General features: G+C 45.6%; 5 protein-coding genes across 7 annotated transcripts in view; 2 read left to right on the forward strand and 3 right to left on the reverse strand.

Moving 5' to 3' along the window:
* Window positions 1–565: 565 nt before the first annotated feature.
* On the reverse strand, window positions 566–18,722 carry dcaf1 (ddb1 and cul4 associated factor 1). Its single transcript, XM_079740937.1, has 25 exons — window positions 18,523–18,722; window positions 17,837–17,957; window positions 17,671–17,747; window positions 17,494–17,567; window positions 17,292–17,405; window positions 17,028–17,165; window positions 16,331–16,936; window positions 14,057–14,158; window positions 13,787–13,945; window positions 13,434–13,613; window positions 12,836–13,045; window positions 10,863–11,032; window positions 9,055–9,179; window positions 8,446–8,681; window positions 7,274–8,337; window positions 6,461–6,659; window positions 5,952–6,034; window positions 5,463–5,547; window positions 4,460–4,693; window positions 3,644–3,737; window positions 3,007–3,111; window positions 2,833–2,906; window positions 2,643–2,738; window positions 2,180–2,405; window positions 566–1,968 (listed from the first exon to the last, which is right to left on the reverse strand). The coding sequence occupies exons 2-25, from the start codon at window positions 17,947–17,949 to the stop codon at window positions 1,925–1,927; spliced, it is 4,608 nt and encodes a 1,535-aa protein (XP_079597063.1). The 5' UTR covers window positions 17,950–17,957; window positions 18,523–18,722; the 3' UTR covers window positions 566–1,924.
* A 90-nt stretch (window positions 18,723–18,812) lies between these two features.
* Window positions 18,813–22,722, reverse strand: ssuh2rs1 (ssu-2 homolog, related sequence 1). 2 transcript variants are annotated; one of them, XM_079742218.1, is made up of 13 exons: window positions 22,419–22,722; window positions 22,247–22,305; window positions 21,444–21,545; window positions 21,262–21,340; window positions 20,980–21,109; window positions 20,788–20,848; window positions 20,567–20,688; window positions 20,409–20,471; window positions 20,207–20,292; window positions 19,981–20,073; window positions 19,761–19,866; window positions 19,398–19,505; window positions 18,813–19,221 (listed from the first exon to the last, which is right to left on the reverse strand). In XM_079742218.1, exons 1-13 carry the CDS (start codon window positions 22,436–22,438, stop codon window positions 19,081–19,083), a joined length of 1,170 nt encoding a protein of 389 aa, XP_079598344.1. In that variant the 5' UTR covers window positions 22,439–22,722; the 3' UTR covers window positions 18,813–19,080. The 2 variants fall into 2 exon arrangements, with proteins under 2 accessions (XP_079598344.1, XP_079598345.1); XM_079742219.1 differs by lacking the exons at window positions 22,247–22,305; window positions 22,419–22,722 and adding an exon at window positions 21,769–22,001.
* A 232-nt stretch (window positions 22,723–22,954) lies between these two features.
* rpl32 (ribosomal protein L32) lies at window positions 22,955–25,918 on the forward strand. The gene is made up of 4 exons (XM_079742220.1): window positions 22,955–23,023; window positions 23,717–23,817; window positions 23,944–24,125; window positions 25,749–25,918. Exons 2-4 carry the CDS (start codon window positions 23,722–23,724, stop codon window positions 25,876–25,878), a joined length of 408 nt encoding a protein of 135 aa, XP_079598346.1. The 5' UTR covers window positions 22,955–23,023; window positions 23,717–23,721; the 3' UTR covers window positions 25,879–25,918.
* Window positions 25,919–29,734: 3,816 nt separating this feature from the next.
* Window positions 29,735–50,747, forward strand: LOC307079627 (glutamate receptor-interacting protein 2-like; the record flags this gene model as incomplete). The annotated part of the gene is made up of 24 exons (XM_079742067.1): window positions 29,735–29,774; window positions 32,460–32,543; window positions 33,537–33,672; window positions 35,018–35,163; window positions 35,926–36,009; window positions 36,146–36,221; window positions 37,100–37,245; window positions 38,648–38,798; window positions 38,919–39,088; window positions 41,098–41,241; window positions 41,852–42,013; window positions 42,633–42,819; window positions 44,115–44,260; window positions 44,424–44,504; window positions 44,923–44,986; window positions 45,732–45,877; window positions 46,308–46,452; window positions 46,719–46,858; window positions 46,999–47,181; window positions 47,272–47,425; window positions 48,037–48,145; window positions 48,528–48,752; window positions 50,099–50,245; window positions 50,553–50,747. The coding sequence occupies 24 exons, from the start codon at window positions 29,735–29,737 to the stop codon at window positions 50,745–50,747; spliced, it is 3,261 nt and encodes a 1,086-aa protein (XP_079598193.1).
* A 2,119-nt stretch (window positions 50,748–52,866) lies between these two features.
* LOC307079487 (sodium- and chloride-dependent taurine transporter-like) overlaps window positions 52,867–70,177 on the reverse strand; it is a 20,412-nt gene continuing 3,101 nt past the window's right edge. The window contains exons 1-14 of one of the 2 annotated variants that reach the window (XM_079741858.1): window positions 69,653–69,852; window positions 66,673–66,902; window positions 66,432–66,566; window positions 64,591–64,825; window positions 64,216–64,348; window positions 63,251–63,385; window positions 62,740–62,843; window positions 62,484–62,608; window positions 60,402–60,514; window positions 59,081–59,218; window positions 58,462–58,564; window positions 57,706–57,806; window positions 57,350–57,520; window positions 52,867–54,753 (exon numbers count right to left, since the gene is read on the reverse strand). In XM_079741858.1, the coding sequence (XP_079597984.1) occupies window positions 54,598–54,753; window positions 57,350–57,520; window positions 57,706–57,806; window positions 58,462–58,564; window positions 59,081–59,218; window positions 60,402–60,514; window positions 62,484–62,608; window positions 62,740–62,843; window positions 63,251–63,385; window positions 64,216–64,348; window positions 64,591–64,825; window positions 66,432–66,566; window positions 66,673–66,902; window positions 69,653–69,663 (1,890 nt within the window). In that variant the 5' untranslated portion in view covers window positions 69,664–69,852 and the 3' untranslated portion in view covers window positions 52,867–54,597. Of the gene's footprint in view, window positions 54,754–57,349; window positions 57,521–57,705; window positions 57,807–58,461; window positions 58,565–59,080; window positions 59,219–60,401; window positions 60,515–62,483; window positions 62,609–62,739; window positions 62,844–63,250; window positions 63,386–64,215; window positions 64,349–64,590; window positions 64,826–66,431; window positions 66,567–66,672; window positions 66,903–69,652; window positions 69,853–70,177 lie in introns of those variants that run through there. The other variant, XM_079741859.1, reaches the window with a different exon arrangement.

The raw sequence follows: 70,177 nt of genomic DNA on the forward strand, positions 1-70,177 counted from the left end.
GTAATCCATGTACTTAAATGGAACTTGGTCCTTGTGTTTTCTACACAGACCAAAAGATGTATGTTTTAGGTATAAACTATAAGTATATTATTCTGTGACTTTATAGCTTCGAGATCCATAACCAAAGGATTATACTGCCTCTATTCTGATTTGATTGTGACAATTTGAAATGCGTTTTATGGATGGGTTGTCTTGCTCTGAGAGAGTGCTGATCAGTTAATAACAGGCAGTTAATAACAACCATGCCTTCTTGTCAATCATCTATTTGACACGCACACTAACCATCACCAAGCATTCTTCCTGCTCTATTGTTGAAAGTTGCATTGTCTGTGAAAATGAGCATGCACGGTAGTGCATGTACATAAACATGTAATCACACACATAATATATTTCTGGCTGTTTTTGAGTCATCTAAATTTGGTTATTGTAACTAAAATCATGAGAATCAAAGAAAATCGAAAGGCCAATTGACGTAAAATGTGACATTAAGATATGGAACATGCTGCCAAGGAAACTGACGAGAAGACAATAAGACATTACAGTCTGATGGACACCCGAATAATGTTTGCCTTTTATTTATTGTAAAAATACTTTAGATACATACAAGCTGTACAGAAACAATCTAAAAAAATGTCAACAATAAATCTTTGTAAGAAAAAAACTAATGGGCAAGAATGAACCAAGCAAAAACATGGAGGAAAAGATGACATTCGTTCAAAGTTTGCAATTAAAGCCTTTGTTGTCACACCTGTATAGACTAGTTCAGCTATCCAAAGGGATAACGCAAACAATTCATAGCACTCCATTATATTATACCCAGTAAACAAGGCCCGAGGCATTCAAAGCTAAAACAGAACAATGTGAAAAGGTGCTTTCCTATCATACCAAACAAACTGTAGACCCACCCAAAAAATGTTCATACTAAACCTACAGTCCAGGGATGTACCAACTGGGACCTATGTATGCGTGTGTTAAACAGGACCGATGCTCAAAGGCACTAGGCCCTTGGGTAATTCAAGAATTATGACCAATGATACCAAATCAAAACTGGCTGCTTTGAAGGGGGCTCTGGGTTGACACTGGGAGAGAAATAGTTAAGGCCTTGACGTGTCAGGGTTCTGACGATTCAGGTACAATAGAGCGAATTGTTTTGAACGCTCAACGCGTCAAAACTGATGGCAAGTTTTAGACAGAACCGCACGTAAGTAACTATATTTCAATTACAAACAAATCTAGAGGCTATTGCTACAGGGTGGCACCAAGGTGCAGTTCATTTTAATGAACGTTTTTTTATGGCAAACTTATGGGTGTGGGAGTTCAGTCTAGAGGTGGACTAGGTACGAGTACGGTACCTAGTCCACTAGTACCGTACACCATGTGGTAAATCTCACAGGATGGCACACAAAAGGCAATGTCACTGACCCCCACACATCTGTGTTCATCCAGACAAGGTCTAGTCGAATGTGAGTCGTTGAATGCTCACCTGAAAGAGCTGTGCTGATGTCACATAAAATGACGTTGAATACAAATGTGCAACTTTTTCCACTTTTCTCAATGTATTTGCAAATGGACTGTTTCACATCCCAAACTGAAAATGGGTCATGTACCCAACCATGTTACTGCCCAGAAGGATGATGCTATTTTTTTGTTTATCTCTTTGATCTTGGCCCCTGGTCTTCTCTGTAGAAGTCTTCAAGAGTTCTTGAAGTGCAGACACGTATCAGGGTTTCAGTGGCAGCTAATACTTGACATCAACCTTCGTTTGGTATAGACCCCGCCCCCCTCCTGCTTAATCAGGGCCCCAAACACATCCTGCCGTTCGGTCCCACACGTCCTGGCGTTCTGTCCCTACGCCGCCTGGCGTTCTGTCCAAGGACCTCCGTCCCAGTGGTGGTGGTGGGGAGGGAGGAGGGGGGGGGGCTCTTCACTCGTTCAGGGACAACATGATGTCATCCTCCAGGTCGGAGTCTGTTGGGTGGAAAAACAACCAGACATCAAATGAGGACTTCTTGTGAAGGCAGACTCACAGCAGCCTCTGCCACATGTCCTACGAGACCGTCCCCTCCCCCCCCCTTTGTGCTTCTCCCTGTAAATCTCAACTCTTACACAACTGACACAAGAACATCTCAGCTCAACTCGCAGTAACCGTCGACAACACAAGCGCCGATAACACACTCACCGTTCTCCCCTCCCTGATCAAAGTCAGAGTCGTCCTCGTCCTCGTCATCTTCCTCCTCGTCACCGTCCCCGAGGAGTCGAGCCACCTCCTCGTCGTCGGAGGGCGAGAACTCGTCGTTGGCGTCCTCCTCCCCGTCCTCCTCCTCGTCGTTCTCCAGCTCGGCCACCAGGGGGTCCGTGTCGCCGTCGTCGTCCGAGTCGTCGTCGTCATCGTCGTCGTCTTCCTCCTTGCCCGATAAATGCCAAAAGGAGGAAACACGAGGGGAGGGGTATGTAAAACAAACACGTCTGGACCTGGGAACCAATCGGGTGCAGGGCCTCCTTCAGGGGCCAATAGAAACGTCACGCGATTTGATGGGAGTGGGATCTGCCGGCTCCGACGGGACCTATCGCTGGTCAGACTGAAGGCACCGACATATGACCAAACACAAATAAATGGTCTAGAGAGAGGGAGAAGAGTGTACCTGATCTTCCTCGTCCTCCTCCTCTTCCTCCGCCAGCCTCTGCCGCCCGACCTCGTACAGCCTACACACCGTGTCTGTGTTGACAGAGTCTTGGTTCTGTGGAACCGAGCGCAGAGAGATTGTTGTGATCACAGCAGTGATATATAGAAATAAATATGTATCGCAGTGCTGATATAAATACTGTTCTCACCTCAATCACGGCCAAGTAGCAGTCCTTTGTGTCCGTGCAAAGGTCAAATATATTCCTCTTCACATCAATTGTGGCTGTGAAAGATATTACAAAATATGAGTTATTGGTCATAATGGGTTGGTCAAGTACTGCTACGGAATGTTGTCTCTCCTCTGTGGCACAGGCGGTTCTTACCGATCGGTTTGTAGTCTGTGGCATTGAAGGTCCTGAACGAGGAGCCGAACGGCGTTTTCACCTGCATCTCCATTATGTCGTCCTCGTCATCCGCCTGCAACATGGCTGAGAAGGCAACAGACACACAGCACACAACACTGACTCCAAGGACTACAGGTTGTGTGAAGGTGATGCTAGCCAGGGCAGTCAGTTGTTAGCCGCTAGGTGGTCTGTGGCAGCAGTGGCCATCCCAAGGCCCCGGTTCTAGGATTGGCCACTATAAGCACCACACACACACACACACACACACACACACACACACACACACAGTCTCCATCCTGGTTTGGTGAACCATCTGGCTCCCTCTGTTGCCAAGCCAGCACTGAGCCTTCTGTCACCATGGTTTCACCTAGACTGTGGTACCCACACCTAAACAGTCGTCAGTTTTGCATGTATATATCACACACACACACACACACACACACACACACACACACACACACACACACACACACACACACACACACACACACACACACACACACACACACACACACTTCATCTTAAGCTCTACCCAACTGCTTTCCAACTAAAAACAATTGGGTGCCAAGTGAAGGGTTTGCAGGATTGAATCCCTCCTGTCCTCATGCGAGGTTACCTCCATAGATGACAGTGCCGTTGTTGTTGAAGACTATCCGGCACTGGTCTAGCGCTGGGACCGTGTGGAGCAGGTGGAAGGTCCGGAGGTCCCACTGAATCCTTCATTAAGGAACAAGCAACCGTATTTCCCCCCTTTCGCATTATGCAATTGCCAATGAAAAAAAGAAAAAAGGTATAAATTTCATTTGGATTTGGTATCGTCCATTTTCTAATAATATGGCACTTGATTTATTTAGATATGAATGAGGGAAATTATTTCAGTAAACTTAAATCTCATCCCTCTACATTATTTTTCGATCCTCTAGTGAAAAACGCCACTGACAAGTTCAAATAAGAATGAAGAGGCGCAAACCTAAAATAATATCAACTCACTCAAACTAAATGTGATTCATAGAAATGACATCACCACAATAAGCTTGTCGCTGATTGGATGTGAATGATGCTTTCTCTGCTTAGTTTGTTCTATTATTAGCCAGCAGGGGAAGCTAGAGAATATTTTGGATGATTCAGCGTGCATTGATTCATTGATTCAACATTTAGGATGATATATATAAATACATATATGACATTTGACATCCCTCTAAAGATGTACCATTCGTGTGTTCTGGTTGTAACGGAAGAAAATGTACATGGTTCGTTCTCACTCTTTCTACTTTTTCCCCTGATCGAGATGGATGACATTAGTTACCATGGCTACCATACAACGCAATCACCCGTGGTTAGCAGAGCCACAACCACTGTCTCCGGTGATCGAGAGGCAGACCATCGTACGTCCTGTACTACCCGACTGCGGTCAAACGGACACCAAGGATACGATCTCCGTGTTGATGACCACCTCCAGGCAGTTGGGGTGGAAGACGCCGCTGATGTTCATGTTGAACTTGTCGAACTTGTGGATGGCCTGGGCCGAGCGGACGTCCCAGAGCACGCCGTCGTTGAGCACCAGGTCGTCGGTGGGGTTGAAGGTGGCGCAGTTCCTCTTGTAGTTGTTGGCCAGGTCGGGGTTGTTGAGCGTCAGGATGTTCTGGCCCGTCTGGATGTCGTAGAGCTGACCCCCGGAGGAGGAGTTTAGAATAACGTTTGATATTTAGCAAGACTCTTTGATAGCCTGGAAATCCAGACCCACATCTAGAAAGCTGGTCTGGCAAATTGCACTGCACGCAATTGGATAACACTATGAACAATTAGAAGAATACAAGGGTTGACGTATCCAGACGAGCAGAGCTAACCAATAGATAAGACTCTTGCCGTATCCGGCAGGTAAAACAGCAACGTTTTTGGCCCGCCTATATCAGATACACCGATGTGATTTGTTAATGTTCTGGGCCAGGAGAAGCGGGGAGTGAGTATATCGCTCGTTCCCATTGTGATTCGCTGAGCAAATTCAAATCGTGCTCTCGCGAGAACTCTGGATTTCCAGAGTAACTCTCTAATTCGATGGAATTTACATATACCATTAGGTCATTTAGCAGGCGCTTTTAACAAAAGGGACTTACAGCAAGTACATTTGTCCAAAGAAAACGTACAATGACTCAGACGCTTGGTCACTGAGGAGCAAGGCAGGAGGTTAGACATCTTGCTAAAAGAGGCAAGAATGAGGACATTTGGGTTCGTACCCAGAACCTTTCGGCTTGGAGTTGAACACCCTCCGCAGTATTCTGTCCTTCCAACTAGTGCTGACTGAGGTATGTCACTGGATTATATTACAGTATGAATATGTTTGCCATCGTTGTCCTGACAAGCAAATATCGGGATTCAAACCCAGAGTCAAACACATTCAGCTTTGCCATGGTTGGGACGTAGTGCGGGGAACGTACATGTGCCACATGCTCCTTAGTGCCGATGACTCGGTCTTGAGACAGCTTGCTGAACTCCACGTAATGGTCATTCGAGAAGGAATGTCTAAATACAATAAGAAAGTCTGGATTACACATTTGAATAAAATACAGCATTTCACAAATATCCGTTATCCATATACATTTGAAACGTGCACGATTTCTATACACAAGGATGCTATAGTTTAACCACCATGTCGATTCTAACTCGAGGATTATTATTTCTCCTGTTAAAACAGGAAGTTGAGATGTGGCCATTGTCTTCTGTAAACATCCCCCTCCTCACGCAGAGCGTTAACAGTCTGCTAACACCTTCAACATTACTTCACGCCATAAACTAAAAAAACTCCACCACAATTGCCTCCCTATTCATTTACTAAGTACTGTTTAGATGAAAACGTTAGCACCTCATGAATTAAACAGCAGACAATAGATAATGTTGTAGTAGCAGTTGTCCTAGTCGTCACTAACTTCATGATGAACACAGACTTCATCCCCCAGAGTGCCGAGCGAGGGTAGCTCCATGAGGCCGAGGTCAACAAGAGAGAGCCGTCCTATTGTGACGACAAACAAACAAGGAGCTGAATTAGACAAGAGACACTAAAGATATAGCAGAAGACTCGAGAATCGAATCTTCTAGGATTTCAGAATGGATTTACGACACCCTGGAGATCTTTCTTTTGTTCTTAGGTTTGCCTTTGTTTGTTTACTTTATCAGCCATCTGAACTTTTTCAAATGTAAATCCTACATGATCTAATATACACATACTCTGCTTTAATGCTATAATTTGCCACACCGCCTTTCTTGGCGCACAGCGCACTACATAAGATCCTGCCCCCCTATGAACTGAATCCAGCATCGATAAAATAATGACCCCAAGAATCCAATAACAGTGAGATACCGACTGATTCCCACCCCTTAGAGACACAATAGTGATAATGACGGAGCAACAACGCAGCGCCTCTCCTCCCACACCCACCCGGGAGGGCTCCAGGTTGGTGATGACCGAGTTGTGACAGTTGTAGCTGGCCTCCTCCTGGCCCGTGAACACGTTGTACAGCTTGAGCTGGCCCGTGCACGTGCCCAGCATCAGGAAGCGCTCCCGGGCCGAGAAGGCGCAGCACATGAAGCCGCTCTGGTCCTCGTCCGCCTGCCGGAACACCGAGATGGGCCGGAACCTGGGGATAAACAAACACAACAACACAGTTCATATATAGTCCAACCAAGGCTGTGCTGACTAACCAACTAACTAACTACTAGCTGTCTATCTGAGAATCGTACTCGTGCGAAAGTAAAAGGTGTCTTTAGCCTGATTTAGTCCCGAGGGACGAGCACTCAACTGCTTTTTCCAGATGCCTGTGGAGAGATGCAAAACAGGGCTCTAGCTAATGATGGTTTAAATGGTTGATTATTCTGGGATTATTAGAAGTGACAGTCCTAAAATGCAGACACCTGCACAATCAGCAGGTCGCACGGTTTATCTACATATAAACAAGCATGTAAATGCAATTCTGACTATAACCGCCCCCCCGGATAGGCCAATAAAGATTTACTTTGGTGGTGCAGGCGATGATGTAACACTCTGGCATTCATTATTTAGACAAACAACCGAGAACACACGGTTCTTGTTCCAACTTATTATGGCACATTGAGATCGATTATGGATATCATATTGCATATAAAAGGGCTGAAGGATTTTCTGACCGAAAAATAAAAAACAAACTCAAGACTACTCAACGACAATCAACAATTAGCCGTCTCGTTCCCTCCGGCCGCCCCGGATAATCCCAACCTGCTGAACACCAGGTGCCGGTCGAAGCAGCCCCCGTCCACGCCGCCGTACTTGGGGTAGATGACCCTGCGCGTGTGCCGCGACGTAAAGTTAGTGGGCGCCTGCCGCCGCTGCTTGGGCTCGGGGCACTGGTGCGGCGTGAAGAGGGAGAAGGGCGGGCACGTGGCCACGGGGTTCTTGCAGCGCGCGTGCTGCTCCCTGAGGTACTCGGTGATGATGCTGTCTAGCGCCGGCGGCGAGGGCAGGTGGCGGTCCAGCTGCTTCTTCATGGCCGGGCTCTGGCTGAAGGCGCCGTGGTCCGACTTCTGCCGCAGCACCCGGGGCTTCTTGCAGCTGGGCGCGCCGGGCACGCGCTCCCGGGTGAAGGCGATGCGCCCGGGCAGCGGCGAGCCGTTGGTGCAGCCGTGGCCGAGGGCGGACGTGGAGGGGAAGACCGGCGAGGCGGCGGCCGTGAGCTGCGACGCGGAGGGGCGGGTCTGCGTCTGCACCGACATGGTGGTGGAGGCGTGCCGCGCCGGGACGCCGTTGGCAAGCCGCGGCGTGCGGGGCAGGGTGGCGACGGACGAGGCGGCGGCGGCGGGCTGGGGGGTGACGGGGGGGATGGCAGACGTCGGGTGGGCCAGGTGGCAGAGGATGGCCATGGGGAGGTCGGCCTCTTTGGTCAGGGTGTTGGCCGTGCCGCTCAGGCCCTTAGCCACCAGGTGGTTGCGGATGAGCAGCAGCAGCTCCTTCTCGGGGAAGGAGATGCGCGACTGGGCCACCACGTTGGCCCTCTGCAGCCAGGCCAGCGACACGTCGGTGCCGATCAGGAGGGGCTTGCCGGAGATCCGCTCGATCAGCTCCGCCGCAAACTTGCAGAACTTGACGTGCTCGTTGCGCTTGTCCTGCAGCACGGGCTCCTTCATGAGCTGCTGGATGTGTCCGCTGCTGAACAGGGGCAGCTTGCTGATGATCTGCCGCACCGAGGTGGAGCGCGACAGGCCCACCAGGGCCTTACAGGCCAGGGCTCTGATCTGGTCCGCGTCCGTGATGGGCATCTTCACCATGAGCAAGGACAGGAGTACCTACGATCCAAAGACAACAGAAAGGGAAGCAGGAGAGATTAGCCCCGACCACAAAGACACGGCCTGCTGCACTGAGGGGCGCCGTCTGTCCATAGAGGGTTCCAGCACCTTGATGCCGTTGTTGGACTGCACCACGTTCCACATCTTGGTGAGGACGCTCTCGCTGGACTTGGTCTGCTGCGGCAGGCGCCGCCGAGCGCTGCCGGCGATGAACTTGCCGATGCTGGAGATGCGCTTGTCCGGAGCGCAGACGCAGTTGATGACCACCTGCAGGGCGGACTTCTGGATCTCGGCGTCATTGACAAACACCTCGCCCTCGGCCACCATCAGGACGATGCTCATCCCTGAGGTCGGAGGGTCAAAAGTCAGTACGAGTGGTACGTTGAATGGTAACGCGTATGGATACAATCTGGTTAAAGAATATATATGCAGTTACATTTTCCAGGGAAGCTCTCCAGTATTATGATTTATAAGAAAATGGTTGAAAGGTGAAAGATATTTTGCATAGTTGATTATGTATCTGCCAGTAACAAGTCTAAACTATGAACTGAACTGTAATCATAAGGCATTTAGAAAAAAGCATTCCTAAGGAAGATACAATTTATTTAGTCAATATAATGTGCAATATACTGCACATTACATGTCCACAACCATGATCTCACTTATCAAGTAGGAAATGGAGAGCAGTGAGAGTATAGCGTGCTTCTTAACACATACCGACAGTAGACACACTAGACCCGCCCTCATCGAGAACAGCGACGGCGTCAGCCAATAACAGCTGGATCTTGGGGACGACAGTCAGCATGCTGAGAATGTCAAGGGCGTACCGGACTGTGTCACTCCTATGGAAGGAAATACATACAAATCAAATGGTAGAGCCTGAATTATTAACATTGACAGGGTTAGGGGTTGGATTCCAACTTGCACCACCCATGCTAAGAACATATGCATTGGTAGTATTTTATTGTAGTATTCTTCCATCATTAGGCCGATACGTGACAGTGACTTTTTTAGATGCATTTTTTTTTTTGGTTTTCTTCTTTCCTTTCTTTCTTCTTTAATTGTTCTATCTTTTCTAAAACCGCCTGTTGACAATGGTTGCGATTTAGCACATGTGCCAAAACACTCAAACAATGCATCTAGTTTGTCCAATGTAATTGCTTTGTCCACATCCAAAAAACATTTATAATAATTAATAATAACTGGTAATGTTAGTTGGGTATTGTTAGACACTCTCTTAGACCCTCGCGAGGAGAACTGACACTTAGATACACAGAACTCATAGAGTAAACAAGAAGTTGTGATTGACATCTGGAAGATTTCCAAGAAGAACGGTATGGATTTATTTTTAACTTATCCTGGCTGGTTTTTGCCGTGCATCGACGTGGATTCTGAGGGCTGTCCATCTACTGTAAGCATGCCTGCGTTCCATTGACTGACAGGTTTCCCTCGAGTGTAGCACATCTTCCCATGGACTGATTTTCCCACTGGAGCGTGGTAGGACGTGTCTTTTTCTAATCTGTGATCTGAATTTTTGTATTGAAACACGCAGAACTTTTTTTATTTGAGATCTCATAGGACATTTATTTTTTTCTTTTGGGGTTGTTGGATCCAATATAGGGTTATATGATCGGAATTGAACTGAATTACATGTTGTACAGCACATATGCTACAAGTTAGGTTAAATTATATTATCTGAAGTGAACTGAATTACATGTTGTACAGCACATATGCTACAATTTTAGGTTGAACTATGATCTGAATTGAACTGAATAATATGTGTAATACCACATATACAACAGTTCAGGTAGAATTTGATAATTTGCATTGATATTTTATATATATTATATCACACGCCACATGTTCAACTAGTGGTACTTTAAAACATGCATTGATATTTCAAATTATATACCGTACAATCTATAAGTGATATTTTAAGACCTGCATTTATATTTCATATTATACACCACACCTTAAAAATATTTATTGCCTTCAATCAAATTCTAACAGTTTATTTTTTATTTTATTTTATTCTGCTTAATAGAATATCATGACTGAGCTTGATAGTACATAAAAACACACACTTATACATTACATATTCCCATCCATATTTTATTGATCAATTTCCTGATACCTTCTGGTTTAAATGTGTATACATTGAAAACATTTGATACATGATCTGATTTGTCCGCTGTTTTTATTTTGGGTTTGGGTGTAATACTTCATGTGATTAAGAGCTACTGTAGTTCTCCTGAATGAACCTTAGGATAAAATTCCCCAAAGGGAATCCCAGAGTCTGGTAAACACAGAGTTACACAGACATTGGGGTTCAAACCCAGTCCCTTACCAAACACCCTCACCACTACATCACCCTGCACCCTGAGTATTGTTAGATGCTTTGGATACAACATCCAGAAAATCTCTAAATACACAAAGGCTCCAACGATGTACAAACGGGAGGAAAACAGAGGGGACTACAGTGCGTTTCTGCGGTGCAGCTGGAGGCTGTTTGGCAGGGCCTGTACCTGCCGTAGTAGGTCTTCCAGTTACAGGCGATGGATATGAGCTGCAGGAGGAGCTGCACACAGGAGAGCCTGTGGAAGACCTCGGCGGGCTCCCAGTAGAGCCGCAGCGGGCCGTACTCGATGAGGAACTCCATCATCTCCACCACCTGCTCGTGGGTGTAGCTCACCGCCTTGGAGGAGAGGGGAAACATCGGGTCCCATGTTCTATTATAATGCACTGATGCATCTGGAGGGTAATCTCGGGGCCAGAAGTCTGACACTGCTCAAGTCAAACTTATGGCGGGAGAATGGCCAGCGCCTGCGCTGGAAACCAGCAGGCGCGACGGGTGGAGCTACCCAGGGTTTCCGGTACTATTACGGAGATATTCTACCAGACTGGGAGAGAAACTCATTTCAGAATGGCATGATGGCGGCTCGAGAAGGCCAGTCTACTTCATAGACATGACTTAAAACCTTTACAGACACTTTGTCTAAGGACCCCTACAGGTAGTGTGGCAGGACGGTTGGTGTCCGGTCAGGACAATTTAGCTTGCCTTCTAATAGCTACGGGAAATGGTTAGTTTGTATTTGAAACGAGACCTCCGATACGATCAGCTTCGACATCACTACGGTCGTAGCTGTAGATATGCGTAGTGTAGTTGTAGTTTAAAGCAGTGGTTCTCAACCTTTTTTGAGCAAACGCCCCCCTGACCTTACCCTGATCCTCTGGCGCTCCCCCCCCCCCAATAATTTTTTTTCAATAAACTAACAACCCCACTCATACTCTTGTTATATTGCTTAAAGGTGTCAATGCATCGTTTTTCATTGATTTTGCGGTGGTCACTAATAGCAATGAATGCCCTCTGAGTTGGATTTGGTGCAAAAAATATAAATGAATATTCATGACAAACATTCATTCACCGCGGCCACGGCCCCGGCACTCCCGCGACTCTCAGCCGCCACGTCTCCCGTCTTGCCCCCGGCCGCGCCCCCCCCCGCGGCCCGGGCACCGTGACTTTGGGCACCGTGACCGCGGCCCCGGCACTCCCGCGCCTCCCGCCGTGAATGAATGAATGGCCCGGGAACCACGGGCACCGCGGCCCGGGCAACGCGGGCACTGCGAAAACAGATCGCGCGCAGAGGCCTAATTAGGCCTATATATTTTGTATTTGAAATACAACAGTCTTTTCGTGGAGACTACGTTCAGAGCAACTGGAACTGAACAACAGCAAGAGGAAGGGGGAAAACGGAATGAAACAAAATTTGTTATTTCTTTCTTGCTATCGGCCATGTTTGATTGTGTTGTGTTGGTTATTGAACTGTTAACCCGCGAATTTGGGTTATGTTTATCAGCGTTACTATAGTGATCATGACGATAGCTGATGTAACGGGAGTCCGGGCGTGTGCAGGACTGAACCGCGCTGTATGACCACTGTTCCACTGCGCATAAACAGTAAAAAGTAGCTGAGACGGTAGAGGGGTAAGAAACCAATAAATGGAAATAGGCTATTTATTTCAGGTAGCCTATTCTTTCACCCAAAAAAATTTAAAACCATGAAAGTTTAAAATCCCCCCAAAAAAAGGAATCACGTTCCCAGCGCCCCCCTAGGTTGTGCGAACGCCCCCGTTGAGAAACCATGGTCTAAAGTCTGAGATTTGTGAGACTGTATGGGTGGTGAATCTTGAAGCATTATATGAATGTTACCAAATGACAACGGGATGAGGAAGCATTCACAGTTAAGGAAGGCTCAAAAGTACAATGTGCTAAATTAGCCAGATCAGGCTAACCCCGGCATCAAATTTAAAGAATATAGTCCTCACCCCTACCTCTCCCTGCCACACCCATCCTCTAAAACAGAAGTTTCCTTAAAAAACCTAGCATGAGTTTGGAGATGAGGCTCTTAAGATGGATCCATATAGCCTTAAAGTAAGCATCTACATGACATAATGTGCATATTACACACACAAACACACACTTTCTCCCTTCTATTTACCTTGTAGTAAGGCTGGGAGTGGACAGGGGCGCCCCCTTCTGTGCGCTGCAGGGACTGCTTGACGTGCTCCACCTTGATGGCCAGGTGGGCCTCGAAGTACCTGCGCAGAGCCATGCAGGTGTGCTTGGCCGTCTGCCGGCTGGAGAAGATCTCATCGTCGCTCAGCAGCTCCCCCTGGTCTTCGTGGTTCAGGATTTCCAGTGTACTTATCTTAAAACATAAAAATAGCATTAAAAAAAAGAAAGGCATTTGCTAATACTGTTTCCCTCTAACTCACATTCTTTGACGTCATCCTTGTTATTGAGCCACCATTCTTGAGAGGGGATGAGCAGGAAGCTATCACCAAGTAATCTGGATTAGTTTTATTAGATAATGTTTTTCTTTGTCCTTTTCCAATTCCTACCCTGATCCACTCCCTGTGACGCACGATGGACGTGCAACATAAATAAAACTTGCGGTGAGCGTTGTGAAATCAGTATCTATTGATCAACCTCTCCCTGTTGTATGACTGCATGAAACCTGTGTTCCAAGAAGTTCTGACCGGGGAAACAGTGCCAAGGTGCTTGACCACGGTCTAGAACCAACACAGGCGTCCTACCAGGTTGACCAGGCGCCGGAGGCCGTCCTGCCGGTCGAAGAGCTCCAGAACGGCCCGGAAGGAGAAGGAGATGGAGAAGAACATGGTGGCGTGGCAGCAGCCCGACGCGTGGGAACACTCCAGCAGCCACAAGGTGTAGCCCACCACGTCCGACAGGATGGAGGGCGGCAGCATGCACACCTTGGAGGAGAGCACACAAAACGACATGAGCAGGAACTAAGAAACACACACACCACTTTATACATATTTTTATATTTACAATGCTGTTTTAACACCTGAACAGTTGGCTAAGTTTAAGACACAGCGGACTCAATAGAAGAAGAATTGTTTCGAGGCGATGTGACTTGTTCTACCCTTTCCATGGCGTCCTGGTTATAGGCCAAGTAGTAAAGACACAGAGACACTCCCGTCGCCGCCATGGACGGCCGAGGGATTTCTAGAAGCTTCTGCACCCCCCCATGAGCAACAAACTCTGCTGCAAACTTCTTGTGCAGCAGAAGGGACGCCAGGTACTGCAACAATAAACAAACAACACATAATGAAGACAAGCTTGACACGCCGAGCACCGCTGGGGTGACTCTGAGCCAATCAGAAACGTTCATCCGCTCGATGAGTTCACGCACCTTGAGTGCCTCGAAGGTGAGCTGCACGTCGTTGGTTTGCTTCAGGTCCATGTAGTGCATCAGGAGCTCGCGGGCGCCCATCTGCATGAACACGGCCAGCAGCTGTGGGGGGGGGGGGAAGGAAAAACACACAGGCCAAACACAGGTAAACATATCAGCTTTAACCTGCAATCGTGCACATTATCCACTAGTCCAGGGGCTTCACCTTCAGAAGAGGCCTTTTACCTGTTATAACAAAAGACAGCAGCATACTCTTATGAAGAGAAGAAAATAAAACGCTGGTATGGGAATGCTTACTTTGAAATACAACACCGAACTATGCAGGCGTGAGTCCTTCCCTAATTTGTGTAAAATTAATAAAACAGAAATTGTTGTTGAAATAAATCAAACATATAGCTAGCCAACTGCTATGGTTTTGTTCAGTGCTGGAGCCGCGGCTGTATTGCGACGCTGGTGTGAGTGTTCATTTGAAACACGACCCACTTAGGTTTCAATGAAGACAAACTGCTTTGCTCCAAAAACGAATAAATGTGTGATAAACATTGTGCAAAGTTTCAATGACATTGCACCGCAGCACCAGCGCTATTCGAGAGCATGTGAAGAAATGATATTATGGATAGATGGAATAGTATAGACTATTCTGGAGGACAGATAGACATAAATAAAAAAAAGAACGCAATTGGAGTAGGGTATATTACCTCATTAGCAGACTGTAATTATTAGCTAGTATTTTATATAGGAGGAGGAGCGTGAAGAGTTGGTTTGTGAGGAAAGATGTCGAGGCGCTGGCAGTAAAAATAGAAAAAAGACCCCCAATGCAATATAGTCATTTGAAAACGTATTTAAAGTGACAAAATCTGTTCAAATGATGAACGCAGATGGATGGTTAGTGACAAAGGACATTTTCAGGTCTAATTAAGGGGTGTGACAACAGTTTTTAGGATGCCACCAAATTAAAAAAAAAGGTAGTGGCAGCAATGCCACCTGTAGAAAATGTAATCCTTGAGCCCTGCAAAATATACACATTTTTTTGCAAAATAATAGCCTATTCAATTATAGTGTTCTGTGTTTGTGTCTGAATATCGCTAAAGAGCTGAACTATAATATTAGGGCTTTAAGTAGTGACAATGACTCCTATAAACACGTACATGTTCAGCAGGGATGGCTTGATGTCCAGGGGTGTAACAGGGTAGGCTAATGTGTTTTTTCCTTCTTCTTTTTTTTAAAAATCACACAATATTTCCCCAAATGCAGTTTACATGTTGACGATCGCATGCGGTATACACTCATCATTTATGTGATTGTGTGTTTCTTTGGCCTCTCTCAGGGAGGGGGAAGTGAGAGAGCATGCCTCTCTGTAAATTTCTCACGAAAACTGTCATCTTGCGCTCAAGCGCCATAACCACATCCAGCAGCTGCGGCCCATCAGAGTTCACACATCTGCATAACAACGCTATCTGCTCAATATCCTTTACATCGTTTGACACATCACAGGCGATTGAGTATGCTGGAGCCGAGTTCATCTCATCAATTTGTTAATTGTGGACGTTAGCTTTTTGTTTGTTTTTGAATACCGAGAATAGATGCTCTGATATTTGTCTGTGAACGGCTTTCCGCACCTTACTATCTCCTGAGCCGCCACGAAACCATCAGTCGTATTTGAATTTGGAGATTTGATCCACTTCTTGAAAGCATATTTCCTCAGATCAACTTTCCGCATCAGGTTTTTCGTTCATCTCCAGCTGGGAAATTCTCAGCAAATGCTTTGTGTTTGTATATCGCGCCACACATCAAGTATACAGGTATGCCGGCATGGGAGTAAAAACAAACAAATCTGTCAATGTGTATTAAACAAATTTTCTTTCCGAGACATCCTTTTGTTTGATTTATCGATGGTTAGCATACCAGGGTCAATAACTCAACCCCTCGACTCCTGCACTAGTCCTTTTTTCATCATCCAAAAACAAAATGCCTGAGGTTGATAATTTGGGTCACTTGGTTGGTTGGTTGGAGTGAACGGGTTTAGGGCTCAAGTCACCCTTTATATTGTCAAATACTATAAAAGACGAGTATAAAAGGTGCAGCAGTCCTGCATACATTGTTGACATCAGTGGAGGAAGAGTGCCATCTACTGGTGGGTTAACAGGGTGCAATTCATATAAAATTCCCCTACCAAAATCTACTGAAATTACCCAAAATGATGCACTGTAGTTATAGCCCAACAGAAGTCACACACACTCCTAGGTTAACAGCGCATGGTAAAACAGGCCTCACCTCTTGGTATTCGCCGAGGGGTGTGAGGTATTGTAGGATGAGTCTCTGCTCTATCTCGGGGGTCAGTGGGTACAGATGGTAGTTGTTCCCGATCACCCAGGGGCTCATCTCAGACCAGCTGCTATTGGAGAGCTCATTAAAGTTCCTCTCCGGGTCGGGCAGCGAGTAATGCAGCTTCTGCTTGGCCTTCTTGCCGCCCTCCATCTCTGCCTTCCTCTTCAGGTATCCGCTGCCATCCAGCATGTCCTGGTGCGTCACGGAGACGGGTGCAGAGATGGGCTTCATCATGGTCTTCACCATAGAGTTGGTGCGGCTGCTGGTCCTGTGAGGGGAGCTAAGATAGAAGGACACGTCCTTTTCCACCTCGACGGCGGCAGATAACGATTTTTCCGCTGCGTGGTCTTCGTCCTTCTCCTCCTGTCGCTGGGACACCCCGTTTCTGCCTGACCTGAAGGGCACGTCCTCAAATCTCCCGTCGACAGCTTCCTCATCCAGAGGGAGCAGCGGCTGGCTCAGGCTCTTCCTGGGACTGGGCCGCTTGAACTCCTGCTTGCTCTCTGCTTCCTTCTCTTGGAGCTCACGCAGCCGCTGCAGCATCAGTGGTACCTGGGCAGAAACAAGGGCACGGCTAATGGCTATAGTTACCAACACTATACACAATTATATTCCAATTGCTAGTAAAGAAACCCCGTCTCACCAGGACAGAGTTCTCCTCTCTATAGTTGGCAGCGATGTCCTGGTTCTCCATGGCACCAGCCAGAAGGCCAGTGGCATAGATCCTAAGAGGCTGCTCAGCTTCCTGTGCCCAATTGAACAGCTTTTCAACTATCCCCTCCTGTAGAACAAAACAAGCAGTATAAACACTTGCTAGCCAAGGTAGAACCCAAACTCAGTCTTGTGAAGGACCACAATAGAATGTGTCATGGGCAAAGAATATTTAATGATTTGATGAATATCACACCTTTTCCTGAAAAACCACAGCTGTCTCCAGGCCAGGCATGATGTTCTGCAGCAGACGACAGGCCGCTGTGTTAAGGGAAAGCTCTCTGCTAATCATCACATAGCTATTGACCAGCTGGGAAGTAAAAATACATTTTAAAGATTAGAGGAGTTCAATGTGAGCATATTAGGGCTGATTATACATTGTTTAAACATTGTCTTACAGCATTCATGAAATCATCATTCTTGAACAGGATTTTAAGTAGATGTCCTAATACACATTCTGGATCAGCTCTCCCTAAAAGGCCACAGGAGAAAAACATGAATCAAATGCACTTGTCAAACCATTTCTTTCTAAAATGTTTATTTTCCCATCTGGTGTCAGGTAGATTTCAATGTACCAGGATGTCGGTCATCAAAGGGATCTGGATCTGCTTTGTGGTATTCCTCGGTTTCTCTTTCAACCAACTCTGAGATTCTGCAATTGTATCACAAAAACATTTGTACACGAATAGTTCACAAGCTTAGAGCTGCATAGAAATGTGATATTGTGTGCAAACGACTCACTTTGTGAGGATATCAACCAGCTCCTCTGTGCTGAACTGCTGCTCGGTCTCCCACTTTTCCAAAAGAGCAGTCAGCTCTGCCTTGGAATCCACGCTGGCAGATGAAGACGCCATAGCGTTTCCTAACACATTGATTGAATAAATAAATGGACTCCAACAGTTAAACACCTTTCCTCTCACACAACTCTGTTTAACTAATGTACCACACTTAATAACCATACGCACTTAAAAAACACAACAAATGTTGAGCGCATCTTAAGACTATGACTTCCTCAAACTCATGAAGCAGCTGCTGCAGCTCTCCAGGGACTGCAACTGTCAAACTGGCAGCTTGTTTGTGAACAACAAGTCGGCAGTCGAAATGTATCTTCAGCATTTGTCTGATAGACATTTAGACAGGAAAACGATTCCTATAGCCAATTGACAGTTCAGCATATTTTTGGTTGTCGCTCGTAGCAGGCTTTGTGCAGAAATGTTAGGTAAAACTCCTAAAGCTAATGGAACTTCATAGCGACCCTATGTTGGCACTTCGCTGAGACGTTTTTGTTGAAACGTAAATGATACACTACCAACAAACTCTAGGTTATGATGGTGACACTTTCGTCTCGCTTGGATCAGCACACATATATTAATTTACATCAACAATCAGTTAGAGCTAGCTAAACATAGCAAATGAGCTAACTTTACCTTGCTCCACTCAGCTTTCCCACGATCACCAAACCCTTCTATTCAATAATATGAAACAACCCTCGGCCACGTCCGGGCGGTTATTTCACTGTTAACCAAGGTCTCACAGCCAAACCTTGATTTTGTGTATGATAGCTTCCTGTGCACAACGTGTTTTCATTATGGCGAAAACCAATGATCCTTTAGCAATACACCTTTTTGCAAACACGTTCCATACGTCATTTGACTGGCGACCGTCTACTTTTGATGACGCGGCAGTTGAAAAAAAACATTGCGCAATACTTGTATTGAAATATTTTATTATACACTTCAATATACCGCATATAGACGTATTATAACACATCAATACATATAAATCATAGGTACATCGCAAAAAGAATCTTGTAGAAAATTACTTTTACAAACAGATTTAAATAATATGAGATATGTGTATATTTTTTAAGTATAGTAGTGGTGTTTTCAGTGGTGGTTAGTAAAGCCTGCATAGTTAGTAACATGCTCTGCATAGTAAGTTATGTGGTCTGAAACGTTCAAATGCATTTCCACATATCAGTAAAGTTACATTACTGTACAGCAACAAGTAGCTGGGTAATTGTCAGCATTAACTTTAAACTCATTCCCATAAACAAAGTAAATGTGTGATTTCCCCTTCCATTTGTAGGTCACCTTGGTGATGGGGATCAACTCAATAGTTTGACGCTGAAAAAGAAATTAAGACATTTAGCGGCATATATACAGTATATAAAATACATGTTTCCACTGCAGTAATTAAGCATCAACAACTATTAAATACAAAAAATACATATTAGAAACACACAGACAGAAGTCATTTTGAGACTAAATTAATGGAAGTTGGGTCGGGGGGAATCCTTCACCTGCTGTAGAATGCGAGATGTTGCAGAGTATGTGGTCTGGTGTTCCCGAATCAGGCGCTCTGCTGCACTCACCACATTCAGGTCAGGGAACCCCATAACAGGGTACACCTAAAATCATATTTCAGTTAATGGTGCCAATAGTTTACACACATCAAATTGATGTCTTTCAAAATGTACATAACTGATTAGTTACAAAGGGAAATATATTTCACAATAAATGTCTTCCAAGTATTTAGGTAGTACACCATAATATCGATGCATCTATATGGGCTATACTGTACCTAATTATTTATTTACAATACATTTTCATATGGAACAGAAATTATCTGTTTGTATGAACAAAACCTATCCGATTCATCTTACCAGGTACTGAGCATCTTTGAAAAGCTCCTTGCCAGTTACTTGGTTCAGGTTTTCCAACAGTAGACCACTTGACTGTTCCACAATATAGTCACTGGAATTGTTTGTCCTGAGATAAAACATTTCAAATTGGTATGAGTAACCTTAAACCCATATTAACAGAACAGAACACTAACTGAATAAAACAGACATATGGATTACAAGCTATAAAGCAATAAAGCACCATTTCACAGTCAGGTTGATGTTGACCAACAGCTGGCGTCGTCCATGACACGTCGAGCATTCTGTCGATCCCTGGCCATGACATGGGGTGCAACTGGAACACAATAAAGTAGCGTTAGACTTTAAATGTCAAACTCTTCTGGAAAGCCTTGCTATGTGCTCAAATGTAAGATACATGCCATGCAGCTATTGAAAATTTATAAAATAATGCATATTTGCATATTCACTTTTCTCTCCCTCTGCCATTGCAGTGGTGGCAATTACGCTCATATCCATGATTATTTCCAGAGCCGTGGCACACCCAGCAGACTTTCTGAAAAGGAAAAGCAAGAGGAAGAAATAAAAGGGACAGGAAAGGGTTATTGTTTCAGTATTTCCTCATTTCCTAAAACAACCTCAGAAAAATTCTGTTCAAGTATTTTGACTTACATTGCCAGCTCCAGCGCATTGTTTGCAAGCCACTCTCCCCATACCCATACAGTAATGGCAGTTCTGTAAATGAATGTTTCTTATTAGGAATAAGGGATCAATCATTATTTCCTCCTCTAAATATGAGTGTCACCTATAGCATTCAAATAAGAACATACCTTCATTGATGAAGTGTAGGGAACCTTGATAACCTGTTTACTATCCTTGAAGAAAGTGGGGGCTTGAGCAATGATATCCCAGGGTCCTGGGATGGGTTGAGTAAAGGCATCCACAGGTTCGCCTGAACAAAAAACGTCACGGTCATTATGCAATTAAAATATATCAGATAGAGTTTGCTGCATATAACGACTGCAATTGTTCAAGTGGCAAGTGTACAAACCATGGTAGGGCTTCTGACTCCACTCTGTGGACCTTGACTCAGTAAAGGTTTCCAGGCGATACTTAAAAAAGCGTTAGGAAAAATGGCAGCAGGAAATAACTGTATTTAGATTAACAGGCTTAAAGTTATGTTCTTCATTTGACAATTAAAAGCAATATGAATACAATCAACAGACTTGGCACTGATTCATACCCTGTATGTGTTGAAGGCTTCCATATTGGTTATCACCCCATCCTTTGCAGGGGCTGAGCTGTAGCAGCACTTACTAGAGGCGTACAGGGCCAATGCCTCACGGGCTGTGTCTTCACTTATAGACGGGATGCTGTCGATAGCAAGAAATCACTATGAAGTATACTCTGAAGACAATACCATTATTCATTGGATCAAATCCCTTTCGACGAACATAGCTCTTTATGTCATTCTAAATTTCCAAGGTTGTAATGTAGTTATTATTTATTGTATTTTTAACCGTACTTCCATTGTGCTTGTGAGGCTTCCGGCTGTGGTGGTGGGGGATTAGGAAAGGAGGGCATTGGAGGAGGAAGGAACCCACCTAAAGCAGAACAGAAAAAGTTAAGAGTCAAAAACACACTCTTATGCTACGTGATTATCGAGAAAATGTGACAGCCAGAGCCACCGTGGCTTTCTCATTTTACCTCCGCCTCCAGCCACTGTCCCTTCATAGCCAGGCACGTTGTCGAAGACGATATTGAATGTGGGAGCGCTAGGGCCTTCGGATAGGGGCGGGGCGGACATCCCTGAAAGAAACCGGAAAAACCAGGGTGCGCCCATTTATTATTGAAAAAAGGACAAAATTCTTACACTGCATAAACCTACCATGAATTAGGGGATACAAAGCCAACTCATTGAAAGCGCATTTGGTGTTTATTTGCTGTCCATATCGCTATGCCTACAGTGTTACAAACCAACAGATATCAACCGAGTAGCTCTGTAAACAATTTTGAGACAGCGAGAACTTACCTTGACTTTCCAATCGAGCATTAATTCCACAAGGTTGTACAATCAACTATACAGTAAGCGATGTAAGAATAGGCATAATCTGGAATGTGAACTATGACCCGAATAAATAGGAAACGGCTGCGTTTGGAATAAATTACGGCAGCAGTTCGAAAATAGCTACAATTCTATCACAATCAGGCAACTGAGGAATAATCTAAACCACTCACAACCCACAAGTTGGTAAAACCTGCTAAACGAAAATGACGCATATGTAGCAAGGTAAAAGTTCCGCTCACGTAGTTAAGTGTGTGGGTGTTGGCCTAATGCAATTTACAATATATCTACGTTTTAAATTGGTATTGCAAGATTCAATCATTTTAAACAATATTCTTAACGAGACCAAGAATCCATGAGTATAAAGGGAGTAGGGAAGAAAACGTAAGAATAAAAGCTGACTACAGAATACAGCTTTGTAAACCGATTTAAACGATTGTTTTACCTGGTCCTACTTCGGATGATATTGAGTATCCAGGGTTGAGGAATCCAGAAGGTGATTGTCTACAAACGAATATACATATTTATATATATATATAATAAATTCGATATTTTAATGTAGCCTTCAAACTATTTCGTCGGACTAAAGTGCCTCAATAAGGCCTTCACAGACTTACCCTGTTGCTTGATACGCCATGTTGTGTCTTTGATTTTTTTAACAACTACAGAATAAAGTTCACTGGCGTAATAGCAGCTAGGGCTCGTGACATCAAGTTAATTATTTCTAGATTCCAGATGTTGGCCAGCCCTGCACATCGGTCGCGTTTAATATTGAAGGCTTATTTTTCCAATCGGTTACTTTACGCATAGGTTAGGCTATATAATATATTACAATTATTAATTGTAGTTTAACTTCGTTTAACAACTGCAACCTTTATGTGTGGTAGTCCACGTCGAATTTATCAGGAAACGAAACCTTCATATTGAAACTTATTGAAACACACTACTGCAAAGGGGAGGCGCTTCTTTGCAACATTAATACAATTAAATAAATAAAAAGGAAATCACGGAAGCACAGTCAAAAATACTGTATTCAACGCACAACTCAATAAAGCTTGTATGTTATGCGATACGATACATTTAATTAAAGAGGTTGCATTTAACTTTGCCGTGTTATTTTCCTTAATAGAAATACACTACCCATAAGCCCTTGTAACACCTACGGAAGTCCTTTTCTTTCCTTCCGCTGTAGCAAGGGTCCCTTTCTGGATTGACTCGGCCGGTGAGTTGACACAATCTATGTCCATCTTTAGTTGTATTTGCCTCATCCATACTTAAATCACTAGCAATTTGACTGTAAACGAGTACGAGAAAGACTTACGTGATATTTTTTCTCATTATAAGCCTACAGTCGATACAACTTCAATGTGGAACGAGACGACAGCGTCTCCGCATATTTCTCTACGCTTCAGCTAAAGGCCTGCTCTAAAGCGTGGTCCGTTTTTTGAAAGCGAGACCTGATTGCTTATTAAAGTCTTATGTTTTTCAAATCTTACCCTTCTTGATTGCATGTGTTTGAATACAAGGCGCTATAAACATAGCTAGTAATGCAACGGGCGGGGGGGGCATGGGCTAGCTGACGAGCGCTGAGCTGGACATGCTCATTTATAATTTTACACGCAAATAAATTAACCTTAAGGCTTAAGGGAATGTGTCTGCCGGTGATGGAGGAAAATGTGTTTTGACTTCTCATCGCACACAGGCAATCAATACTTGTGTTACCCCATGCATTTGACTAAATCCTAGTTTAGGCCTGCACGTTATTTTTGGATTTACGTATTTACATTGCAACGTTAGCTTATATTATTGGACCGGGCTAATGCCAACACTTATTATCAATTTTGTGAATGAGTCTTACCAGTATTTTGCCAACCTCTTCCAACTAGGGTCTAATTAACCATTATTTTTCTCCTAGTCACCATGGCAGCCCTGAGACCACTCCAAAAACCTAAGATCGTCAAGAAGCGGACCAAGAAGTTCATCCGACACCAGTCTGACCGATATGTCAAGATCGCGGTATGGATCTCTACGCTATACACAATGCATGCAATATGTTAGGATTCTAGAGTCCACTTCTGAGGTGCTGCCTATAGAAACCAGTTGTCAAATGATGCCTGACCATGTTTAATTCTCTCCCTTCAGAAAAACTGGCGTAAACCCAGGGGTATTGACAACAGGGTCCGCAGGCGGTTCAAGGGTCAGATGCTGATGCCAAACATTGGTTATGGTAGCAACAACAAGACGAAATACATGCTGCCAAGTGGCTTCAAGAAGTTCCTTGTGCACAACATCAAGGAGCTTGAAGTTCTGATGATGAGTAACAAGTAAGTTTATTTTTTTAGGCTAGTGTGTTCCTATTGTCATTATCTAATGCATACCAAACCTTGAGAGGCATGCTTGAGTTATACCCAGTTCTTGTAGTGTAGAAACAGACTGTCGCTAGACAAACTTGATCTGAAAAACAGGAAGGCATCACACCCTAGTCTTTGCTTAAGTAGACAGGATGCCTCGATAAGGTTTTTTAGGTTGAATCACCATCTATCTAATGTGTATGGTTTATCCTCACCCAACACTGATTTAATCTAACATAATCAAATGTTACTGTCACCTGTGATACGTTCCGCACGTATCAATATTCCAATATTCGCAGGCCGGGGAAAGGAGGGCTACAGAGAAGTAGTCGTTATCCTACTAAGGACTGCCTAATGACGGCGGCAGTTGTTGTGTGTAGGCTACATGGGAGATGCCTATATTGGTAGCCTACAATTTGCTTCCTGTGATGTGGCGCAAGACATTAACCACGTTTGCACAGGTTATTACATTACAGGCTGCAGGTCTCGTGTGTTATGATTTTAAGTAGTCAACCAAGTCTGCGTTAGACAGTGGTTCATTTAATTGTGATTTATTTTGAGTTTTGCACACTCATTAACAAGTTTACTGTTTCATTGCGATGAATTAATTGAGCCAAAACTAGCAAATACAATTTTTAACATAATAACCAGCATGTAATGGAAGCAAACAGAATTTGTACAGTACACCGACTCTTTGTGACATCCGTGCCGTGAAAGGAGCGTCGTCAACGGCTTTACTCACGGGCTCAGACCGGGGCGCCGTCTATAGCGGACAGCACTGTTATAGAGTATATGTTTTGAGAAAGCCATTGTAGGATCTATGTACTACGGCTGCATCAAGCGATTGTACGCAACGCTGCGGATACTTGTTTAGAGGCCATTTTATCTATTTAATGAAAATCGCTCTTGCTCGTCAACTGTTAGATGGCTGGCGCAGCAAATTGGTTTCAGATAATGCATAGGGAATTAGTGGGGAGCAGACTTGTATCAGGTTGATATTTCAGTAGGATCAGCAGATCAACAAATAACGGATCAACAAAAAGCTATTTCTATATTTAAGAGAAGCCAACCTTTATTGCGAGTAATGATGAATTATGTTAAAGCAGGATAGTATGACTAAGTGACAACCTAAAGACAGCTCGTCTTTTGCATTAATTTTTTTTAATCACGTGATCAGGGCCCGGGCCTCCTGTCAATGATTTATAATTTTAAGAAGTACACTGCCAACAATGCAAACCCGGTCAATTTTCATATTGCTTAATCAGGATTGATGGTGTTCATGTAAAGGTCAATATCGAGTTTTAGATTGTCAAAACTAAAAGCTTAATTGATCGTCTTGATTTAAATTGAAAAGTCTGTCAAAGTAACAAATATTTTACATTCTACCGCCCCTCCAACACCTCATTCATTAATTTGTGCATAATGAAAATTTGTTGGGATCAAGAATGTCCAACAGTATTATTGGTTATCTGTTAAATAGTAGTCGCATATTTGGAATATGTGAATGCACCAATGGATTGATAACGGTAACAACATATTGTCTCTAACATGGTCAAACTGCTCCTTTTTAAATTGCAAATCCTTGTTCTTGTGTAGGACACACTGTGCCGAGATCGCCCATAACGTCTCATCCAAGAACAGGAAGCTGATTGTGGAGAGGGCAGCTCAGCTGGCCATCAAGATCACGAACCCCAACGCAAGGCTGCGCAGCGAGGAGAACGAATGATCTGGCCATTATTTTCAAAATAAAGTCCGTAAAAATGGAACATGGCTTGTATTTGTTTTCAATAGGCTTATTTATTTGTTTGACATGGTATTTCACTTGGAAAATGCTATAGGGATATGTCCAAAAAATAAGTGTTAACTAATTCCAGCTGTGATGTAATTATCCAAAAGGTACAGGTCTTGGCGTTATTTTTTGAGGGAATGGATATTCCTATGAATATTGGACAATGTTGCACATATATTTTTACATCGACTGCATGTATTCAGTTAAAGGCTTACAAATCATCTCTGGAAATTGGTCACTTTAGCAGCCAGCTTCCTAGGGAGACTGTTTCCATGGCGTTCTGGCAAAGAAGCTGTGCCATCTGCTCATAAAACGGACAGCACAAAATGCCAGAATTAGTCCTGTATTTAGCCTCATTGCAAGTGGCTGGATCGGGGAAAATACCCTTTTTTAAATCTTTTAATTCGCTGGATTAACTACATATTCCCTGTCTGACGGATGTTATGGTAGTTAAACTTGTGAGTTGACCGTCTCCAGACTGGGCATAATATGAAGAATACAACCCGGGTTGGACCGCGTCAGTTCATTTGACAGCTTTCGGACTCTGAACATTATACGTGTCATTGGAAGGAAAAGCAACATGTCGACAAGGGTGATATTTGGAAAGGGAAAGCCTAACCCCAAGCATTTCAATATAGCCTTTTCTTCCGCGGAATCAAAGAGAAAAGGGATATCCTCTTCTGATGGCAAGAGGACGTTTTCTTTTTCTCTCAGGTGTCGGCTGGGCATCATCAGAGGACGGATCAAAGGTACGGTTAGTATCGAAACATGTTAAGAGTTCAGTAATACTTTACTTGACACAATCAAGAGATATGCCCAAAGTAATAGCAGCAGGCACTTGGTATTTGCACAAAATGTGTAAGACTTCTCGACCAATAACCAGGGGGCCTTGATAATTACAAGGCTTGTATTCACTGTTGGACACCATGGAATCCGTGCAGCCTATCTAAGTGAGGTACAGCACAGACAGGAAAAATGTGACGGAAGCACGGAAGTTTGTCCCCTATGTCCCAAGTGCCTTTTCTCAGTGAATCAGCTGTATAGCGGTCCCTTGAATATAAAACACTCCAGTCTCCTGAAGAAGAGAATTAATGTGTACGCCTGAGGTCAGATTTTGAAGCTTTCCAATTTTTCCTAACTTGTTTGTTAAATGCTGATCGCAATATTTGGATATTTTGAAGACACTTTCTTAGTAATGTAGATACAACCATAAGGTGGCGGTATTATGTTTACCGAGCCAATTCAATGTAGGCCTACTTATTAAAGTCAACACCATACTATCCGGACGGTAACTGAGTTGACAGACAAGTGACAGTTAAGCAAAATATGGGGTTCTTCCAATTTGGGTAGACGTTTGAGTCCTTTGTCGTGATTTGTTTTTATGAGCACTGTACCTGTACACTGTTTCTTATAATAGAAACGTAGAAAATGTAAACAGTGTTGTTTATCGCCAAAACAATATGCACAGATGTGGACAATGGTATGCAACTGTAAAGCCTTGATTATCCCAAGGATGCCTCTTTTTTAATTGCTCCCTTTCTCCATCATTTCATACCCTGGGAATAGGAATCTGACCAACACACTTCAAAGCCTCCATCTTTATTCTTGTGGAAATTAATTAATTCTGCTCTGAAACACTGTTCTGCCTCTTGATGTAAAAGGGGTATTAAGGACAACATTCTCTGAGATAATTAGCTCCGTCTAAGAGTATGGTGGCCACTGGAATCCATCACTTGACGGTGCTGTAGGTACGATTGAAGGGCTATTATTTATCAAATTTGTTAGAAATAGTATGGCGATCAGTAAACTATTAAGTGAATTGCGCTGTTAGGATATCCGTTTCAAGTCAACTCCGCCTGCCTCTGTTAGAACCCACTTCGGCCCCTCCCAGCGAATTTCTGACGAATCAGGGAAGCGTTTCGAGGGCACATTTTTTGGGTTGTTTAGCTTCTACTTTCAAAACGTACATATATCTGTAATTAGGCCCAGCAGCAGAGGGCAAAACATCCAGTATTTTGTTGGAACTTCTTTTTAATCGTGTTTCCGTAATGAACCACCATGGTGGATTTATATAGGCCATATATAGGTATGTATATGTTAATATATATACATATATATATATATATATATATATATATATATATATATATATATATATATATATATATATATATACGCGTTTGCTTTGCCTTCCCATACAGCCTCCTTATCTATCGGGGCGGGAGGATTACACTGCAGAAAATAATGTAGTGAAAATCCGGCTGGGGGGAGAACAAAATGGGTCTGCAGAGAATGGGAGAGGGAGCAGACTAGAGAGGTTATCTGTGGTGAATGAGGAGCAGAGGCATGTGTGCGTGACACATGGTAAAACAGGTGTGAGACTGCGTCAAGTAGATGGACAAATTTGGACCCCTTCCTGTTTGGCTGGGGCCCGGCCAACAGCCAATAGCCCTCTGACCTCCAAGAACAAAAGGTTTCTCAGAGCCTTACGGCTGTAGCAAAATGTACCATTTCTTATTAAATATGTATTATTATGTATATTAATATTCCATTTCCCAACAATTGTATCATTTAAGTACAATATCCTCAACATTCTGGTGTTACCTTAAAGAACATGATTAATTTTGTTATTGGAATCCTTGTCAACGAGAGAGATATTCCTATTACATGCTGTTGAGATTGGAATGTTCTGGAATGCCAGAGGTGTCCTCCTTGTTCCTGCTGAGAGATAACAGAATTGTGTGGATGGACGCAACGTACGGCAGAACTGACTAGAGTGTATGTGGGAAAGATGTGACTGCTTTCAGCACCGAGCAAGTGCTCTGTATGGTAATGAATGCGGGGGTGGTGTTAATTGTGTGCATGTGTTAGTGTGTGAGCGTGTGTGTGTGTGTGTGTTTGGGTGGGGGGGGTTTGTGTAGAATGTGTACAGTCATGATGTGAGTGTGAACACGGCGTGCGCATGTGTACCTCGCACATGTGTGTGTGTGTGTGTGTGTGTGTGTGTGTGTGTGTGTGTGTGTGTGTGTGTGTGTGTGTGTGGAGGGAGCACAGTGGAGTAGTGTTAAATGGGGAAAGAATGAGTGTGACCGTGTGTGTGTGTGTTGTGGAGGGTGGGGGGGGGGGGGGGGGGGGGTGACTTTGTCGTGTGTCTGCCTCAATGCACCCCTCTGGCAGACAGAGAGAGATAGGGAGAGAGGGAGTGAGAGAGGGGGAGAGAGCAAGAGAATTTGCTCGACCACAGTCGCCGTAGCGGTGTGTGAGAGAGGAGTTGTATCCTAGCCCTCTGTGGGAGTACGATAGTGAGTGAGTGGAAATAGGAATGATTCATCCTCTGAGACCAGATGAGCGACCAGTAAGATTGCCCCTAGAAAAGCAACACATCGAGATGGAGAGAATGGGTCCTATTTGACCCACTTTTGATTATTATTAAAGAACACCGTTACTTACAAGAAGAGAGTCAGGATTTACTTTTAAGGAAGAGGAGAAAACATTGACCACGTTGATTCTTTGTCCATCTATCTTCTTTTTTTTAAGTGAAAGGCTTGAAGATAAACTACTGAACTGTTGACCGGAGGAGAATCCTTTCTTCAGCTGCAAACAGTCAAAGAGAATGTTGCTGTTTGATCAGATGGCAGAGGACAAGGAGGTGTCTTTGCGGTTTTCTGTAAGAGGCTGAGACTTTGCTTGCCTTGGAACATCTTTCGTCTTTGTTTTGTTTCTCTTTTTATTTTTCTCCAGTGGAGCTAAGCTCACGACCCTGAACAAAAAAGCCAACAACTGTACTCCAACCATGCTGTGTGGTCTTAGGAGAGATCCAAAGAGCAGCATTGGTAAGCCCACCACTTCCATGCTTACAGACATGCTTCTAGGGGGCTGCTATTCCCCACAAGAGTAAAGGCTCCCAGGCAGATTGTCACTGTCTTTCAAACGGAGTGGTGCCAACAGTGTTTCAAACATTCAGAGGATGGGAACAACATCTACCAGTGCAGCAAATTCTGGCCAAGAAGCATTATTGAATTATTATCTTATATTATGTATATATATATTTTTATATATATATTACTGTCATGTCGTCAATTGCATGCAAGTCAGATCATTAGTATACTGATGTAAAAATGTATACAGTTAAGAAAGTAATTTATTCAAGAAACATGACACTGGAAAAAAAAGACCTAGTCTAGAGTTTAGACGTGTGGGCTCATTGTAATACCTTGGTAGAGATTGATGTGCATGTGTGTTTGGATTGCACATGGGGAAGCATTGCCTTACAACTGCTGCAGCAGATGCCATAGGACTTTTGGCATCAGCTCCTCACAAGCTTCCCTGCCACCCCGATGTGGAACACATAAAAGCAATGCAAACTGGGTCTGGATGAGCGTGGTGTATAAATAAGGTTTAATATCTGAAAATAGCAATTTGATTTCATTGCCATTGTCAGCGCTGGCCCCAAATCTAACCTACATTCTGATTGGTTCCAAGAGGCATTCAGTGCCCTGAATTAAATCAGGAATTAATTGACTCTCCAGATATCTTATGAGATTGCCTCACATTTTTGTAAAGTCATTACAAGGCTTTGATACATCGTTTAGGCAGGCAAATGCGCCTCCACACATGATATTAGTGAGGCACAAATATAAATGGAACCAGGGCTGTTTATTATTCATATTCACCATGGTGGTTCTTCTAACCCTGCCTGTTGGAGTCACTCACTGCTATGGTTATGTTTTAAGACAGAGCGGAAGATGGCTGCAGAATGCCCTGGCGGTACAGTAGAGTGAAGTCACGTGCAGATGCATAGGGGCTGTGTGCGTAACCCAGAGCTACCGTCCCCTCACGACTTCAATGACAGCTGCTGGTCTATCAGGGCCCTCAGCAAGCTGTGTGATTACCATGCTTATGCCCAGCTCTATGTGACTTTAATGTGTCACTGTGTGTGTGTGTGTGTGTGTGTGTGCGCGTGCGCGCGCGTGTGTGTGTGCGCGCGCGTGCGCGCACGTGTGTGTGTGCACGCGTGTGTGTGTGCACATGCGCACCAGTTAATGCATGTGTTTAGGGGGTGAGTGTGTGTGTCTGTGTGTGTTTGTGTGTGTGTGTGTGTGTGTGTGTGTGTGTGTGTGTGTGCGTGTATCTGTGTGCACATGCACACTGGTTAATGCATGTGTGTATGTGCTTGTGTGTGTGTGCATTTCTCTAAGCAGCTGTAGTTGACATTTCCAAGGATGTGTTTAAAGGGTTTTTGAATTACCATAGTATGCATTGGTATATGTCATGTGCTTGGATCCCACATGTACATGCTCTACCGGATTGAATTACATAACTGTAATGGACCTCTTAATGGCGCATACTTGATACTTGAAGCTGTGTATGGATCATGAACATCAATCCTAAACACTACATGTTGAAGGATTGCAGATAAGTGGACGCAGGGCCAGGCATCTCGCTTTTCTACTGCTTTTTTACTATGATTACGCAGTTGAAGAATTCAGAAAGAAGGTTTTGCGTGGAATGCTACATAATTTATGATGTGTTTCCATGAATTGAGCCATCTCTCCCAATACATCAAAGTACGGCAAAAAAAATTGGAATCTGAAAGTATATATTTGGCAGGGAATTTGTTTTCATTTTTTGACTGGGAGATGACGGAGAAATTTGGTAAAATAAACCAAAATTATTTTTTGAATAAATGTATAATATTTATAATATCCACACTGCAAAGCACAAGAGAAACCTTCAATATAGTAAATACAGGGTTTACTTAACATTTTAAACATGTAAACCCATAGCACACCCTGTGTGGCAAAAGCACCCGCATCTTAAAAAGGTGGGGGTGCTGGCTGAATCCTTCAATTTTGAAGATGATATTCAAACACTAAGGATGCAAGCTGAAAAGGTAATCTTCCGTGGACAGGATTAACGAAGTGCCACGTCAGATCCCCCATCGCAGGGACTGCTGACATGCTCCAGGAGCTTTATTAACAGGTCTGTGTGGCCAGCCCATGGTTAGTCCTAATCTAGGGCCAGCCCCAGTGCTGTGGTAGAAACGCAGCTGAAAAAAAACAGAATCAACCATTTTCCCTGCAGTGCAGATTAAACCACTCTTCGTTTTTTTTAGTAACAGCTGCTGCAAATGACATGAAAATGATTATTTTCCCTCTACGCTCAGAAAGCCCATTAAGCACATGCTGGTCCTTCCTCAGAAGCATTCCCATGGTTTAGTAGTCACATAAATCAAGCCGTCGCGGAGCAAGTCTTGTGTTAAATTAACAGTTTCCCAGGGTCTCCCCCTCGGACTGAGAGGGGTCGCTTTAACTCTTGACCCCCCTCCTGTACGCCCGTCGGCGCACCTCCAGGCTCGAGAGTTGGGGTGGATGGAGGGCAGTCCTCCTAATGGAGGGCTGTGCGGACTGGAGGATGGCTCCTGATACCCGTTCAGCTTTGTGTTTGCACCGTGCTGCTCCTAGGACACGGGCTCTCCACTCTGTTCACCCACAGCCATGTTCCTCTTCTCTCCTCAGACGATGGGCCCTACTCCAAGGGAGGCAAGGACTCTGGGAGCGGGGACCACCACAGCCATGCCTCCCAGAGACGCAGCCTCACAGGTACGGCCTCGTTCCCACCCTTCCCTTACTGGATGAGGTTAAATAACGCCTTGTGCACAGTTCTTAACTTGAAAGGAGACTTCACACAAAAGCCAACTAAATACGTTTATATTTTCCACACCAACACTGTTTTATTATCGGAGGTCTGATCAGTCAGTGCTGCTAGGCCCATTTCACCTGACTTGTTGGGATAAATAACAATAATAAGATATTATAATGATCTATGAGGTTGGTTTAGCTGTTTCCTAACCTCAGTGGCCACTCAAAAGGCTTCACAGTCAATAACTAGCACGTTGGAGGCAGTTAGGCTTAGCTGCCTTGCTCAGGGACACCTAACCAGTTTGCTAGCAGGAGCCATGGAATCGAACCGCCAGACCACCTGCTGTTTTCTCCAGACTGGCATGTTGCTTTATATATCTTGCAAACGCTGAGATGCGATGGAAAACTGCCTGTGTGGCACCCGCTGTCATTGTGAGTAAACTGCAGCAGCCTCCCACGGTGAACTTCACATACAGGATCTCACAGCCTAGCACAATGCGGCCCTTCCACCAGACAGAATGAGACCACGTCCACCGTCCACGTCAACCAGCCCCAACATCACTGTTTCAGGTGGAACCTCGCTGAACCTCACAGACCCTACTTAACAGACAAGCGTTGACTCTCCATCCATCCTCTAAAGTGGCTTATTTTGACGTTGTTTATTAGGGAAATCACTCTTTAACAAAGAACCCACGGAACGCCCTTCTCGTATCATTTGTTTTTTTGTTTGTTGTTGCTAAGTTCCCATTGTGCCATTCTCCACTCTCCATAACACATGGCACAAAAAACCGAAATCAAAACAGAAATCCTGATGAGAAAAGAAGAAAACAATCTGTGAGATGAAGATAAAATAAAAACAAAGGTGTTCTGTTCCAACGTCCCCGGGGAGAGCCAGCGATGTGGTGGCGATGTGCGGTGGTGGTGTGTGGCTGACTGTGTGTCTTCCCCTCGCAGAGGAGTACCGCGGGCTGACCACGGTGGACCTGATGAAGAGGGAAGGAAGTAGCCTGGGCCTCACCATCTCAGGGGGCTCCGACAAGGACGGCAAGCCCAGAGTGTCCAACCTACGGGCAGGTGGGCTGGCTGCCAGGTGAGATCTCTGCTCGCTGATGCGATCCTTATCGCCCTGGCAACCACACCACAGCGTGTTGTCTGGCCAAATTATGCGCTTTCCAAAACACACACACACACACACACACACACACACACACACACACACACACACACACACACACACACACACACACACACACACACACACACACACACGTGTGAGTATGTAGCGACACCTGCTTGGCCTAGCCGCGGGACGAGCGGTGTAGTGTTAGATCAAGCGTTCCACCATGCCCTGTTGGCCACAGGGGGCGTTACACAACAACGTGGGCTCCAGAGGAACAAATGAAGATAGCGGTAAAAAAAACATTTTATAAAACTAAAATATCATTTAAAAGTTGGGTTTGAAAATTTATACGACATTGCTCTTGCTGAGGGTTGCCTGACTCACCGGTGATGTTTAGCACTATCTTTAGCGGTTAAGTATTTTTAACCTTAGCCTATTTTACTCGAGATGGTTTCATTATGACTGAACACACCAGTCCTTCAGACAGAGTGCAGAGAGCAAGGGACAGTGACTAAGCAGCGTGTGACTCGTCATCAAATGACAGAATTTGTCTCCCATTTTATCTGAGCGAGACAGATAGTATATGTGTGTGTGGGTGTGCGGACGAACGCATGTGTGTGTGTGTGTGTGTGTGTGTGTGTGTGTGTGTGTGTGTGTGTGTGTGTGTGTGTGTGTGTGTCTGTGTCTGCGTTTCTGCTTTCGTATGTCTGTGACAAGAATAGAGAGATGAAAAGGGTGGGAGGGCTGTTGGATGTGTACTGATGATGTCATGCATGCACGCATGCCCCCGGTCATCGTTCTGATTGGCTGTGGCCCAAAGAGATGTTCTGAGGCCAGAAGGAAGGGCAGTACAGCCATTTCATCTGTATTCAAATGCAGGACGTGGATTCATAACATCAATATGTGCAACTGTGTGCAAAACCGGGTTTGTAGAGCTTCTCCAGAAGTGGGTCAGCACATATGTATATGTGTATATGTATCCATTTAAATAAAATCTCCAACTGACATTTAGGGACATCGCCCTAACAATACGCTCTAGATATGAGGCCATTTGAATCAAAAAACAATTAGATAGGTAGATATTGGTTATTATAATAATAAGGCTATTATATGTGTGGCAGTTACCACCGACCCTTTCAAAAAAGTTGAGATAGAGAGTAGACAGTTTTGTAAACAGTAGACAGACCTCTCCGTCGCTGGTTATTACCTGTCCATCAGGGTATGTGGGTGGGCATGACAACATTTGGAACAACATTGTGTTCCCCGATTTAAATGAGTTGGCCTCGCCTCAAAGTCCCTCTGGGTTTCTCCGCAGAAGCGACCAGCTGAACGTGGGAGACTACATCAAGTCTGTGAACGGCATTAACCTGTGCAAGCTGCGGCACGACGAAATCATCAGCCTCCTGAAGAACATCGGAGAGCGCGTGGTACTGGAGGTTGAGTACGAGCTGCCCCAGACCGGTAGGTGGGGCTGGGGGTGTATGGGGCTGTGTTGCTGGTGTTTTTGACGGACGTGTCCATCCGCGCTAATGTAACCAAGAGTGGGCGATGCGCAGACAGTTGTGGTGTTCTGTGTCGTGTCTGTTGAACACAAGCACAAGTGGGCCACTTTAATTATATGAGGTGCTGGGGTTGGATGGCAGATTAGGTTGCCTGCCGATTTTTAAACCCTGGAACCAGGCTTCAACACGAGCCCTAGGCTTAGCTCGACTTGAAACTGGATGATCTCAATGCTTGGTTTAATGGGCAAAATGTCAAGCCTCTCCATCCATTCAAACCATAATCTTAATGCAGAGTATGTTTTCCACATAGAAGGACCTCCCTACAGCTACCCTGCAACTGAGATTGATATATCAAAACTATAAAACATGACTTTGGTATTATGAAACAAATGACTTCAGAAGCAGTTCCATGGAACTTTTGTGTGATATACGACAGTGTCTAACGTCTACACTGTACTTAAAGAGCCAGTGCATCCAAAACCATTTTTTCCTCTTTTTTTTGTCTTGTCAACATAGTTATCTATGACATTTTAACACTTTTATATCACAGTGATCAAAATGTATCTGAGGGATAACTGGCTCTTTAAGGTTTTAGGTTGAGGAGAAAGATACAGACTTGGCATTTCATCCTGTACATTATGTCTAAAATAACCGAAGTAGAGTGGACAAAGGGTAGCTGTGTGCTAAGTGCTCAACTGCTTTGTCCTCTCCTATATATTAGTCCAGAACCCTTCGGGGATGCTCACCAAGACGATAGAGGTCTGCTTACACAAGGAAGGGAACAGCTTCGGATTCGTCATGAGAGGTAGGAGGCATTGGAAACATGGGATGGCTTACAATGGGATGTGTGCACTATATACACCCAAACTCCTTCCATTCTTCCTGTGGTACATCAAACCTAGTTCCATGTCATTGCATAACAGATCTCCAATGTCTTTCAGGGGGCTTCCATGAAGACTGGCACAGGTCTCGCCCACTGGTGGTGACTTATGTTAGGCCCGGTGGTCCTGCTGACAGGTGAGGACAAAAAGAGACTGTCTGTGGATGTTGCTGTATGTACCTGTTCGTATCTGTATGTTACTGTATGCACCTGTATGTATCTTTATGTTACTGTATGTACCTGCATGTATCTGTGTCCTCCGATATGTTACTGTATGTACCTGTGTGTATCTGTGTCCTTCTGTATGTTACTGTATGTACCTGTGTGTACCTCTATGTACCTGTGTCTATCTGTTTCCTGTATGTTTCTGTATTTACCTGTGTAAACTCCCACGTGAACACAGATATTGTGTGTGCATTAATGAAGAGGAGTTAGATCATGCTACATTAGGCCGCTGCTGTGTTCACTAACGCTATGCTAAGCAGTTCTACGACATATTGCATATTCTGCAAATCATACAAGGAAGCAAATAGCGATATTCACTCGATTTTTTTTCTGTCAAATAATCAAAAAGTATGTTAAATGACAGCAGACATCCTGAGGCCCATGATGTTCTTCGCATTTCACATTGAAACATCTCTGACTCAAACCGTTTGCAAATTCACCACACATGCCCCCTGAGAAGTGACCTAATTTTTGTGGAATTATTTGGTAATAATCTTTACTATGATTTTATGGAATTCCATGTGAATATTATTTATGGCACTTATTTCTACTGCTTTGACCACTTTTACACCTACAGCACTCTCTACTCCATCCATATTTATACGATCCCTTCTCTCTTCATTCTTTCTTTCTTAAATTATTTCATTCTCTCTCTTTCTTTGTTTGCTTGTTTCTCTCGCTTTCTTTCCTTCTTTCTTTCATTCATTCCTTCACTCTCTTTTTTTCATTCCTGTTTGTTTATATCTCCCTCCCTCCCTCCCTCCCTCCCTCCCTCCTCCCCCTCCTCCAGGGAGGGCACGCTGAAGGCAGGCGACCGCGTGCTGAGCGTGGACGGGCTGCCGCTGACCAGAGAGAAGCATGCCGACGCCCTCACCGCCCTGATGCAGAGCAGCCAGGAGGCCCTGTTCCTTATAGAGTATGACGTGTCCGTCGTGGGTGAGCACACATGCATACGCACATGCACACAAACACGCAGGCCCACACACACACGCACATGCACACACGCAAAACCCCATATGTATGCATGTAGTCGCATTCATGCATGTTCACACATACACCCATACCCAAACACACACAAGCACACACTCCAACACTCACACACATGTACATTGACATACACATGCACATGCACACTAAAGCATACAGACTCACACGCATATTCTGTGGGGGAGTGAACTCCCATGGTAGGCTCTGTCTCAGGGGTGAACCGTGGTGGTTTAACCCCACGGGAGAGAGGATTGAGTGTTAGTGTTGGAGACGCAGACCAGGAGGAGGCGGCTTCGGAGCCCAGGGGGGCCCAGCGAAATGCCGGCCCCCCCCAAGACCTGGTGAGGCACGTTGTGTGTAGCATGATGGTGGTCCTAATTGAGGTCATACGTGCTATGAAGGGAGCTTTGAATAAATGACGTGTGACTGTATTAATAGGATGTGCTGGAGAGGAATGCAGCCTGGCACTGGAAAAGGTTAATTGCTGATTTGAACTTTTAAACATGCACAGAGAGAGAAGCAACTTTAATGCGGCAGTAGAGGATGGAATTGCATTAAGTCAGGAATCTGTGTAGGGATAGTTTCGTAGAGTGTTTGCATTCCAGCCACGAGGTTCTAGTTTCGAATCCCTACGTCCGCAGTCTGCCTGTGTGGGTCTTCAAGCAACATTCCTTACTCATACCTGCTTCTTCGTGACGTCGGAATTCAATGTTGCTTTGCTATGAATATGTCAGATAACATTGCTCAAATCAAATCTGCGTGTGAAATGTGTTGCATGTGCGACCAGATATGCATTTATGCGTGTCTGACCCCCCAGTGAGGTAAAGCTAGGCATGAGTAGGGTGTGTAGTCTCAGCTGTTCTCTCTATCCCTAAATCCTAGTTATCGCTCAAGGTCCCAGGGGGCAGGAGAGCTCTCCTAGCTGCTCAGTCACAGCCAGCTCTCAGTCGCACACCCACAGATCTTTAGGATTCTGTCTTATCCTCTGAATATCATATCCACAGCACACCTTTCATATATCAACTCATACAGGGGCTTAAAGATTGCTTCGTCCGCATAACTCCCTTCCAGATGAAACCGTGTACAGTGTTCAACCATGAACCATTCTAATAATATTGGTCTATTATCTATGGCAATAAAGTATATACAAATATAATCTATCTTATATAATATATAATATAATATACAAACAAAAATAACAATAGTATGGCTTGCTTTGCAACCACACTACTAAAAAGCCACAGCTTCTGATAGTGAAAGAGCCAACATAGTGATAAGCGTTCAGTGAAACCCTGACCCTGGTTGCATAAAACCAACCCGCAGCACTCCTCCGCTCTCTGTCTCCCTCCAGAGGCAGTGCAGCAGGCGTCGGGCCCCCTGCTGGTGGAGATAGCCAAGGGCCCCTCCAACGCCGGCCTGGGCATCAGCCTCAACACCGCCGTGTTCAGGAACAAACAAGTCATCATCATAGACAAGATCAAGGGCGCCAGTGTGGTGGAAAGGTAGATCGGACAGGGCCAGGAGACATGTGACCGGAGACATGAACGGTGAACACAGATCCCCTTTCACCGGGAAACCACGACCTGACGTCCTCCGACATGCTCCTGTCTCTCCCTGTCAAGGTGCGGCGCGCTGCATCTGGGCGACATCCTGCTGTCCATAGACGGCACCAGCACGGAGCACTGCTCGCTCATGGAGGCTACGCAGCTGCTGGCCAGCACCGCCGACGTGGTCAAGCTAGAGATGCTCCCGGCCAATCAGAGCAGACTTCCCATCAGGCCCCAGGACACGGGTAATATATGGCATGCGTTTTATTGTTTAATCCAATTTTTGTATTTTATTATATAATTCCCTTCATTTATTTGTTAGTTTTCCTTAAAAAAAAAGGATTGGACTCACTATATATATTTTTTTTCTCATACACTTTTCCCCTTTAATTTACTAGGTTTGAGCCAAGCTTTGCTGAATGAATGCCTGCTGTAGCGAAAACATTAGAATACAAAATAAAATTAATAATAAATAAACGTATGAAAAACATAGCACTCACCTGAAAGTAAATGCAGCTCATACTTCGTAGTGCAGCGGCTGCTGAACAGTAGGGATTGATCAAGTAATCTCAATCTATTTATCTTAGTTAGGAACATACGGGTGGTCCTGCATGTGAGGAAGTTAATTAAATTTGAGTGTTTCCTTCTGAACACACAGAGACAGGTGGCCTGTGTATAGTCTATATTTTTTCCCGGAGCCTTGTATACTTTCTACTTTACCATCATGATGAACGGGGACGTTTTTAAGGAACATTAATATAAGGAGCAGTTCTCCATGGAGATTGTTCTCAATAAATACTATTTTTTATCGTTACAAATGTAAATGTCTGTGAAAAGATGACTCTGTGGTATCTGTTTTACACTGCAACTGAACTGTCTCAGAGAGAAAAATTGTGAAATCTATTCATCCCATCTATACCTCTTTAAAAGCCGAATTGAATAAGGACATCAGTTTTTGAGCGTGGGTTGAATTAGATGATGATCTCCAGTCTTCATTCCTCCCAGGATTAGACGACACGATAATCACAAAGATGCCATTTGTGTCTCTCCTCTGAGGGATTTCGTACAACTGTTAAGGGCTTAGCAGTTAGTGTGGCTTGTTGGTTTTCTCTTGTGCGTTGCTGATAGACAACATTATTTCTTGGAGAGACTCCCTTAGGTGAGCTTAGCGTAAGCTGATAGAGGCGTGCTGTTCGAGTGAGTCCATTAGAAACAGCCAGGAGAGGGTGGTGATGGTGGTGGAGGTGGTGGTGCTGGTGGAGGAGGAGGAGAAGGAGGAGGAGGAGGAGGAGGAGGAAGCTTGGTCATGTGTTCTCACTGCATTTACTCGAGATTAACCTGGTACCCAGAATACGGCGGCACACAGCCTGCTTCATGCATGTTTCTTCCAAAGCCTTTCCATGGAAATGAGTTGTGGGGAGATTAGCCGCCATGCTAACGAAGCGGCAGGGATTACTGTCACATTTAACTTCCTGTGACACATTTAGATCCCAGAGAATTTGCGTTTCCTAGCACATTATTTAGGTGCACGCCATGGCTCAAAGCTTCCTTATTCTAAAGACATGCAGAGTGCATATTGAAATACTCTTAGGTGTGATAAAGGTGTTACATTTCCTCCTGAAAAACTGAAACGATTCAAGGCCAGCAGAAACAATATTCAGCAAAGGAAGGCTATTTGCTTCTATTCAGCAGTGAATAGCCAATAAATTGAGAGGGCAGACTCCTGCATTTAACATCAATCAAGCTTTCAGCTGTGGCCAATCAAGGTGGTGAAAACAGGCCACTTCCTTTTGTCTGCTCATCATGGTGGTCACATTGGCTCTTGCGCACAACAATAACCCCATGTCCGCCGTTCACAGCACGCTGGCTCTCTGGGGGCCTCCTGACTCGTATGCAAATGAGGTTCTGAAAATGATGGCCAATTTGCACTTAGCGTTTCTGGCATTTAACAGTAAATGTAAGAACCTTCACCACCACCCTGCTTTTTACTCTTGTGTCAGATTTTCCGATGCTAATCACAAATATAGCACTAACACAAGGATTCTGATCGGGTGTACCATGACGAGAACATTAAATATCAATTACTCTGCTTGGAATTATCCCCTGGGCTTTTGTTAGCTGTGGTGTATATTTAGACGACAGGATTTCATGGTTGTTTTGTTTTTTTTACGAATTCCGTAAAGACGGGACGGGGGGAAATGGAGATGAAGACGGCCTCAATGCATTGAGTCTCTCTCTTGTTGTTGTTTTGTAGTCAAAGTGCAGAAGAGCAACCATCATCACTGGGACCAGAGCTACTGCCCCCCTCCTCCTCTACCTCCTTCTCAGCAGCATACGGGCCACGGGAAGCCATGGAACAGCCCGAGCCACGCACACAACCACCAGGACCACTGCAAATGTAAGTTATGCCATGTGACGTGCACTGCTGCTGGCTACACACAAACACACACGCACACGTACGCTCATGCGCGCGCACACGCACGCACACACGCACGCCTGCACTCACGCACACCCCATTGTAGGGGAAAGACCTTTTTTCTTTCAGCCCATCAAGGGGAATTATTTCCAGTAGGTTTACTCCTCCTAACATCAGTCACCATATTTTTGTGTGTGTTTGTGCATGTGTGTGTGTGTGTGTGTGTGTGTGTAGGTGTGTGTCAGCTCGTGTGCAGGAGGTCATGTTCTGACGCTCAGATGTATGATAGATAGATGACGTCAGCAACCTACCTAGTGGCCTGAACCTACTGGCAGATCTACCTACCATACATCTGCGTGGACACTCCCACTTGTGTGATGTCACTAAGGGGTTGATTGTGAAACGGCTCGTCAACACTGCACCTGGTGGTGAAAGAGGGGGTCCTTTAAGCGAGAGGAGGTTGGGTTTTATTTCATGCATTCGGGTCTGCCTTAAGCGTTCTTTAGCTCGTGTCGGAGGGTGTGTGGGTGTATTTAGGGGTGGGGGGGGGGGGGGTCTTGATGTGTGTGACGGTGAGTGTGTCTCCTTCCAGCTCTGGTGAGCGGTGGCTTCTCCCCTTCCTCCACAGTCACCTCCGGGTTCAGCAGCCAGGGCAGCAGCAGCCTGCCCTGCCCCGCGCCCAGCCTGGCCCCCGGCAGCCCCCGCGGCTCCACGGGCAAGAGACGGCACCGCACCAAGGACCACAAGAGCTCCCGTACGATGGCTAAGACAACCTGCCCCTCTCTGCTACCACTCTAGTGTGGGGGGCCCTTCCCTTCTGGGAATGGCTGTTAAAAGAGATTACTGCTCGTCCTCTTCCCCTTCTCCCACCCACCTTGACGTGTTGTCGGATCTGACCCATCGCAGATTTAAACCTGAGTGGCGTCGCGCTGATGTATCTCATGACTCATTCTCCGCCCCCCCCCCCCCTCTCTCTGTCACTCGTCCTTTACATGTCTCTCGTTCTCTTTCCGTTCTCTCCATCTTTTCTCTGCCCACAATCCCGCTCTCTTGCCTTATTTACTGTTTTTAAATCTCACACTCTCAGTCTCTTTCTGTCTCTCTCTTGTCCCTCACTCCGTCTCTGTCTCTTTCGCTCTTTCTCTGTCACTCTGTCTCTCTCGCTGTCTCTCTGTCTATCTCTCTGTCTCTCTCTCTGTCACTCTGTCCCTTTCTCTGTCTCTGTCTCTTTTTCTCTCTGTCTCTTTCTCTCTCTGTCTCTCTCTCTGTCTCTGACTGTCTCTCTGACTCTCCATCTCCCTGTCTCTGTCTCCGTCTCTCTATCTCTGACTCTCTCTTTCTGTCCCTCTGTCTCTCCCTCTTCTCTCCCCTAGTGTCTCTGGCGTCCAGCTCGGTGGGCCCGGGTGGGCAGGTCGTCCACGTGGAGACCAGCGAGGTGGTCCTGCGGGGGGATCCGCTCACGGGCTTCGGCCTGCAGCTGCAGGGGGGGGTCTTCGCCACCGAGGCTCTGTCGGCGCCCGCGGTGGTCCGCTTCATCGAGCCCGACAGCCCCGCCGAGAGGTAGCGCACACACAGACGACCACACACACACACACACACACACACACACACACACACACTGTGGGCCCCCCCTCAAAGAGTCAGGCACACATGAGTACACAACGGGGTCACCTTGAACTGTGTGGAGTGCAGCTGGACCTTGAGGGTCCCGTGGCGGATCATCCCAAGCTCCACTGCATCTGGAAATGACATCACGGTCGTTAACATGGTGCACCGAAGGGGCTCTCCATCGCTGATCAGAACAGCTACGCTTCTGCACGTGCTGAGCTCTTGATATCAGACGCTATTACCAGCTCCCAGGGCAGGGTGATGGAGTAGGATAGGGACAGCGTAGTTGCTAAGGTGGATGACTCCCGGCCAAAGAGGTACTGGGTTCGATTCCCGATCTCCACAACCCCACCCAGAGGCATCCTTAATGACCTGTGCATCTGTCACTGTGGACGTCTCTTGGCATGAACCTTGTCTGCAAAATCATTTGAAATAGCCTTTGTGTGCAAAGTGTGTGCAAATCTCCTCATTTAGCCTTCCCCAACCGCGGGTGAATCGAGCACTGCATTATTGATGAGGCCTAGTTATGTGCTGATCCTGGCGTTGTGTTCGGGGAAATCCCCCCCCCCCCCCCCGTTTTGCAAATATTGATCAAAGACGACATGACACAGGCTAATGAGAGGCGGCGGCGGCGGCGGCCGAGCCAGTGTGTCACGACGAGCCAAAGCCGCGCTGCCGTGGTGTAGCCCCCCTCCCCCCGTTTTACACAGTTAATGATAATCCCCCTCTGGTGGTGACAGATCACCCCATCCCCTTGGGAATGTCATATGAATTAGCCAGAGTCCCCCAGTGACTCCAGTAGAGCATGCTGTTGTGATGAGGCCCCCGCTGCAGGCCCCTCAGGTTAATGGATGTCTCGTCCTGTTTGACGGGGCCCAGTGTGTTGTTGTGGTTGTTTGTTGTGTCTGTGCAGTTAAAAGGTTGAGTGGGTGGGAATGGCGGTGTTTGGTCTGTGGATTGGCTCTCAGCACGGTGGGGTTGAGTCAGGTCGGTTTCTATCGGGTTGATGCAGCCTGTTGAATCATAGCGAATCATAGTCTTGCCGGGTGAGGATATTGGTCGAGGATACGGTTTGAACCAGTAACACGCTGGGGTTTGGCCAGTATAACTCAACTCTCTTAAAGCCGGGTTCTCGCTCTTACATGCTTAGGGTCAGATACATTTATTGGAAAACGAATCAAACATGCGTGTCCAGTATGAATGTGCATGGTGCCCCTGTGTGACCCATGCCTGTGGTCTGTGTGAAGGTGTGGGCTGCTTCAGGTGGGGGACAGACTGCTGTCCATCAACGGCATCCCCACGGAGGAGGGCACCCTGGAAGAGGCCCACCAGCTGCTCCGAGACGCCGCCCTGGCCAACAAGGTCACTCTGGATCTGGAGTTTGACGTGGCAGGTAATACATCTCACCTTGTATAACATGCGTCTTCCATTTGTCTTAAATAATGCGAGCTGCATCCTCTATTGTAAAAAAAAAAAAAGGTAGAAATTTGAATTTTGTATATATTTTTTCACCTGCTATTCCAACGTTATTTCTTTGTCGCTGGTGTCGTTCTCAGAGTCGGTGGTTCCCAGCAGTGGCACCTTCCACGTTAAGCTCCCCAAGCGGAGAGGGGTGGAACTGGGAATCACTATCAGCGGTAGGTGAAAATGCACACCAGGGGGCAGTCTAGCTCAACTTTTCTTTTCTTTTTTTAAACCAGACTGAATGGTCATTCCGTGTACTAAGTTCCTCTCCCTAATCTCCTTTCTGAGAATCTCTATTTTGTTTGCCCTGAAATCCCTGTCTGAGTATTGTAGCCTAGTTTAGAGAAATTCTATTTTCACTCCACCGGCATTACGTATTTTAGCGTCCCACTCTCTGTGATGAGCATCAGACAATGGTCAATTGAAATGGGCTAAATTGTCAATATAAATGAATGCATAGGGCATAATGAAATAAACTGTATATCAAATTGTTTTCAATCGTTTCTCAGTGCTTGAAATAACAATATTAACAGTGTTTGTGTTTTATAAAGGAAGATGTAGGCCTACTAATAATAATTTATTTATTTTCAGCAAGCAAGAAACCAGACAAGCCTCTGATCATCTCTGACATAAAGAAAGGCAGCATAGCACACAGGTATTAATTATGAATAAATATATATCTATATGTGATGCGAGTATATATGTAATATTTTAAATTAGCAATACGTATTCTGTTGGTTGCAATTTGCAACCTCAGCAGTAGATGCCATTAAATCACGCCTTTAAATAATGTTGTATTGAATTTAACATGAATTGGTGGTTAAACAAAAAACACTGCTTACCGAAGTAGAGCCTAAGACATCTATTATGTAATGATTGCATAAATAAATGTTTATCCCATGTGGTTATATGCTGAGCTAGTCACTGCGGGTCCTTGGTTTCTGTGGCACACTGCAAGTCACTCTTCTAAACCAGGAACTGAACCACATTTCCTCTGTCTGACTGGGGATTATTTATCAGGAACGAAATGAAACCATACCTTGCCCTCTGTATTATACAAGCCTAATTGGATTGAGCGGCCAAAACTGGATCAGTAGGACGAAGCAGCCACATTTACAGAGCGAGGGAGGGAGGGAGGGAGAAAATGGGTGAGAGCGAGGGAGAGATCTCTCTGTCGATTAAGGTAAGGTTAGGGTCACCCCCATCTCCCTCTCTCTCGCTCTCTCTCTCTCGCTCTCTCGTCTTCAGAAAATGTGCTAATTGGATTCACACCGTATGAGTCAGACAAATCCTGCTGCTGTGTTGTTGTGATCATCTTGTCCCCTTGTGTGTACGTCTGTGTGTGTGTGTTTGTGTGTGCGCGTTTGTGTGCTTCCCATGCCCATCATTCTGCCCGGCAGAACAGGCACCCTGGAGCCCGGGGACATGCTGCTGGCCATCGACAACGTGCGTCTGGAGCGCTGCACCATGGAGGACGCCATGCACGTCCTGCAGCAGGCAGAGGACATGGTGAAGCTGAGAGTGCAGAAGGATGAGGACAACATGGGTACGAGCCCAACCACCGACGCTGCTCAGAGAGAATAGAGACTCACCAAACGCTGACGACTCACACACTCATGGGGTGGAAGTGTAGTGGTCACCCGCCCATGGCTAAAAGGTTGTGGGTTCAAAGCCCGATGTACACGGCCTTGCGGAAGGCTGCTTGAGCAAGAGTCCGAACCCCTTACCTGCTCGTGAATGACATCTATAGTTCACACCGTCACCGCTGATTAAAGCGTCCACAAAATAGTAAATAGTTACTAATAATCAATATGATATTTCAGTATGTTCCCTAGCTATATTCATTCCACACCAACACATGAATACATTTAATCAGGATGATCAAAGGCGGATCCCAAGTGTAAACTATGAAGGACAGAGAGACCTGTGTCTTCACGGGCTGTTTTTGTTCCCCTTCCTCGTTTGGATGCGTTCAGACGAGCTGGAGATGTCGGGGTCCATCATCTACACGGTGGAGCTGAAACGCTACAATGGGCCTCTGGGCATCACCATCTCGGGCACGGAGGAGCCCTTCGACCCAATCGTGATCTCTGGCCTCACCAAGAAGGGTCTGGCGGAGAGGTGAGCACGTGTTGACCCCGAAGAGAGACGTCTAGGCCAGCTCAAAGAGTCGCCTGTGGCCTGGTTTGGAAACCTCAGAATGACTGTTCTGTTAAACGGCGCCATAAAGTGTAACAATAGCTCTTCCCTTTTTTATTTGCTGCCTCTCGCTGTGTAACAAGCAGCTGCTTTGTTGTTTGTTGTGTACTGAAGAAGAGCCCAAACAATGACTGGGTGACCACTGTCTGAGACTGCCCCCCCCCCCCCCCACTGTCTGTGTTTTGAAGGACCGGTGCCATCCATGTGGGGGACCGGGTCCTGGCCATCAACGGGGTCAGTCTGAAGGGGAAGCCGCTCAGCGAGGCCATCCATCTGCTGCAGATGGCCGGCGAGTCGGTCACGCTCAAAATCAAGAAGCAGGTGGACAGTACGTTGTCGCCGGCCCCTGGAGTTTATATCTGTCGGAGAAAGCCTCGATAATGTCCGTTCTGTATGTGTCCGGTAACATGAGGGGCTAGAGGGGCAGGGGTTCACCTCCTCCTCCCTCTTCTCCCGCCGCTTCCCCAGAGCGCGAAGCCCAGCAGTCTGTAGAGCAGACGGGGTTCCTGAGCGACCCAGAGGAGGACTTCCTGAACGACTCCCAGAAGGCCGGCAAGTGCTGTGAGGTCTATTCGGCCAACGTTCCCAGTATAGACTCGGCCATGAGCTCCTGGGACGGCTCCGGGTTCGATGCCGGATACTGTAGCCAAGGTGTGCTCATAAAAATAACAAGGGTTTTCCTCCAGGTTTTTTCTTCCTCCTATCGATTCTCATCAAATCGTTTTAATGTGATGTGATCAGGGACGTACCTCCACAAGGCGTCGGACCTGACGCTGAATCCCAGCGAGTGGCGGCGCACCAAACACAGAGGCAACGCCGGCAGCACGCAGCATCAGCACGCCACTGCCGCGTACGACCGCAGGTTCAGCGAGGAGGAGTGGGACAAGGGGCCCGGGTGAGAGCATGCGTCCAGCTGCTGTTGGGAGTTTCCTCCCTGTCGGCCATTTTTGTTTGTGGGGACAGCCTTCTAAGCCATGCTGCTTAACAGTAAATGGTGGCTTTGTGGGATAGTTATTATTATTGCGGATTTGCGATGGCTTTCTGAAGTTTCTTTGAAGTTTCTATTGAAAAGCGGATGGTTGGAAAAGTTTTTGTTCATCATTTATTCCCGACTGTCCTTTTTTTCTTTTATTTTTTCTCTCCTCTACTTTACTTACTGCCCTCAAGCTCTTTAGAATTCATTTATCTTGTCTACTTGCGGTCGTCTTTTTGTGTCTTTCTTCGCAAATCCTCTCCACAGAATCCCTTTTTTAGGGTCCAAGGACCCCTCAGCGCTGTATTTTGTTTGGGGGAGGCAATTCTTGGGTTTTATCGTTTACTTTTTCCACACGTAGGCTGTTACTCAAAGAAGAAAATTTTCATTTATTTGCTCCAAAAGAAAGCGACAACAATAACCCTTCATTGTGGTCCTGACTGAGGTTTTTTTTTAAATAAAAACCCACAATACCCAGTCAACTTCAGGACAGCAGGGGCTGCTCTCACATTTTGGTGCCTGCACCGTCACAGATTCGTCAGCCCCCCCGGCGCCCTCCCCCACCAGGGAGACAGCTTCTGGTCCCAGGCCCTGCAGGACCTTGAGACCTGTGGCCAGTCGGAGATCATCAGAGAGCTGGAGGTAGGCTGCCAGTCAGAACCCCCCCCCCCCCCAAACCATCTGCCTGGTCTCACTCTTTTATTCATAGGCCCCTGTCGGCCTAAATGACCGATGGGATGACGCGCTATGATAATCACCACAGTGCGTTAGCTCTTATTAACTCTGACAGGCCGGGGTTAAACGCCTCCTGTCCCACTGATCACCAAAGCCTCTTGTCCTACTGTCTTATATTTACATTGTTTGTGTGCACGCACGCGCCATTTCCACCCTCCTACCCTCCTCTCGCCCCCCCCCCTCTCTCTCTCTCCCTCCCTCTCTACACCGTCCACCCTTGACATTTTTTTGCTTACATACACTATCCACATGACCCCCTCCCCATGAGTCCCTCTCCTCCTCCCCCCAGGCCTCCATGACGAGCAGCAACCTTAGCCTGTACTTGGACGAGACAAAGTCCCACGAGGACTCTGTGTTCCAGACCACACTGAGGAGGGAGGGGCCCCGCGACGAGCCCAGGGCCAAGGGCTCCCTGGGCCGCTCCACCGGAGCCAGGCATGCCCCGGCTATGGCGAGCATGGGGAACGGAAGCCTATCCGAAAACTTGTCCCCCACCTCCCTGGAGCTGCACAAGGTACTGAGGAGGAACGCCAGAATGTGTTGAGAAGGTTGAACGCCTTTTTTGAAAAGGTTACACAACAAACGCTTTACCTTGTGGGTGAACACACTGACCTCCAAGCTCCCCCAACACTGGGCGGTTGGATTCTGATTAATCCACCGTCTACGTTGTACACCTAAAATGTCGTCTCACGAACAACAACTCAACATTCGCTCGTCGGTTACTTGGCAGCAAGGGTTATATATATTCAAATGTGGGAACCACATATCAACACCGCCATCGCTGGCTCGGTGAACACGGACCAAAGGAAGGGACATGGTGGTATCTGCCTTTCACCGCATTCTTAATCACCACCTGAGATTATTGTCCCGACAAGCACCTCCAGGGGGAATTCACCTCTTCTTTATTTATCATACGCAGTTTCCCTTCCATCCACCCGACTTATTTTACCTCAGCGCCTCCTCCCGTGTTCTGCCTGAGCACGCGATGCCCATCATCATCATCATCATCATCCTCCTCACTGCCGCGGTGGCGTAGAGGGACTCTTGTGTCAGGCCAGTCAGGACTTGCAGGGTGTTTACACGGCAGGAGACGAACGCAAGGACAACAGTCATTACACAGCATCTCTTCCCACAAGCCGCGGCTCTGAGTGTGTTTACCCGCTCTCCTCCGGCCACACGCTGCATCGATACACATCCTGGAGAGGCTCCGTGTTGCTGTAATTAAACCGCTGCATGCGATTTACTTTGGGGGCCGTTTAGTGGGATGTTGTTGTTGTGGTGGACGGCGGTCGTCACACAAGAGGCCCATTGGCACAGGAAGAAATATACATTGTAAAAAAGAGCCGGACAGCTTGATTTAAAAACACCGTCCTTGGCCTCGTGGTGAATTGCTAGTAAACCGTGATTAGGTTAGATAATATGGAGACAAACAGCTAACCGTATGAAAGCGTGTCCTTGGGAAAATATTTGTTTTGAAAGGAAGTAGAAACCGGTCTTCCCAGCAACGGACGACTTGCTGTTTTAATCCTTTTGTTTTCTACTGGCAAAAAGCATTAAGTTGTCTCCGGCGAGATCGCTATCCGCCTCGCTGCTCCCTGAGCCCTGGCGGTCACATGTCAACCTGTGGGGGCAGCCAATGGGGAGCATCCAATGTACTCACGGCCCTTCCAGTTGCCATAGTAGCCCCAGCGTGAGCTGACTGAAATGCGGCCCATGAATTTGCTCCTGTGAGGAGAGCCTGGGGAACAATGGCCTCTTGTGTCCCACGGGACCGTCTTCAAGCAAACCGTCCTCCGTGTGTGTGTGTGTGTGGGTGTGTGGGTGACCCTGAACCGTGTGTGTGACGGCCTCCTCCTCTAGGTGACCCTGAGAAAGGGCCGTGAGAGCTGTGACTTTGGCTTCAGCGTGTCAGACGGCCTCCTGGAGAAGGGGGTGTTCGTCAACATGATCCGTCCGGACGGCCCCGCGGACCAGGCGGGGCTGAAGCCCTACGACCGCATCCTGCAGGTGGCTTCTCTTTTTTGAAACGCGTCGCATGCACGTCTCTCTATAAGCTCATCTTTCTTATGTATTTATCTCTAGCGTTCCAGGGGTAGAGAGCGTACCATATAGGCTCAGTCCTGAACGCAGCGACCCGGGTTTGAATCCTGCCTGTGTTCGTTTGCTGCATGTCCCCCCCCCCCCCCCCTATCTCCCATACCTTCCTCTCTTTCTCACGCTATAATAAAGGGTTAGGAAAATCGTTAGAAAAGAAAGACGGGGTAGAGATTGCGATTAGAGTCCACTGTTGACCTCCGCTCCTCCCATCTTGCAGGTGAACTGCGCTCGGACCAGAGACTTTGACTGCTGCCTCACCATCCCCCTCATCATGGAGGCAGGGGACAGCCTGAGCCTGGTGATCAGCCGGAACCCATCGGGGCACGACAACGGGCTCCCGGACAGTTGTGAGGACCACTTCAACGCTGGGTTCTGCTTGCCTGAGCGCCGGTCCAACAGCGTGGCACTGTGACCAAGGTCAATGATCCCAGCAATAAACATTAGGCTTTTGGAATGCTTGGCCTAGCACAAAAACACAACACACACAAACACTCGCATGTGTACAGCCACATCCCCATCAAGCATGTCACGCACACAGGTTTTGAGTTTGTTGTTATTGCGCATTCAGCCCCCCCCCCAACCCCCACCTTTGCACTACTTACTCGCAGCTACACAGCAAATCAACATGCACAGAATGGTTTCTTGCACACATTTCTTCAATCACTCGTGTGTGTTACAGTTTAAGGCACTCGCTCACATTCACTCCTGCTTGTTCCAGAGCAGCCAGAGCCATCCCCTCGGAGGCAAAGCACAACACACACACACACACACAACACACGCACAACATTACATAACCAGGGATTCGTAGCTCCTGACTTAGCCGGGGCTAAGCACACACATCTCACATGCAAAACACGACTCAGGATGCATTTGAACACAACACGCACACTTTTCCCTCACAAAAGTCCCCAACCACTGTGTCTTTGATGGCTTTGCTTTGTCAGTTTGAGTCAGCAACACGCGCAGCGTTTTTTGGGACGTTTTACGACACAAGCCTCCTGGGTTCACACACCTGGGCACATCGTTTGATTTTTATTCTTTTATTTTTCTCCACCATTGTACAGGGGCACCACATGCACACTCGTGTAAGCCGGTGTTGTTTTTTTGTTCAGACTTCTTTCCTTCGAGCTCACCAATCCCTGTCACTTACCAAACGATCAAACATGGTGTGATCCAACCCTAAACATCCACGGAAATGGCAATGAGAATTAATGGCTTCCAAAGTTTGTTTGCGTTTTGCAGTTTTGTATTTTACACATCATCTTTGCCTTTTATGTTATTTAAAGCCATTTTCTCTCTTATTGATGTTTTGGAGATCAAAGTCTGTTTTTGATCATTTCAATCCTTATCCAAGTTTGGGTTTATGTAAACAGCTCCATGAGGCAATGCACCAGAGTGACCGGCCGTGACACTGACTTTGGTGTTTCTCTAATGCGCTGTGGTTGGAGATCAATCAGTCCGGTGGCCCATATGGGATGAATAACACGTTTCATCAATGAACAGCAAATAATTCTGTTTTTGTGGTTTGGAACGTAAGAGTCAAACTCTTGTTTTATGAGGCATTTTTTCCCACAACAGTTGTCCCCTGATGTATGTATGAGATACTGTGCATGCTCAGCATGCATCCTAAGGACCAGTCCTCCAACAGTTTGCCCATGTTCCTGAGAGGTTTTGTCAAGACCAAGACAGGTTTAGTTTCTAGCCGACCACTTCAGAGAAAATCGGAGTATACTTTTATCAATGCGTTAACTGCCATAAAGACGTGGGGATATTTAAGCCACATTCCCGTTTCTATCCAGCTTTGGAGGGGTCTTAGACCTTGGGACGGAATTTTTACAAGTTATTTCCATATATTAGGTATTCAGTGTCGGTGCGTTCAGCTGCCAGTATTTATGCTTTTATTTGACATGGCCAAGATTCAGAAACCTTGTGTTCCAAAACCACGTAGCCTGTAATCGTAGTTTTATTTTTTTACTGACATGCATGTGTGGTCTGTGTGAGATGTGAATGCTGTTGTATAGTTTTGTCCCCCCCGACCCCCACCATTCTATGATAGAACTTTAAAAGGGAATTTAAGATTATTTTTATTTTTGTTATACTTTAATATAAACTAATGTATTTCTTTTAATTAAATTCCATGTGAAATTAAACCTTTTAAGTCAAGTCAATTTTTCTTGGTCTGAAAGGTTTGACAAATGACGTTTGAGGCTCAATAAATATTTTACCTGTGATCAAGTTCATTACAAGTGTATCAGTCTCAGGCTAGCAACTGTTGCTAACCATGAAGCTAGATGTATCACTTTGCTCAAAGGTCAGACGCCACCAAATGATCCAGTCTTCCCTTACGAGTTGTTGGGGAAAATATACAGCATTGGCTGCTACTGCTTGAATAGCAATTGAGCCGTGACATGCACTTCTTTGGTGTTTGGTTGTTTGTTATGCCCAAGGAGGAAGTTTATTTAAATTTGTTATCACATGTAAGCCATTCGTTACAGAAGAAAGCAGTTTGAAGTAAGAAACAGACACACATCTAAAGAAAAGATTTTTATTTTTTTGTAATCTATCAAGAATTAATGCAATATGCATCTTAAAAAAGGGGATGATGAGACATACTTTGGTACAGTTTATTTTATGCTCCCGCAGGAGCCATTTTCTATATTTGATTTATTCCACATTTATTCAGATAGTGTCCTCATGACGTAATGTGGCTCAGTACTCAATATGCACTTGTTTAAAGTTAAAACATTTTGGCTGGATGTTTTTTAAATAGGCAATTTCCCTACAATTGTCAAATACACCAAAAGTCATAACCAGCATTGCTATACTGATCGTTTAGGATACAAATTGCTTTCAATATTCCGAAAAATAAAACGAAATGATTTCAGCCAGGTTTACAATAAAAATGCTGGATACAAATGGCAGTAATCAATCAGTCAATGTGTTACAGAAAGTAATTAGTTACAGAGTCTATATGATGCACAGTATAAAATGGTTACAAAAGGCATGTGTGTTTTTACATACAAGTTAATATTCTACGATACCATCGCCTACATGGGACATGAGACACTCCAGTGATATGCTTGCATGGTACACATTTAAACAGCACGACCAGGAGCAACATGAACACAGCGGAGAACATTGTTTTGAACGTTGTAGACTTTTAGAGAATTTACAGTTCTTACCGTTTGTCCTTTCCTTCCTTTCATGATGGTGAACTCGGTTATTTGATTCTGAAGTTCGTTTGAAGGATAATTTCTGCTTTTATTCTACTTGGAAAGTAAATATGCAGCAGTCTAAATGTAAATGTAAAGTTATCCCTATCAGAATATTAGACGCTAAAATATTACCTCCTGAAATGTTTTTTTTTTTTGAATGATAAAAACACAAAACTAAAAATAAAACTTCAAACATAAAGTGCAAAAGTTTCAATAAATGCACTGGGACGGACTGGAAGTCACTGGCAGCGTATAAAATACTCCACCTAAAAATTTACTCTTCCCTTTTCTCCTTCCTTGCTCCTTTTTTGCCCTCCTTCCGCCGTTCGTTTAACCTTCAACCTTCTTCCCCCCCTCCCACCAAAAAAAAATGGATTTTCTTGTGAGTGCATTTACCTCAGTATTTTGGTAAGTAATAGGATTTCATAAGGACACGTCCTATGCACACTGCATGTCGCCACCGCACCACTCAACCCGGGCATTTCTAATATGAAGTCTACCTACAGATGTGATCTGGCTTGCCTCCTTGCCTCCTTGCTTCCTTGCCTTGCGGCTCGCGGCAGTACATTCAGATTGCGTCTCAAGACAAAACAACAGCTTAAAAAAAATGTAACATCAACTTTGGGCGAGAAATCCAGCAGAATAACTTTGAGGATGTTTTTGAAATGTTCTACGGGATTATACTCTTAACACGCAGGGTGCGCACTGGATTTATGGAAGGTGAATGTCGTTTCATGTTTCGCAGCGGACAAGATAATCCTGTCCACGCTCAGATTTAAACGGTAGTATTTAACAGAACATGTTCTATCTGAAAATACTGCCTTATCTGGGATCAGTGCCAACTACAGCAACAAAAATGGTAACATCAAACAATAATAAACAGTAAAAAATATATCAAGAGAAAACGAATATTACTCTTTTCTTGTAGAAGAAAACCAAAAACCAGAATATTCCTAGTGCAGACAATGTAAACCTACCACTATCAAGAGTTAGCCAATATTATAAACACAGAAAGCACGTCAATCGTATTCCTCTCACAGAGAGCGCTCACATCATCGTCTCGACAATGGTGTGGGTGGGCTTGATCAAGCCTTTGTTCCCGTTGGGGTCCAGGGGCTGCACTAGCTCGCTGTCCTTCACAATGTACTCCTTAGGCCGGGAGCTTCCCCCTCCCTTCACGGGAGCCGCCACTGCTTTGATTCTCTGGGGGGAGGGAAACAAGAGGACTGGGGTTAGCGGACTGTAACTGCGCTGTAATAGAAGATGTGTAGCGGCATGGCAAAGGTGGATCATGGCACAAGCTGAGCTGGAGCCCCTTTTGGGTAGTTTTTTCTGGTTGTGTCGAGTGTGTATTGTGTATTACGATCATACGATCATTGCACCAGTATACAGGAAATATCATACCCAGTAGTTAATAACATTAGAAGGTAGGGGCTGGGCTTTTACTTTTTTGATGACGGTCTTTCACTTGAAGCATTTTAATGAACCCCTTTGTTGTACTGTATACACCGGCAATGTCCTTTGCGATGGTATATTTACTGCCTCTGTGATCCCCTGCCACAGGGGTTCTTTCTTCTCATAAGGAACGACAATTGATGCTGCTGCCAAGGTTAGCTGCCTTTCTTGCAGGCGCTTTGTGGCTTGACCCCCCCCCCCCCAATGCTAGACTGGGCACGCGTGGCCTTGCATCGCGCTGTAAGGAAATGCTCCCAGGCTAATCAATGAGTGCTGCTACAATGGCCACTCTGCCCCAGCAAACACCCGGTCTCCCCCCCGCACTCACTCTAGCTGCTGCTTTTGGAAGTTTACCAGTTTGCCGATGGAAGTGCTTAGAGCCAGGGCATTTATTAAAAAAACGAGTCTGTTTGGTCTTGCAGTACTCAGTGAATGTCGATTGTCCAATCACATCGCTGCACTATGCACTCATTTGCATAAGGTTAACTGAAGTTCAACTTTTTTCTACCCACAATCCCTTTCCCCGAGCAATAACGTAAGTGAAACGGATATACAAATTCAATGGGAGGCGTTGCGGAAAGAGAAACGAGTTTGGTGGGCCCGATTGACACGCAGCAAAATGCTAAATTAGAGATTAAGTCTATTTTTACGCACGTTGACGTGTCCGTCCAGGAATAAACTGTGCATTTTCATAGAATGTACATATGATTGTATGTCAATTAATCAAATAACGTATAGATTATTAGTTGTAGTTGCATATTGCGCTCATCTTAAATTGGATAATAAACTACTTTACTAATGGGAGCGATCTTGCATTGAAATGTTGTGCACTGTAGGGTTTAGGCGGAGGTGTATCATCATCACACCGTAGGGATCATGTGGTACCCTTATATCATATACAAGGAAATCACCGCAGTTTTATAGACCTACATATAACCACGACCGCTTGTCTCTACATATTACACACCCATTGTTTACTTCACATCCTCTCCCCATGAACGTACCCGCCGTTGCTGCTAACAAACAAGCTGTCATACATAAGCCTGTTCTTAGACATACATTAGCCTAGCGTTTAAGCAAACAAATCATTACAGATTAGCTGTGGTTAGTGGCAGGGGATGACAGAACAAGGAGAGAGAAATGCATGCACAGTGCTCGCTTCGCATATCTGTCACGCTGGTAGAAACGGGTTCTCGGCCTCGCGCATCCGACAGGCTCGGTCAATTCAGTAGATTGCTCCTGTTGTTGTTTATATATCAAGGATCTTAAGGAGAAAAGACCCGGAGAGCCCTGCACTTTTGTTTTTAAGAGCGATTATGAGCGCTGGCCATCATCGGGCACATCATATTCCTACATAACAGACTCAGCCAAAACAAAGAAGCTGATGTTTCCTCGGCTGATCTTTCCGTCTGCAGGGAATTGACGCTGCTATTTAAAACACTGTGAAAGTAGGGAGGGGCTGGGGCACTTCTAAATGATCCGGCACGACGGTGCTAAAACATTCTGTTGTTTATATGCTTTCTTGCTTTGACCACTGCAGAAAGGTCTGTGTAACATAGCAGCAATAAAAGGAAATCAATAGTGGAACTGTAACCATGGTAAGTCACCCCGTGTAGTTCCTTATCTACTGTCAGGAGCAGTGCACTGCCATTGCCCTTGTGCCATCTTTCAGAAGACCCCTTTGCCCTTCTCTTATCTAGTGTACATCCTGCTCTCTATTGATTCAACATCCGCCTCCCCGACACCTTTTATACCTCCCTCCTCCTACAAACACCCTACTGTTCACTGTAATAATCAGGCTGCAGCAGCAGTGCTACTGGTAGTAGCCATAGTGGTGGTAGCAGTATTGGTGCTGGTAGTAGCAGTAGTGTTGGTGGTAACGATAGTGGCTGTAGCTGTAGCTGTGTAAGTGAACAGCTGTGTTAGTGTTAGTGGTGGTAGTAGCACTAGCTGTGTTAGTGTTAGTTGTGGTAGTAGCACTAGCTGTGTTAGTGTTAGTGGTGGTGGTAGCACTAGCTGTGTTAGTGTTAGTGGTGGTTGTGGTGGTAGCGGTAGCTGTGTTAGTGGACTGTTGTTAGTGGTAGCGGTAGCTGTGTTAGTGGACTGTTGCTAGTGGTAGCGGTAGCTGTGTTAGTGGACTGTTGCTAGTGGTAGCGGTAGCTGTGTTAGTGGACTGTTGCTAGTGGTAGCGGTAGCTGTGTTAGTGGACTGTTGGTGGTGGTAGCGGTAGCTGTACTAGTGTTAGTGAACGGTCGGTGGTGGTGGAAGCGGTAGCTGTGTTAGTGGACTGTTGGTGGTGGTAGCGGTAGCTGTGTTGGCGGTGGTAGTATTAGCAGTACTGTACCTCGATCAGAGGTCCCTCAGACTGAAGGATCTTGATGACCATCACCATGGGGATGCAGATCATGGATGTCAGGGCCAAAGACCAGCCCAAGCCAATGGACCAATCGGGGTACTCGTACACCTTGTTATACGTCAGGGGCTTGTACTTCACCAGGGAGAACACAAAGCAACTCTGGGAGATAAAAAGAAAATAAAACATTAAATTCCAAGGGCAACATTTCTGGTCATCTTTCAGATACAGAGTTGGGGGAGTCAACTCTCAGCCAATGTCAAACGTTGTACCTCTCCTTGTCCCATCTGGCATGTATCGCTTTAAAACACCAATGCTATTCTGAAACGCGGCTGTTCATCTCTTACCGCGCAGAGGACGGGAGTGATGACAGACCAGCTCCATTTCATCCATGAGTTTGGTCGGTAGCCAATCATATCCTCGATTGCGTCATAGAAGTTGTCCACGCCTGGGCACCAGAACGCCAGAGGAGAGGGAGAAGAAGACGAAAGGTTTGAGTCAAAAGCGAAGGCATGGCCAACTTAATAATGAGCATTGATAATGACATTACGATATTAGTTTGGCATTCACAAGACTGGATCGTTCCTTGAAGAAGCAGTGGCTATCCTAAACTAAGACTAACCTCCCCAGCAAGGACTATGTTTGCCTCCATGGGCCATCTGGCTCTGCGTCAACGCATGCTCTTCCAACTGGATGACATTCCCCACTATAAATAAGCTCCCTATTGTCTACCGTCAAAATTGGAAACAGTTTCAGCACAAACACGCGAGTTTGCTCTCCCGCGTCCGTGAAATGTTGCCCCCCGAGCAGCATTCAGCCGGTGTTAATAATAGCCACAACAACGGTGATAAAACAATAGCCCAGGGAGCGGCATCTGGGGCAGCCTTCCCACATTTGTCTCCAGCCCAAAAGGTCATCCCTGAGTGGTGCCACTGTTCTTTGCAATAGTCCCTAAAAGGCTGTCGAGGGTTATTTACTAGTGGCCATTGAGTGGGGACGGACGCACACAGAGTTCCCACCATGTTGCTTTAGCCGTGCACCAATTTCAGCATGTTAGTTATTGCTGTGTCTAATTAACGCAGATACAGTCGAGGCTCACTCACCGTAAACCCAGGATACAGCGATGCATTCGAAGAATGCAACCCACAAAAGGCACACACCGCTGGCTGCATAGTAGTCAAAGAGTTGAAACACATACATGCCACCCTGGATGGAGAGAAAACAAACATAAATTAGGACTTTACACGTCATATAAAAAGAGACACATGGAGGGGGTGGTGAGTTTCAAAGGGACACTAAAAGTGTGAAAGGCGTTGGATGTGAGCGTTCGGGAGAGACGCACAGGGGAATGCGGGCAAACCGCCAGTAGCGATCGAGTTCAACAGGTGGTCCGACGTCATTGAAGTATAGTTAACTTAATGGAAAGAGTCATTGGAAATTGTTCCATTCACTGTGTCAAACATACAGGACGTGTGAGGGGGCTTGGAAAGCCATATTTGGTGGTGGTATAGTCATGGCTTAGGCAGGGAGGAGGTGTGTCCGCTCGGTTATCTCCCCCTCGTGCTTGTCACAGGGGAGTGGGGAGAGAGGGGAGAGGGGGAGGCTATAACTCTGCCCTTTTGTTTTGCCCAAGATTAATAGCAGACGCTTACAGTGAGGAGAGCCAATGAAAGAAATGGAAACAAAGAAAAAAAAAATGGCACAAAGTGCGGGTGAACTCACGTTTGTAACCATGGCGAGTCCGAGAAGATAGCTTATGGAACACATGATCGCAATGAAGATCTCCCGGCGGTAGCCCTTCCTTAGGAAAGATGGATACAGATCCACGATGGAGGTGATCTGTCCTTCCACTTCAACAAACTGTGTGGGGAAATGCGGGCGTTAAGGCAAAGAACAACTAAACCATCAACACAACATCATACAAACCCTTCAGATGGAATATCTATATTTGTACATTTGGTGGGTTGTCAAGTTGTTGGAAAATGTTTTTATTGTACGGTAACCTCATCCTGCTATGAACACCAAGTCCTATACCTTGCCTACTTTCTGGATTGTAAATCATTCCCCCCCCCCCAGCTATTGTCCAATGAAAACAGTGTTCCGATTTCTGGTACTTGTTGACCCCTCATAAAATCGGAATGAAGAAATTCTGACACCAAACGATGGCCTTCATGACCAACGCCGACAGCGGCGCATTCAGTGGGACAACGCTATCTGAATGAAATGTAGGCGTCGCGTAAAACCACACGCGTCATCGCACAGGCAACGTTTGCCATGACAACAGCCAGGGTAGGGTTATTATTTACATGCGCTCAAATTTAGAGCCCCAGCCCCCGGCCTCGTACTCGGCCCGGGGCCTGATGCATTGGCACGGCGCATGGCCGCGTTAGCACCGGGAGTAGAATTACACGAGGAGGATGAAATGTGATCCGGACACGGCTGCCCCGTGGCTGGTGTACACTTGTGTTTTGTCTCCAGCCTATCTCCTCACAATCAAACTTTGATTGCGGCTGAGGGGCAGACCACCTTACCCCGACCCTCAAAAAAAGACTAACAAGTATGCTACAAGAAATCGTAAAAAATTAAAAATGTAATAAATTATTTTTGGTCTACAGTATAATGTCGAGGCCCGAGCGGTTTTCAAACAGCGTTCGGTGGCAATCGGACACTTTCGAGTGCACCGTCTCTGTGGGAATTACACATTGTAGTCAGGCCTACTTGCAAATACTTCTTTGGCAAAAGGTTGGTTATAAATACTTTACGGAAGAATGTTGGGCAGCGTTTTCTTCCCCTTCTTTTTGACACCTGATCCGCTGTTAGACGTGGACGCAGGGAAGCACCGAATGCCTCTTAGAAACACGAGTCTGACGGGATGACAACCGATGCGTGCTATGGAGACTACATACACTGTGGGGCCCAGGGGCCAGCAGAGGTCTCCCTCCAAGGAATTAAAAAATGCCCTAAGACCCCCCCCCCCCCCCCTCCCCCACACCCCTGTACTCTGCACTGGAAACACTGGAGCCGTTGTGCGAGAGCGACTGACCTGACTGTCCAGGCCCAGAAGCAGAAGCATGATAAAGAACAAGATGGCCCAGAAGGTGGGCATTGGCATCATGGACACGGCCTTGGGGTAGGCGATGAAGGCCAAACCGGGACCTGGCAGCACAAAGAGAGAAGAGGAGTGGGGCAGGGAGGGGGGAGGGGAGGGAGAGGGGTGAGGGACAGAGTTAACCGCTTTGTCTTATTCCAGCTCGGACGCGATATGGTAGATCGGAGTTATGGAGGTAGGTGGAGTGTACGGCGGTTCAGTATGGTAATGACGAAATTCTGTAGCCATTATTCAAAATGGAACTTTTCCAACCCCGGAGAAAGGCGATACAATGATAAGAAGAAGAAAAGAAACTGGGGGATTTCTGACTGTCAGGTTACAGTGTTGGATTTCCATAATGGTTTATCCTTTGAGGAAATACACCGAACAACACACAATTCATAATTTCCTCATAGCCTGGAACGCCCAAAGAAAATGGTTCCCATCTGTGCAGGGAGAATAAAGAACCTGATGTGAAGTAAAGTTTCATCCACTTCTAGGTTAAATGGAGTTGAATGGATGATAAATCTCAAACAGCGACCTTGAATGAATGCTCCATTAATCTCCTCTCGTTTGTTCATTGGCTAGTAGTCCTGCTCATTGAGCTATGAAGGAGCCAATCAAGAGACAGTTAATAAATGCCTGGTGAGCACTAGGCATGTGCCATAGGCATGTGTACGCTAACTGGCTAGGCCTGACACACACTATTAAAGTATGGTGGAGCAACTAAGCAAAGTCTTCCTCCAGTATTAGATCTATCTGACGATACGTATAAATATCAGAGAATTTGGTTGTAAAAGCTATCGAATATCCAGATCTGGTCAAGTTTATAAGAAAAAGCCAAAACATTTTAGGGGATCCACTCTACAATAATGTACGGGAGAACTGTTTTTCTCCCAGGCATTCCAGGGAACGGATAAATGATTAACCAATGATCAATTTATGTTGGCGTAGTACAGTAACAGCAAGGTATTCCTCATCAGAGCCCAGTATTAATTTAACAGTAAGTAGCAAAAATGGTATTTTACAACAGCACCTGCTCATTGACTAAGCCTTACAGCTCACAGGCAATATCCAATGCAGAATAATCCTTTTAGTCATCAGTCATCGCATCTAGGCATGTAAAAAAGGTACAGAGCAGTGCATGTAAACCATATGCATAATCAATGGTTGGTTTTCTAATATGGCAACACAGAATACATGTCATTGGTAGCGAGCGAGCATGCTGAAAGAAGACTCCTTCAGACAACATGGGATGTAAAAAAGGAAGAGAAACAGAACCGGTCGGGTCCACCTCAGCAAATCCTCAGCGTGTCGCAGAACTGGGCTTGGCGTACGATGCTGATTGGTCAGAAATGTATCACAGCCAGGCAACACGGTAACGTGTATGATCTTAACCCACGTAATGCCAATACTGATTTATAACTAAAGAGTGTCTTACTCGTTGACAACAATTTAAAAAGAGAGACCAGAGTCTCTTGTGCGTCATCATGTAAAGTCCACGTGACGCCAGTCCTCTTTGGGATGTCTCCTTGCAGTTAGGATCTGAAGTCACCAGTTGCCATGGTCAGCTTGAGTGAAAGACTGGCCACCCTAGTGCCGTTGAGAACAGCTGTGTATGGCGCACTTGTATTTATAATAGGAATACGAATAATCAGCCAGCAATTTAACCTAGCAGTTCATTGTGCAGCAGCGGTTTAACAAACAAACCGCTCTTGAGCGATAACGCCAACCCAACTGAGCCTCAACAGAGGTGGAACACACATCAAACCGGCAACGACTAATTCTGTTTCTTGAGACTTGCCAAGGAGTGTGCAAAAAGTGCGGATACTTCTGGCAACATCGTGTTCTTCTAACAATTTCTAATTTTTCGAAAATCCTCAAAATTAGCATTCTTCCATTCCTCAGACCAATTTAAAAGCCATTGGTTTGGCTAAACGTTTGTACGAAAACATGTTTTTTTGACCCCTTTTTTTGTTTTTGTTTTCCAGTAGCAGTGCCCACCATCACTGCTACCGTGACCTTTGACCCTCGTACCTGACTCTGCCACATCGGCAATGTTCACCCCTTGCTCTTGTGCCATGAAGCCCAGGACGGAAAATATAGCGAAGCCAGACACAAAGCTGGTACCGCTGTTCAGGCCTCCCAGCAGCAAACAGTCCCTATGTCACACACACGTCATGGAGGGTGTTAGAGACACACACACGCAACCCAAGGTCTTCACACCCAGGTTCTGACATGGGTTGCTGTCACTACTTAGCACCCCCCCGCCCCTACTGGGATAAACGCTCACCTGTAGCAGTTGTATTTGTATTTGTTGTAGCTCCCCAGAGACGTCATGGCTCCCAGACAAATGGCGTAGGAGAAGAAGATCTGCGTCCCGGCATCGATCCACACCTGAAAGGCAGCATGAGGGGTGACGCGGCGTCCAAGAGAAGCAAAGGGTTGATGTTTCCACAAGCACTGTGTTTTTTGGCGATTGACTTGGGCATTGGAAAGTCATTAGGTTTGAGATTGAGTTGAATGTTTGACAACAACGTAAACTAGGAGTTACCGCAGAAGAAAACAAAGTGTTCAGAGATCATGAATCATGGCCATAGCATTTATAACTCCTTTGAAAATAACTACTCAGGATCATGAGCTACTCCAAAGTGGGATATTCATCAGAGTCATCCGATCACAAGATTTTAAGTCATGAGCACTCTTTTCAACTGGGCTACCCTATTCACTCCCTAGACAAAAATACCATAGAATTTGGTGACAAAACAACAATAATACTAATAATGTGCTGATTGAATCCCTACCTCTGGATCCTGCAGGCGGTTAAGGTCCGGGTAAAGATAAAACTTAATCCCTTCAGACGCCCCCGGCAGGGTCACCCCCCGTACCAGTAAAATAATCAGCATTACAAATGGGAAAGTTGCTGTTATATACACCACCTAGATCGGAAAGAAAGCGACCGATGATTAGCCATGAACCAAACACATTATGGTAAGCATTTCAGTCTTTACACATGTAATGTCAGTTAAAATGGTCACAGAAAACATGAACTCGAGGCTGACGAGATGCAGAAATGAGTCGAGCCCAGAGAACCTATCAAATTGAATGAAATAAGTAATAGTCTTATTTTGACATAAATACTGTAGCGTAGCCTGAATTGACCCACTTAATTGACTCACTGAATTGACCCAAGACCATAAAAACGAATGTGTTCCCTCCAGACTACTTTGATTTAGTGCAACAATCTGTGGGCTGACTGATGTGACACTGAGTGAATGGATATTATTTGATAGACACTTTTAATCATATGATGACTATGTATAACAGCGATAACAGCAGTGAAAAAACGTTCAATGCATTATTAACAAAAAGTAGTGGCATGCAGTGGAAAGGCTGCGTCGTCCAGGTATAAGAGCACCAGTAAGAATAAATAAACAGTGTTTTTAGAGTTGAACGCACTAAGCAAACAGATGGACATTTCCTTGTAGGCTCTTTCAAGTGTTTTGTTTAACCTTGATATTGGCTTTGACCCAGTCTGCTAACAAATGCACGCGCAGGGCCAAAAGTAACTTCAACAGTATAAAGGTGACTGTGAGTCTGGCCAAGATGTAACATGCCAGTACACTGCATCAGCCAATGGTTCTAAATCAAACAAACCAACTTGGCCTCCAAATAATGGCGTTTCTGTTAGCATTGGGGCACATATCCCTGTCCCGTTGCTTGCAAAACAAAAACCCAGGCAACAAAACAGAGATCATCACAAACTTACTTTTCCAGTAGACTTGACTCCCTTCCAGATGCAGAAAAAGCATATAACCCAGACAGCGAGGAGACACAGAGCCAGGTCCCATTTCAGCTTGCCAATGTCCTCGATTCCACTGGAGATGCTCAGGACATTGCGTCTGTGGAACACAGAGATCCACACGACAGGTTACGATCTGTCGCCAGCACTGGCGGTTACCCCCCACCCTGTTAGCCACCGTTTCATTTAAACACAGTATACAGTGCAAAGTAAACAGGCCCATGACTGTAGCCATTTGGTGTGTTATATAACAAAGAAAGCTTTCACACACACACACCCACACACCCACACCCACACACACACACACACACACAGGCGCCAGCTGTTGTGGTCAGTACTCACTCCCAAAACTCAGTGACCGGGGAAGTGAAGTTGGTAAGGTTGGCGGCCAGCCAGAGGGTCTTGTTCCTGCGGACCGTGTCCTCCACACACTGCGGTGTGTTCCAGGGCTGGTTGCACTTGGCCCAGGGGAGCTCCGGCTGGAAGCACTGGATCAGGTAGTACAGTCCCCAGGCCAGGATCACAATGTAGTAGATGTTGAGGAGAGAGACGATCACAAAGGAGGCGTAGCCAATGCCTGTTGAGGACGGGACGGAGGGGAGGGAGCGGAGAGGGGCCATTTTGTCAGTACAACCCCGTGATGTGGTCCACCTCAGAGCACTCTACAGTGACCTTTCAGTCCATAAAAAGTCTGGCTCTCCAGGACTCGTGCTTTTCCACCATGGACAAATAAATATAAAAAACACATAAAAGTCAAAACGTGACTGATTTCTCAAAAAATAAAAATATTATATAAAATAAACATCTCTATTCATTTATTTTTAATCTTTAAAAATCTAGTTTGCATGCTGATTTTAACTTGGTTGAACCTAGAAAGTCTGCCCATATTATTTTAAACCAATGGGGGTATTTTTAAACTGCTGTCACTTCTATCAACTTCCCCTTCTCGCCTTCCTGATTCTCACATTCCAAAGGAGGACAAGTCAATCTGGTGACCAGGGTGTGGGAGAGGGTGCATCTGTTGTGTGTACGTGCGCACACACACACACACACACACACACACACACACACACACACACACACACACACACACACACACACACACACACACACACACACACACACACACACACACACACACACACACACACGATTTTGGAATTGTGAATCTAAAACATAGAAGATAAGAACCGATTATCTGACATTGATTTTTTTGATAATAAATAACCTCTGATTGATTGTATTGTTTGACATTTTTCCACCCCCGGGTGGGCCCTGTCCTTTGGCCTACAGCTCTTCCCTGCTCCTTTGCCTCAGACCTACTACGTATAGACGTGAATCGGAGCGTCGCAGCTGTCGCTCTGGGTAAGAAGAGTAGGGTGGGGGGGGGGTCACTGGTAGTACCACCACAAGGTGTGTTCTTGAGATCAAAAGGCTTCAAACCGTTATAAGATCCCCCCACCTCGGAGCAAGACTCCTGCTCAAACGCCCTGCTGATATTGTGTGTCACGGAAGTAAAGAAGAGAAACTAAACAGATGGCTCACGCACTGGTGCTGCTGTGTCATGTGACACATGGGCCAACATAGTTTTGAAAATACAGAAACTATTGCAAGGGAACGGTTTGTATTGCTAGGCAACTTACGCTAAGTATTTCCCCCCTCCACTGTTCCCATGGCAACAAAGCACTCAACATAGAAATGAATAACTTGCCAGTGTACTGTAAGTAGGACTCAGTGATATTTATGTATGCGTCTTGTTAGATCGCATTGACATGGATCTGTGGGCACCTGGTGCGTATCAAAGGGTTTTGGATCTTCCTCCCTGAATGTTTGCCTTGTAATCACCGTTCTCCATTGTACTGCTAATGGTAAATCACCCTAGCAGAGGAAGCACTAAATTAATAAAAGGGAGATAAAGTGTGGGGTGATTTATTATCGGGTTGAACCAGATGGAGGACGAAGCCTGTTCCAAGAGCCCAGCGAACACAAGCCTGAGCGGGGCTCTCTCTCTTGGCTATGGCTGCAGACCGGATGCAGGAGATGGTTTGTTATTCCAGTGTGTCACAGGACTTTCCTGGAGCCCTGAGTTATTATGCTTGGTGATTATGGAGAATGCCAAGAGTTTAGGAACCCAAAGAAAACACGCCGTCGGTTTGGGTGATGATCTGTAAGGGGAAACTGACCAGTGAAGATGGGGCAGATCTTAGCCCAGCAGGTGATCCCTCCCTCAGAGGTGTACTGGCCCAGAGCCACTTCCAAGAAGAACACAGGCAGGCCTCCCCCAAACAAGAATATGAAGTAGGGTATGAGAAATGCACCTGAGGATGAAGAAAATAAACGAAGGGGAAAAACATTACTTTCCATAAAACATTAGTATTCCAAGACCCAATACACCAAAGTGGCCCCATCTGGTCTGTTACTTACCTCCACCATTTTTATAGCAAAGGTACGGGAAACGCCACACGTTTCCTAAACCCACAAAGCCGCCAGCCACCGACAGGACAAAGTCAAGCTTGCTAGACCACTTCTCCCTCTGGGGAGCACGGCCCTCCGCCTCATCTTCGGGCCGTGTGCCCGGGCTCTTGCCCGGGGAGGGTTTTAGGGTGTCCTTGTGGAAATCCTTCAAACATTGGAGTTTCTCCTTTTGTGCCATGCTGCAGAGAGGAGAGGGAGGGGAGAAGATGGCATATGTAAGTGAAAGTTCAAATATAGCCATGAGTTAGATGGGGGTGACTGGGGGGGGGGGGGGGGTTGGCTACATTAAGTTTAGCAGAAGGAATAGGAGACAGAGAGAGAGCCACATAGACAGAGACAGAGAGAACGATAGGAGGCTGCGATAGGGAGCTTGTTTGTGTTACAACATGCTGTTCAACCAGCTTGCATAACAAACAGAACACCATCACTTATCTTTCTAATCTAAGACACATTTTTCATACTGGAAAAAGAAAAATCTAATAAACAGAAACCACCCAGAATAGCACACAGGCAGTATTCCTAAATATAACATGTAAAAAATAAAACAAATAAAAACAAGTAATAACATGAGTTATTCCAGTAAGCGTTCCAGTAACATCATAATATCATTGGACAGCCAATATCCTAGAGGTCTCTTGGCTATGATCAGTGAGATTCCAATCATGAGTGGTTTAAGAGATTTACAGAGCCGTTAATCAAGTTTCATTCCATTTACAAGATATTACCAAGGCATGCTGAGCATCTATGGCCTCTATACGCTAATATTGCTTTGGGCCTAGTTTTACTGACTGCTGGGTATCCTATGAAAGTGTACAGTATATGGCAATAACATTTTTGTTTGGCATTCACCCAGCAAACGAAAATAAACTCTATAGACTACATTTGAAATAATAGCAAAATTGTAATTATGAAAAAACTGATTATGTTAACCGCTATGGATGAAAGCAGTTTTGCTTCTAAATTTATTTTCGGTCTATTCTATTAATATTTACATTTCACCTTCTACCTCCCTGCCTGCCTCACTCCCTCTCGCGGGAGATCAGTGGCCTTATCTTGGCCTTGAACCAGGAATTAAACATGAAGCGCCTTGACCATTGCTCCACATGGCACTGCACTCAGCTCCACAAACCAGACACACTCAAACAAAAAGGTGGACCAGGAGGCAAAGTGGATCGGAGGGGAGCCTCAAACCATCACGCGTGTATCACAGTCAAGGTTCTAAAGTCAACACAATAGCGGTGGGCGAGACGTCGCTTGGACTGAAACTAATGTTTGAAAAGGGAAAACATGCAGAGCCCCTCTCCCCTTACGTTACACTAGCAGCCAAACAGTTGGTTACCCGCCAAATTTAAAGACGATAGTCCCCCGACATTCCACAGGCCTTGGCATCGTGCCAGGGGATGCAAGATCTTCATTTCACTCAGCGTACTGTACTGTAAACCACCTTTCAGAGAAAGCCAGGATTTGTTATTACGCCCCTCTGTATCCCATTTCCCAGCCCCCGCCAAAGAGGAGCCAGGAGCACCCAAACCGTAATAGGGCAGGAATAACTGTTTGACAAATCACTTGGACACGTTGAGACCTAATGGGCTGTGAGCTTCCTGTCCTAGGAACATAATGATTGTTTCTGGATGAAAACGGGGAGGAATTACAAAGACTTTGATTAATTGTTGCTACTGATTATGCAAGCGGCAAAGGTTTCCTCTTCTTTAGAGCCCGGCGCTGGCGGACAGAAACGGCAGGCGACTTCAAAGACTTCCCCTTCTCTCTTTTCGAGCCCAATGCAAATTTGTAGGTGGAGTGCTGCCAATCGAAACCCAAGGTATTAAGTAAGCAAGAGTTGCATTTCCAAAACAAAATTAAAAAAATACTGTTTTGCCCAGAGATATTTATGAAGATATAAAAGATATATTACTAAAATATAAGGATTTAACTTTGTATTATTATAATACACTTTTTCAACTTTTGAAAAGATTTCTCTTTGAAGTTGTCACAACCCCACCTGATCCGATGTTGCGTTCAACACACAATACCCCCAAAAATGAAGTAAAAAAAGAAACCGAATTGGTACAACCTGGTGAAGTTGATTCATACATGAAGCCTGTTTTATGTATGCCTTAGCGCTGCGATTGAAAATTATTTGATAAGGCACCTCCTGTGGATTTAACGAAGCCCCAATCAATCGCTCCTTCGACCCCGGTCCTGCCTGGTCCCTCTCCGAGTCGTTCCGTTCCAGCCATCATGCTTTTCATAGGTTTTTCTCTCGCCTGCATGTTAGTCATGACGAGCCAACTTGAACTGCTTTTCACTCTCAAACCTCATTACATAACTGGATCAGCGCTCGCCCACTCTATCCCTCCACCGCCGTTACCTCCACCCACACCCCTCCACCCGTGCGCTTCCCTTTGCTTGTTTGCGTAGAGGGGTTTTTCACCTTCTGGAAGGTAGTGTGCATGTCTGATAAGACTTAAGGTAAACAGTCCTTAAGATTAGCCATGCGACCCGGCCAGACACCCTTGGCCAGACTTTGTGTGTACCCTCACTTGATAAGGCCAAAACAAAAGCATTACAGCCACTAAGCGCCTCACAGGAATAACCCTTTTTTCCACTGCCAGTATAGTGTAGACCTGGAGGTCCACCCAATGTGGACTCAACCGTTTGATCGCAAGATTAAATATCACAAAGAAAATAAAAAAAACAACTGAAGGCTGAAGAACTTGATAGCATGGAGGTATGCAGGCCTTCTGTTTAACACAAGAAAGTCTGCTTCCAAGAACGGATTCCCTTACTTAACAAACTGATGAAGAAAATAAATCAGTTCAACAAAATTCTCATATTTACACACACACGCACACGCACACGCACACACACGCAGAAAGAAAAGTTTCTTATATTTCTTTACTAAAAGACATTAGTGGAAAGAACTTACATTTCCTTCATGGCTGTGATTATGTATAGGCTGCTTCTTCCTCAGCTGTCACCATTCCTCTGTACTGAGAACCTTTATGCCAACACAGTTTACAAGGACTAGAGCTGACACTATGGCCCGCCCCATCGGCTAAAGACAATTAAATCCTACACAGAGATTGGGTACAGCCGCACAGCGACGGACAACTGTAAATTTCCACTTCCCACTGACTCCCTACACACACACACACACACACACACACAGCCAGGGACTAAGGATTAGTACTGTGCCCTGAGCACGTCACAGCCACCTTCTTTTTTTTCAACCCAGAGAAGGAAGATAGACAGAGAGGGAGGGAGAACGAGGGCGAGAGAGGGAGCGAGCCGAGTCAACCTTTCCCTCATTAGACCCATATCTCTTCAACTCTGAGTGGATTTAACTTAAACAAGCAATTTTGCTCTACCCTTCCAAGTGTTGGACTCCTAAAGCACCAGAATGTATACATGTGTGTGTGTATGTGCGTGTGGGTACGATTGATACGTCCTC

The sequence above is a fragment of the Pollachius pollachius genome (genome assembly GCF_949987615.1).
Source record: "Pollachius pollachius genome assembly, chromosome: 8".
In the NCBI taxonomy this organism is placed as follows: Eukaryota; Metazoa; Chordata; class Actinopteri; order Gadiformes; family Gadidae; genus Pollachius; species Pollachius pollachius.

Coding starts and splice junctions, on each gene's coding strand:
- dcaf1 (XM_079740937.1), bottom strand. CDS start 17,949: ATGGCGTCTTCATCTGCCAGCGTGGATTCCAAGGCAGAGCTGACTGCT. Junction 8,338..8,445: donor AGTCCAACAACGGCATCAAG/GTGCTGGAACCC, acceptor TTTGGATCGTAG/GTACTCCTGTCCTTGCTCAT. Junction 1,969..2,179: donor TGATCAGGGAGGGGAGAACG/GTGAGTGTGTTA, acceptor TCCACCCAACAG/ACTCCGACCTGGAGGATGAC.
- ssuh2rs1 (XM_079742218.1), bottom strand. CDS start 22,438: ATGGCGTATCAAGCAACAGG. Junction 20,689..20,787: donor GAGTCAGAAGCCCTACCATG/GTTTGTACACTT, acceptor TTTTTTGTTCAG/GCGAACCTGTGGATGCCTTT. Junction 20,472..20,566: donor CCTACACTTCATCAATGAAG/GTATGTTCTTAT, acceptor ATTCATTTACAG/AACTGCCATTACTGTATGGG.
- rpl32 (XM_079742220.1), top strand. CDS start 23,722: ATGGCAGCCCTGAGACCACTCCAAAAACCTAAGATCGTCAAGAAGCGG. Junction 23,818..23,943: donor ACCGATATGTCAAGATCGCG/GTATGGATCTCT, acceptor CTCTCCCTTCAG/AAAAACTGGCGTAAACCCAG. Junction 24,126..25,748: donor GTTCTGATGATGAGTAACAA/GTAAGTTTATTT, acceptor GTTCTTGTGTAG/GACACACTGTGCCGAGATCG.